The following is a 72,089-nucleotide window of genomic DNA, read 5'->3' as shown; positions in this document are numbered from 1 at the left end:
GGAGGTCTGAAGCCCAGGCTTCAAAGACCCGCGCACCACAGCTGTCATTCTATACATAAATCACGCTGGACAGGCCTGAAGCTAAAGCTTTAGCTTCCACAAGGGCCCACGCGACTGCTCGCATTATCTCAGAAAGAAAGGAAAATAAACACACAGCTCGGCGCTGCCAGGCGCCCCAAATCCATAAAAGGAACCATACTGCAGGAAGAAGCACGGGCGCTCGTGACCCATTAATTCTGTTAGACGCCACAAAGTAAGTGGCCGTTCAAATAACAAAGCAAATAAATTTAAAATAAGGAAACACAATTTTCCAAAGTGAGAGCCACAAGGCACACATATATATGCAACACCAATTCATATGGCAAAACACTGACTAAAATGTAAGACACAACTGAAAGGGGTGACCTAGCTCTGTGGTGTCAGCAGCAAAGAAAGAGGGGTTGGGGTTAGAGTAATGGATATATATAGAGGAGGGTCCCTGCTCATTGGTTCCCTGCAGGGCATGACCTGTCCTTCATGATGGTTTGGGGAGTTCCCCATGCATACACATTGAACTCTTATCTAGTTCTGTTGTTGAAACTTTTTGTTTGTAAAGTTTTTTCTTTGCTGCTGTGGTTTCAGAGTAAAGATGGAAATGCATAATATGAAGCCTCCTGTCATGCCATAGAATCAGAGACTTTCAAACCCTACCAGGTTCTTTGCTCCTCCTAGGTGTGGCCACTCTGATCTGTATCCCATCTCTTTATTCCTTGTTGTATCCTTTTAACCTTTGGCTGCTTGGCTTTTTTCCCCTAATGTGCCTATCAAACAAATATCTGTCTGCTTTCTTAGACTTCCCTTGCAGAAAGCAGTATTTTGTCTGAAATGTTCACAAAACCCTTTAGGCTCAGGGTTCCCTTCCCCAAGTCTCAGCTCCTGTGTGCAGCTTTAGCACTTAATCAATTTGCTCTCTGATATTACCTTTCTTTTAGTTAGCTTGTTTTATTCTTCCATGCTTCACTTGCCCCAGCCCTTCTTAGTCACAAAACGACCAGTTCCAGAATACCTTGCTTCTTTCAGTTATATGTTTCTCACATTAATACACTACAATTCCCATAACACCTTTCACCATGGGAAGATACTTTTCATAGTATATGTTATTTCTTAATCTTGCACTTTCTTCCTTTCATGTTTAATACTTTCTTTTCTTGCTTTATATCACACATGGATAGAAACACATTTTCTTTCAGTTCATCAATCATTAAACACTTCTGTATCTTTCATTTTTCTTTGACCGCATTGTTCCTTTACTTTCTTTCACATGTGGTCAATCACATAAATGCAAATGTATCTTTTTCCTTCGTGGATGTCTTTCGACACTGTTCCGATTCTTTCACTCGGCACGTGACCACTTCAACTCTTCAGGTACTTGTAAGATCTTTCACGCGGGGTAGCTTTACAATTCAATGGTACATTCAACAATGGGTATTTCTTGACTTTGCTTCACACGCGATTCTATGACAAGACTGGAGGCGAGCATTATGCTTCAACTTCTTTATTACTACCCTTCAGCAGTTTCAACAACTGTATCAAACAACAACAAAGAAATGTCCATGTGACTTTCCCTTTAAACTACCAATCCCAAAGTCTCTGTAGTCCTTCCTTCTCTCCAGCTCAGTTATGACCACATCCTGTCCCTGAGCTCCTCCTCTTCTTTTACTGCTCTTCAAGCAGATAAGTGATTTTCCTTCTACCTCCCAGCTATTGTGTGTTAGATAGGATTACTGTGAGATTTATTGAAGTTGAGGATATGAGAGGATTCATAGCATGCTTGCGCAGCATATTATGTGTTTTTAATTTAATGGCTTTACGCAGATAGGAAGGTTTTTTGCAGGACTTCGGTCCGAGCGCGAGTAGCCTCTGTGGCGTCATAGCGTGCGTGAGCGTGGGGCGCGATTATATTAGGCTGCCTCATAGCAGCATCAGGAGCTCCGGCGGCCGCTAGCCCCGTGCCGTATTCCCGGCACACCAGGGGTGCGTTGCGGGGCCGCGGAGCTCCCTCGAGCCGCCCCTACAGCGGGAGCGGACACGCTTAGGTCCCTCCCTTACCTCCGCGGGGAGGCGAGGTGGGCGTCAGACGCATCGAGCCCTCGCAGAGGGCCGACAGGGAGGACCCCGGCCCCCACCCTCGTGGGGGCGGAGTTTTTCAAAGCGCCGAGCCACGTCGCACTCATTCTGCGACGCGGCTCCGGCAGCAAGATCCTTCCTCTTATCGCGACGGAGCTTTCATCGTGGCTCCCGAAGACACGTTTTCCTACCCGCACCCGTGAGGCACACGGCGAGCGAGGGCCTGCGTAGTCTCGGGAGAAGGCGGCAGCCGCGGGAGCTTCCCGTTGGTGTAGAAAAAAAAAACGTGCAGAACAGTGCGAGCAAGCACACATATACGAGGCTTCTGCCTCAGAGGACAAGATACAGACACATAAGCCGATGCAGGCTCAACAGATCAAGTGAGTCGGTGCAGCCACAAAACAAAAAAGAGATAGACTGAGTTTATCTCGTAGGGACACAGAAGTTGTCTCAGAGCATCGGCTAGGAAGTGGGCAGCATAAGGCACCTATAACAAGGTATTGAGGCACGCAGCACCCCTATCATGTCGGAATTCGAGTGGAGTGAGGAGGAGCAGTCCCTTGACTTGGCTGCTAGTTTCAAGGAGGTGCTGGGGAATTCCCTAGTTGATGCAGTGGCACAAGGGGTGAGACCCTTACAAGAAAGGCTTGAGACACTGGAAGCCATGCTTCACCAGCCTACCGAAAGCACCAAGAAGACTCGCAGCTTGCCCATCGAACCCTCTGGAGCAGGGTCTACGGGGAGTATTCAGGCCCGCAAGAGGAAAGCCTCTGCAGACCCCCAGGGCCCTACGGATGGGGCAGATGATAAGGCCCCGGAGGTCGCCGACGCCTTTGCGAAGCTTAAACAAGCATACTTACTGCGTCAGGCCGTGCCAGACCTCATGACCCCCTCTCCTGGGGAAGAAAATGAAGGAGATGATGACCTAGGCTCGGAAGAAGAGCCAGAGGAAAGGGGTTCGTCCCCTCTGGAGCCGGAGGAGCCAGTCGAGGAAGAGTGGGCAAAACCCAGTGGGGGCAAGAAAGCCCAAAAAGAGAAGCACCTTGATGAGGAGCAGGACGATATGTTCGACCCGGATGCTATCAGAAACCCGAGGTCTTCCGACTGGCAACCTTCTCCAAGAGTGGCTCAATATATGACAGCAAGGCTGCGGAAAGCCCTAGATAAAGAAGTGCGACAGCGGCTTCGAGCAGAATGCCCCCGACCAGACTTGCCAGGGAAGGTAGCGGAAACCCCCGAGCTAGATCCGAAGATGCTCACTTTTGTTTCAAAGACCAATAAGGATCCCCGTAAAGGGATTGATAGGTCATGGAAAAGCTGCCAGGAGAAGGTCCTGGATTTAGCCGGCCCTCTCGCTAAGATCATGGACTTAGCAGAGAGAGCGAGAGACACGGGCGAAGAAGTGGACCCGGACGCTCTTGCCGGATGGGCCCAAAGAGCAGTTTGCCTCTTGGGAAACGTGAATTGCGCTATAGCCTCCGAGAGAAGAAGAGGGTTACTTCTGAAGATTGACTCGAAGCTCAGTGACCTGGCATCTTATGAGGCCGGAGAAGCAGCCCAAGGCTTCTTATTTGGTGAGACTTTCGGGAAAGAGATGGGCCGCTTCGTGGGCACATATACGTCCCTAGAAAAAGCACAGGCATCCATTCGCAAGATCTTCCCGCAGAGAGTTTTTGCCGGGACCGGCCGTTACAGGGGTCGCTCGACCGGTCGCCAACAGGGAGGAAGAAGACCCCCGAATAACAGAGCCCACTACTGGGAGAACAGGCAGCAAGACAACTTCTTCCCGGCCAGAGGCCGCAATGCAAGAGGACGGTGAGGAAGAGGTGCCGGACGTGGCCAAGGGTTCACGCCAGGTAAGGGCCATTACTTACCCTCCAGTGGGAGGGAGGACAAGTATGTTTTGGGGAAACTGGCGCGTGCTTTCCAGCGATGCCTGGATTTTGCAAACCGTCAGAGGTCTGCAATTAGAGTTCATTCAGGACCCAGTGCAGGCAAGTGCGCCCCATCGCCCGCAGCTAGCGAAGGCAGAGCTAGAGGCCCTCAATGCCGAATTCGAGCAGTTAGTGAGGAAAAGAGCCATAGAGAGATGCCCCGGGACCCGAACTTCCTCAGCAACATGTTTCTCGTTCACAGGAAGGAGAAAGTTTGCCCAGTTATCAATTTAAAGGAGCTGAACGGATGGATAGTGTACCATCATTTCAAGATGGAGGGGATCCATCAGCTCAGAGATTCCCTGAGAGAGGGAGACTGGCTGACAAGGTTAGACCTAAAGGACGCATACCTGACAGTGCCTGTGCAGGCGCGTTTCAGAGGTTTCCTAGCTTTTCGCTGGAAGGAACAATTCTGGCAATTCAAGACAATGCCATTCGGGCTTGCATCAGCGCCTTGGGCGTTCACGAAATTAATGAAGCCAGTAGCCGCAGCCATCCGAGAGAAAGGGATTCGGCTGATCATATATTTGGACGATCTATTACTGCTGGCAGAGGATTTGGGAGCGCTGGAGTATCAGACACAGTGGGTACTAGACCTGTTGCGGTCACTGGGGTTCCTAGTTAACACAGAAAAATCGGATACCAAGCCGGCACAAAGGTTAGACTTTCTCGGCTTCATCCTGGACACAAGGAAAGCCTCCCTGGAACTTCCAGCAAGGAAGATCTGAGACATCAAGAGAGAAATCAGAACATGTTTATGGAAGAAAGTGATTTCTCTGAGAGTTTTAGCGAGAATTGTGGGCCTCCTAGCGGCCTCCATACAAGCTATTTTTCCAGGTCCATTACACTATCGAGCCTTGCAAAGATTGAAAATCAGACACCTACGACAAGGGTTGAGATACCATCAATCGGTCCCACTGGACCAGGAATCCATCACAGAACTGGAATGGTGGTTGCAGAATATGGATGCCTGGACTGGGCGTGCCATATTCGGAGACCGGCCGGACCTAGTGATAGAATCAGACGCCAGTCGTATAGGATGGGGAGCTCGATGCAGAGAGCTGCAAACTGGAGGGAAATGGAGCTCAGAGGAGCTGAACCTGCACATAAACTGCTTAGAACTCCTAGCAGGCTCTTTCGCGATAAAGACATTCACGAGAGACAAGGTGAAGTCGTGCGTACTGTTAAAGATGGACAACATTTCGGCGGTACGGTATATAAATCACTTAGGAGGGACGAAATCCAAGATGCTGGCCGAGCTAGCAAAGGATTTCTGGCATTACTGCCTGAGGTCCGGGACGTCAGTGACAGCGGAATACTTAGCCGGAACTCTGAATGTGATAGCGGATTGGAACTCTCGCTACTTCACAGACTCCAGCGATTGGAAGCTGGATCCGGCAGTATTTCAAGCTCTGAGTCAGAGATGGGGTCCGTTTCACACAGATCTGTTTGCCTCTCGCCTCAACGCTCAGATACCCAACTACTTCAGCTGGAGACTAGATCCAGACGCAAGAGGAACGGACGCGTTCCTGCAGGACTGGGCAGACGGAACGCACTACGCGTTTCCCCCATTCATGATGCTGAGCAGAGTGCTAGCGAAGTGTCGGAGGGAGAGAGCAGAACTAGTGCTGATAGCACCTCTGTGGAAAGCTCAAGTGTGGTTCCCGACGCTGATAGAGCGCCTAATAGATCTGCCGAGGGTCCTCCTGGAAGGGGAGCGATTGCTCACGGACCCAGTTGGACAGTGTCATCCTCTGAGAGCGAAAGGGACTCTCCCGCTCATCGCGTGCAGGATATCAGGCGACGATGGGAGCTGCCAGGCATTTCGCAGCAAGCTGCAGAACCTATCGCCGAATCCTGGGCTCCATCGACTAGGAGGAGCTACGACGCGGCTTCGGCTAGGTGGACGAGCTGGTGCAGAGGGAGAGGTTTTCATCCCATTTCGGCGCCTGTAGTGGCGATTCTGAATTGTCTAGCGCAACTACTACAAGATGGGAAGGCATTCCGCACTATAGGGGTGTGCAGATCTGCGATTTCTGCAGGTCATGTTCCGATTGAGGGTGTGCCAGAAGGTGAACACCCAGCAGTCTGTAGGCTCATCAGAGGTGCTAAGTTTAAAGTGCCGCCAGTTCCTAGATATATGGTACTGTGGGACGTGACGAAAGTTCTGAGATTATTAGAAAGCTGGCCAGCTAATAGATATTTGTCTCTCAAGCAGTTATCGGGCAAGTTGGCAATGCTTTTGTGCCTAGTGTCTTGTAAGAGGGTGTCCGATGTTAGAGCATTGGAGATTAATAGGAGGACGTTTGGGCCGGAAGGCGTAACCTTCATAGTGGTGCAGAGGACCAAATCGAATACATCCACAGTGCATTACCCCTATTTCCCAGATAATGCTAAATACTGCGTAGCTAGCTGCATCAAGGAATACGAAGCTAGGACGGCAGAGAACAGAGCGATGAGTACAAATCAGTTGTTGATTGCGCGTAGGAAGCCTTTTCAGGCAGTCAAAACAGCTACCATAGCAAGATGGGTTAGAGAAGTGATGTTAGCATCAGGAATTGATTTGCGACAGTATGGGGCGCATTCAGTGAGAGGGGCCATGGCATCTAAAGCATATAGAACAGGAGTTCCCTTGCAAGATATTATGGCAGCAGCAGACTGGGTGTGTGATCGTACCTTCAGAGAATTTTATTTTAAACCAGCTGAAAGTATAGCGAGTGCAGTGTTGGGACAGCTTTGAACAAGCATAATGCTCGCCTCCAGTCTTGTCATAGAATAAAGATTACCCCTGCTAACTGCGCAGGGAGTATTAATTCTATTAAAGACTAGGAGGCGAGCATTAGTTCCCACCCGCGACTGTTTGATAATCAGATTGTATGTAACAGTGTATGGTTATGATGACAAACTTAGTGCCACCCTGACATTATATATTTCTGTTTTCTCTAGGGGAGGAGCAGAAGAACAATTGAGGGGATGGACTAGGAAAGACGACGAGAGTTCAGTCGTTGCGGAGTTATGTCGGAGTTAAGAAGTCCTTGCTCGGTTGGCGGGACGTGAAGTTTTGGTATCAAGACATTAAGAGCACGTAAAAGAGAGGAGGAGCTCAGGGACAGGATGTGGTCATAACTGAGCTGGAGAGAAGGAAGGACTACAGAGACTTTGGGATTGGTAGTTTAAAGGGAAAGTCACATGGACATTTCTTTGTTGTTGTTTGATACAGTTGTTGAAACTGCTGAAGGGTAGTAATAAAGAAGTTGAAGCATAATGCTCGCCTCCTAGTCTTTAATAGAATTAATACTCCCTGCGCAGTTAGCAGGGGTAATCTTTATTGTCTTACCATACAAAGTTGCATTTAACAATGTGCATTTCACTCGCGGTTCCCTTCCAGCTGGGTTTCCGACTCTGCAATCACTGTCTGGATTGCTGAAGCCTCCAGCTCTGGCACAGCTTCCCATTCTCCAATGGGGTTTCTCCTGCCTCTGAGACCCACCTCGAGGCAGCAGCTCTGCAGGAGAAGGAGCACACTTCACAGTGGATGAGAGATGGGTGATGGATTCATGACACGTCTCCATCTCTTGTCTTGCCGTTGCTGCAGGGAGTCTTTGCTCCCCAGTACGCAAGCCCGTACCTTCTCTGCTGTAGGTCTTTGGTCTCTCGCTCTACATACCATAGCTCCCTCCTGTGTCTCCCCTTCTTCTGCTCACACCGCTCACAAAGGATCCTCTACTGGACTTAGCCAGGCAGCTTCCCTGTCCCAACTGCCGCTTCTTTTGGTGCGTGGGCAGCCTCCCTTTATACACCTGCAGCAGTTTAAAAGACTGCAGGTGAGAGATCAGTGTGTAGCTTGCCTGACCTTCACTTGTCCAATTTGTGGGACTTGCCTGGCCTCTAGTCCTGAGTAAGTGAGTTCTTAAAGGTGCAGTGTACCTTGTCATTCCCTGCTCTTTTCCTCTGATAATCTGTAGGGGAGAGTCAAGTATTCAGATGTGCACAGTTGTAGTCAAGTACCTGACCTTGCCTGACTCTATTAGTGGGGCAGCCTAATGGTGGTATGTAGTAGGCATCTATTTGCATCTCCTTATTGTTCCTATGGGTAATCTTCATTGCTCCCAATCGCCTCCTCCTCATCCCAGTACATGTTGGAAATGGGGAGGGGGGAACGGGATGAGATTGAAAATACCCCTTAAAGGCTAAGGGAGTGTGTGATGATGTATGATATCGAATGAGCAGTATTTCTAATTTCTTCTGATTGGGAGTATGGAGGTACTTGTAATGAATGGGTGTTTGTCCCCATTTCCCTAGTCTTAGTCTTATTAGAGGAAGATGACCGGGAAGGAGAAAGTTGGGTTACAGAATACCCTCTTGGTTTTGAGGAAAGCAAAAAAAAGGTTAGTGTCATGTTTTGAAAAAAGGTTTGGTTTCTCTATCTTCCTTCCTTTTGAGGGAAAGTCATGGGTAAAACAGGGTAAGACAGGGTAAGACAGGGTCTGGATGACAATATCCCATGAAAGTAGAGGGAGGGTAGGATGGATTGGGGCAAGGTATGGGGAGTACTGTGTTTCGCCTTCAGGCACTCTCCCATCAGTCCCCAAGGACCCTCTGCCAGGTGATCCTCCCTCGCTTGTCCATCCCCAGGGTTCGGATCAAAGAGAAATGGTTTTGCCCTGGCCAGCTGAACAAAGGATCCTCTAGGATTATTTGTGAGAATGCCCTCAGGTTTTTCACAGATCACTCTGCTTCTCAAAAGTGATCCTTGGACTCCTGCTCATCTTCTTCTTTGCAGTACTGTGAGAAACCAAAGGGTATCTCACCTAATAGTGAGTGGTCTTCGGGGAGTGGGAGTGAGGCGACTAATGGTGAGACGCTATATTCCCCCATTTCCCATCCCCATGACCCATCCTATTTCATAGGATTCTATGATGCCCAATCCCCTCTTCCCTTTCTACAGAAACACTGGGCCGAGGAAGCGGGCGACTGAGAGTAAAGAGGCTAACCCTTACATATTGCATTGGACATGTGCCGCTAATCGGGTCAGGCAAAGTCAGGCAATTGACTTTAAGTGCATACATCTGATACCAATTAGCGCTCCTCACACTGATAAAAGGCGGAAACATAGAGACACACTCTGAGCAGAACTTCTGGGGTGAAGGTGAACCTACTGGAGCAGAGCAACTTACAGAGGGATGAGAGAGATGGGTAGAGAACCCCAGGAGTTCCCTGCGGGAGGTTGTTGCCTCCAAAAGGCCACAAAAGACACCTGGAGAAGGCCAAATCCAAGACAAGAAGACTGCATTGTGTTTCAAGAATGCCAGTGACCCTCCCGGGTGAACAGCAGAGTTGGGGAGGTGAGGCCAAGCCTGTGGTATTAAACTTGACTCATGAAAAATTGCAGCGACAAGAAAGAAACGCACACAGCCGGTGAGTTGGCAAGCAACATGAAAGACTGGTCTGTGTTAAGGAAAGATTGAAGTGGCAACAATATATCATACAAATTGAAGGCTGCACGTGTGTATGAGATGTGAAGAAAGGCAGACCTGTGAACGAACTTTGAAGTACCGATAGATGTGAGTAACGGAGTCGTCCGGCAAAAGGAAGTAGCCCACTCAAAAGTCTCAGTGAAAGGAGAAATGTTTGTAGCGACAAAGTGAATGAACTGTAAAAGCGAAGTGATCAAAATTAAGCCCAAGAAAAGGGGGGAGTAAAAAGTGAACGTTGAAATTTAGTGCTTGTGACATTGAACTACCCAGACCAAGAGACACTGGGGCAAATAACGCAAGAGTGGGATTTAAAAGGGAAAGTTGAAGTGGTCCTACAAAGGTCTATAGTAAAAAGCCACGCATATTCGAAAGTCTTCGACATCAAGGAAAAGGTCCGGGCACGACTGAGGGAGACCAGAAGTGTGATAAGTTAGGGGAAGAGAACCCCTAGAGGATATGAATTAAGCTTGGGGAAGGAAACCCCTGAAAGTGTTGTGCTTTGAGAGGTCTGAGCCCGACAGAGGGAGACTGATGTGAACTTTTGCTTTGAGAGGTCTGAGCCTGTTTTGTGTCATTTTGGCCCTAAGGGAAATCACTAACACTTACATCTCCCCGGCCCCTTTCGCAAAAAATAAGTAATTGGACTCAGACTAGCAGAAAAAATACACATACATCATATCAGGTTATAAAATGGTTCATTATAGGCCCTTTGTTTATACCATGTCTAAATGCCAATAAACATATACAAGTGAATATATATATATAGAAATTAAAATATAGGTAACTTCACCGTTAGAAAAGAGGCAGAAGAAAACTTCATCTTGGCCACCAGCAACACTGCTTAGTCCCTCAGCAGGTAGGCAAAGAGATCACTACGTCCAAAATGATCTGAAGTGGAGCGTCCTCCCTTTCAGCGAGACTGCATCACCCGGGGTTTCAACGTCCAACTAACTTTCTCCATAATGCCCTCTCCTTTATGGGGGCATTCCCCTGCCCTTCCCAATTGCGTTCTGCTCTCGGCCAAAGAGCAGATCACAGGTCGAAGGGACAGAGAGTGGGAAAATCCAGTTAGAAGTGGAAAAACCCAGCACCCCTCTCTCATGCATTCCCAGACCCATTATCATACACCTGCAGTGTGCTCAGACTCCTTTTCTGTATTTGTCCTTCAATGGACAACATAATAACTATTCTCTGCAGTTAGTCCACTTGAATAATGTTTACGTGACCTTGCTCTGTTTCCCCTGCTACTTGCTCATTCTGTGAGGCCCGCGAAACGCAGACTTTATTACTGTAATGGGAGATGAGTGTTCAAAATGGCTGTGCATCAACACCATGTTATTCTGGCTCGCATTTTTCACACTAGCATTACAGAGCCCGACAGAGGAAGACCAGCTTGAACTTTCCGTTGAACTGTGTTTTGAAAGCTGGAAAGAGAGACTTTAACGTGGATGGCCAGGCAGACCTCGATCCACGTTTTGAACTGCGTTTGTGTTAAGAACCTGATCCAGAGTGTGTCATCCTGCCTATGGGGACCGCCTTACTCCGTGCTGTCTATCGTGGGGAGGAGAGCTGACCCAGCCACCTTTATTCTTGATGTTGGAACACTGATTTTCCTTTGCACACATATTCTCCTTTACACACTTTTTGTACAAGAGATAGGGCAGGCATTAGGTTTTGTTGGTATAGGCCATTTTGATTTGACAGACTCAACTAGGACTGTTTTATTTATTATTTGATGGTAGGGACTACTGCCATCCTAGATATAGGGCAAAGTAGGAGTTTCTCAAACCCCATTGAACATTTTAATAAAGGTTTTACAAACTGTACCTTTTGTGTCAGTGTCATATTTGTGATACCATGCCTCCCTTACAGTACATAAAATAATGTCAGCTGTATCATACTTTGCATTCTCTAATGTTTCAGTCTCGTGAAGTAGACTAAGTTTCCCAGTACTTGAAACAGAGCTATATGCAGCATATCTTGATGTTTTAATGCTGTCAAGTATATTGGGTTGGCTAACTTGACAATAGCAGATACTGATCCTATCAACAGAAGGGGGAGGAGGATTTAGCATGGGAGAAGGGTTTAAGTGTACTAACAAAGGGGAATACCGTGTTTTCTGAACATGGTCATCCCTAATCCCATAAGGGGGTTCCTCCCCCATGTGATCCTACCTTGGTGCACCTCCCCAAGGGGGACTATTGTACTCTGGGTGCACCGCCCTGACCCCATCGGAAAGGTCTCGCCTTAGGGGAGAAAGGTACAACATCCTTGGATTTTTCACATTTCCAAAATACAATGCTAAGTTCCAACACTAACCTGTAAAGCTAGTAGATGAACCCAAAAGATCAGGTCGTGGAATATGCACAGTAGCCGTTAAGGTTTCTGTTACAAAAATAACAATGGATTGTAGAACTGCACTACCAAATAGAATATAACAAATAAACGGGCAGAAGAAAACGTGGTGATGGTTTACCGGGGAATTTCTGTTGTACTAGGTGTTTCCTAGGATAAAGGGTAGTACTTAGAAGATTGCAATCCCAACAGACTATCCCGTTGACAAGGGGACTGCCTATAAAGTACAGTACAATGTGCCTGAAAAAGTAAGATGTTTTTCCGTCCCAGCTAACAGCACAAAAAGTCTCTAACCGCTATGCAGCGTCTAGTGTGTAGGAAACCCACGAAGACTGTATGCGGAAGACAGAAAGACTAAATCAAAGTTAACGTACCAGGGTATACGTCAGAGACTCCCACGGAGCAGCAGAGGCTGAATCCAATCCCGCGGAGCAGCTGAGGCTGAGACGGCTCCCACGTAGCAGCAAAGGCTGAAACGAATCCCGCCATGCAGCTGAGGCTGAGACGGTTCCCACGTAGCAGCGGAGGCTGATTCCAGTAGAAGTACTGAGAAGTGAGTTTAATAGTTATACCAAAGCAAGTTTGAAGAACAATAGGAATCCAAAAGTGTTCTGAGTTGAATGCTTTTGGAACAACAACCAAGGCCAAGGGCCAACCAGAGGCAATTCCAAGAACGGTCTGGGTCGAAATACACAGGCAGATGGAGACAAGACCAAAAGGAGATAGCAAGGCCAGTCCAGGGATGTAAGCAAAGTTTCCTGATTACCAGATAAAGCACAGTTACCAAGACAGTCAAGGGAAGTCCAAAAGCAGGTAAAAAAAAGATAGCCAAAAGATACGTAACACTAAGCAACAACGAGAAAAGCTCAATCAGAAGCACTGAACCCTTGAAAAGGCGGCACTAAAGTAGATGAGGTCAGGTGACTAGGGTTGGATTCCTGGACGCCGCTTCCCACCCCTTAACAACAGCTTCCAAAGCTTCCATGGCAACCTCCGGCCCCTGCGGCAGGCAGAGATACGAATTCTTGGATTCTGATGACCGTATTTTCACACAGAAAAAGCATTACTAGGGATCTGAGGAGGCTGTGGCTTATGTGAATACCACCCCAATTGCTTTGGCATGACATACCCCTCTTTTTACTCCTACTTTACTCCTACTAGACCCACTCCTCACTCCCATACACACATATTCCACAGACCCCTGTTTCTAGCAACATCCACATCCCTTCCAAGCTCCCTTTCTCTGGTCTCCCAGACGTCCTCTTCCACCACCTGTCCTCATCCAACTACAACCCACACAAACCCATCCCCAAACTAACCTTTATACAGCTCACCCTCCTCCCTGGATTGGCCAACTTACCCTAGCCAATCACGTACATTTCTCCAGGGGGTGTGACAGGTGCGGCTGGGAGGAGGCTTCATAAGGGCTGGTAAGCCCCGCCCCATCTAAGTGCGGTGTGTCCGAGTTTGTATAGGCCCATAGGCCAGGCTCCTCATTAATAACTAATTCCCTGGTGGGCTAGTGGGTTCTTTCTGGTGATGTCTTTCATGTAGGCCTTAGGCTTTTCTACAAGATCCCTAATGGGCTCATGAGTTTTAATAATATCTCTACTACTTTAGTGGGGTTATGGTTTGTAAGGCCTTTGTATGGTTGGGCCCCTAATCACCTTAACCATGCAGGTCCAACACTTAAGAAGTGAGTGAACGTTTGTACGTAAAGCAAGTTTATTATACAATCATCCGGGAAGTAGCTAGTTGACCCTGTCGAGTCAAACTAACCCAAGTCTCATCAAACCACCTAAGCTGACACATTATATACATTTTTGCAACAGTTAAAATACTCCCATATATTTTATCACAATCCACCCCCACATGTAATTGGACAAAACCTATACAAAGAAATCCCATCTTTTTTCAATTTTTCCATTCCCATTGGCCATTGTTATCTTGACTACCATCTTTAGATCGTATTCATAGCACACCCGTCTTTGGGATTCATCCATGGTAGGTCATGGCATCAGCACATGATTGCTCATTCATATACAAACATAATTAATTACGAGTACAACTGGCCATAAACTGCTTAACCTTAAACATGGTTTGCATAGATACTTCAAAAAAGCAGATTAAACAGGCTCCCTTTGAACTGGCGATAACTATCTCATCCACCCCAACTTTACTGACGTCCCGGAACATTCTAATCTAAATAACTACCATTTCAACACACGTGGCCCTGGTCACATCCTAAGTAAATGATCGAATCACAAGGAGTATCAGTCACTTTGGCCTCGAGCATCGGTTCACCCCATGTTTATTGCTGGTCAAAACAAATAGCTGAAACCCTCTGTCAAGTTCCCATGCCCTTAAAAGAGATTACATCTGCTTTCGAGATACTACCAAGACATAAAAACCATGGCCGGTCTCCTAGCTGAGCTGACCATCGGATAAGGGTGTAGTTACTTATTTACACATCCTCTGGCCTCTGAAAACTCTGCAAAACCAGTTTCTCAAAGTCAAACCCTGAATGTCATGTTTTAATCCATTTCTAAAAAAGCCCACTACATGTAGATTTATAAATGCCCTGTGTATGTATATCAATGTGCATGCATGTTTAATAACTGTCATGTTTTCTTCCCAGTGGGTTCTCTATGATCAGTCCCCCCTCGCATGCGCATTATGAAAACTCCTTGTTGCCCAGTTTCAATGCACTTGATTACACATTATATCTTGATGATGTTTTATATTCCATTTGGTGGTTTTGGCATTTGTCATTCTATGTGTGTGCAAATCTAATATGTATCAACTTTAACAAAAAGTAACACATCCCATTCACATTTAACTACACTGGATACATATACAAAATTGCAAACTCGTGCTAATTTTGTCGCATCTGCAGTCAAAAATATGGCACGCGCAACATGAACCCCTCTTCATCATTGGGACTTTTCCTGACCATTCATGGAGGTGTATTTCCATTACAAAACTCCCTGGTGGTTTAGTGGTGGCTTCAGTCTATTGCACAGGCTCCAGGGGGCGTTGCTGGCAAATGCTACTTTTTCCCAGGGTTTCTATGGGTTCACTGATGCATGGTGGCGGTCTTGGTGATGCTGGCACCGATCCCCTCATTGCTCCACTGCGGCGTGTGCCTGGTATGGTCTTCTCTGACACAGAGACACACATGCCACTTCCCCGCCGTGGTACTGGTACCACCTGTACCTCCTGGCTGCCCACTGTGCCTTCCTCCGCATAGCTCCCACTTCTCCTGCTGTCTCCGGGTTGCTGCTGAGCTGGGCCACTGCATCCTGCACAGGTAAGGAGGGGCAGGGAGGGGGCCATTCCTCACTCGCTCAGGCACCGTTTGGTGTATTGGGTTCAGGCTCCCTCTCTCACTTGACAATGCCTGAGGGCAGGCCTTGTCAAATAAGTTTGAAGATTGTGTGGTGACTGACCAGAATGAGTCAAATTTGTTCCAAAGTCCTTTAAAGATGATTTGAATTGTGTCACTGATGGCCTCAGAAATCCACAAAGATAATAGATTTAAAGAGCTTTATTAATATTTGAAACAAAGTAGTGAGAAGACTGGGATGTTTGAAACTAAGGACATCCCTCCAGCTTTATCAACCTCCCTGTGGGCTTTCCCACCCTAATACAGATGTCTCTAACCACCATAAGGTCTCTGCAAGGTAACCCCTACCATCTATTGCAAGGTAACCCCTACCATCTCAGTGTTTCTAATCTTGACAGGGAAACCTTTGTGCTCCTCTCGCCAAGATCATCCTACTCTCTACCTTATTCTCCAGCTCCACTTTACCCCTTTTCTCTACCTGTCTTTACTACTCTCCCAAACTCTTCTCCTCTCTCTTTCTCTACACTCCTCACGCTCCTTCTCTTCTCCTGTCTCCCTCGCTCTACTCTCAATCCCCTATCTGCACCTCTGTGTCCTGCTCTTATCACCCTCTCTCTGCCTATCTCTTCCAACTATGTTTCCCCTCCTCACGCTTCACTCTGCCCTCACTTCTATTCCCACTACCACCTTGCACTCTCTCCACAGCCTCCTACCATACACTCTATCACACTCACTCTCTCTCAAATTCCCCCTACGCTTTCTTACCCCCTCTTCCTATCTATCTTCACTTTCCTTTCACACACCCCTCCTCATTACACTACACACAACTGGTACCACTCTCTCTCTCAAACACACACTGCACTCTCACAAAACACTGCCACTGTCGGTCCTCCGCCTGGTCTCTTGATCCACCACTGATCTACCTGATTTCAGCCAAACACCTTTCAGTCTGAGCTATTGGGCTTTTATATCCCAGGTGAGCCCCTTCCAACACTCATCCCAACTCCCACTGGACTCCCATGTCACATGTGCCCCTCGGTCAATCTATTGTTGAGCTTTACATCTGAGTGTTAGAACTTCCCTTGAAGGCTTTAAGATGGGTTTTAGTCCTGCCATCCACATTTTCAATCTCCATTTGCAGGGTGGCAGCCATTTGCTCAGGCTGCTTGCTTTTCTTATGGCTTTGTCCTTAGGCTGGTGAGTTTCGATTATCTGATCAGGTAGGTAAAAAAGGCTGATCGCGGTAACGGTCAGATAACGCTTCTTTATTTCCCAACGGTTCAACAGACAGGTAAACACAGTATCTTTTCCTCTTTCCTTCCTTCACAAAGGGATTTCTGTCAGTTTATCCTTGTCCTCGGAGTTCTTCATCTTCATGTCTATTCCTACTAAGTCCCAAACCCTGTGGTCGGACTTCTCAGGGTTCCTTCAACCCCTCCACCGGCTTTTCTTTTCTCAATATGCCCAAGTGTAGTCTCTTTGAGGTTTCCTCTGATTCTGTCATGGGCTCCTGTAGCAAAAGGAACAATGTAATTACTATGATTGAGATCTTTAAATCCCCTTCCACTTCTTGTGATTGGTTAATGGTATGTCCCGCCTCTCCCCACTTTCGGTTCTAATGGGTTGTGGGCCCCGCTCCTGAAGGGACGTTTCTCTGCTGTTTCTTGGTTCCTGTCCCTTCTCCCGGAATCTATTGCTGGCTCCATCCTCTCCTGGTTCGACCTTGCCACCCTGGGTGGAGAAGCTCAGTGGCTGCAATGTTTGCCGGTGCGGCACTCCCCAGTCCCCCTGTTGTCGCCCCATCTTCTTTGGACTCCCGGCTTGACCTGGTCCACGCAGAGGCCGGTGCATGACAGGCACTGACCCTGAGGCTCCCCTAGCCATTCTGCCCCAGGGAAATAGCCCAGGCAGGTGATGCCGACGTGGCTTTAGGGGCTCCTTCTGCTCTGGTGGCATCGGCAATGCCAAGTGGTGCCCCTGTGGCTCTCTCTGTCCCTGATCACTGCTTCCACCATTGTCCAGGTGAGTCATGTCCCCTTTCCTGCCTCTTGACCTATCACATATTCCAATTCGGTTTGGGGAGGTTTTCTGTATCTCCCATGCTCCCTTTCTAGTGCCTTTTCACTCTTCAGATCTTTTTCTGCTGCCCCACCATTCCCCTGAGGTCTGTCTGGGGTTGGTAGTTTGGGTTTCTCTTCTCTGTTTGGCAGGAAATGTCCCAGTCGATTCCATTCCTGTTCACAGTTCAATTCCCCTGGTTTCAGTCTGGGTTTTCTTGGTTGCACCAGGTGCTTTTTGAGAGTTTCAGTTCTCAAAAAGAGAAGTCTGGTCAGGCAGAGACCTACAGGCATTGTGTAAGGGACAGTGGTACCAGCAGTCAAATACAAAGCACACTCGGAGGGCAAGAACTGCCCTCCCAACTCCCTCACCGCACCTCTGGAGTAGGACTGGCTATGGCATACACCCTAGTAAGCAGCTTACCCCAGTTTGGGAGCGGTCTCTGTTCCCCCCTGACAGGATTATGGCCCTGTCCCTGTCACAGTTGGTTTGTAGAATTTTCATGTCAATTAGACAGAAGAGGACTTGGCTGGTCGGGTTGCAATGTGTGGCCGCTTGTTGGTTGCAGTTTTGACCTAGTTTTCACTTGAGACAGCTGGTCCAGGGTGTTCCTTGGCAATTTGGTTATATATCTTGATGGTGAGGATTCTTGACATTATGGAAGCTGGTAGGTTGTGAGGAGTGTGGCCTGGTGGATTTTGATTTCAGATACACCTCCAATGACGCATTGTGTTTTTCTTCATTGAATGGTGGCAAAACTATAAGTCTTTATGCTTGCATAGTCCTGACCTAATACAACTGTTTTACCACAATCCTTTGCTGAAGAGTCATGTGTGAGTTTGTGCTATATTTGCATGACTTTGGAGGGGAGGTACCCTCTGATGTTACAGGCAGTCTGCGTCTGTTGATGTTTTAGTGATAATGTTATTGTTGATAATAATGATGGTGATGCAATTATTTTGTGGATGTATGCATGCAGTCTCTCCCTTGTTGGACTCACACAGTCCTTGGCTACATACATTGATCAAACTTGGAAAACGCAGTTATGGGCGGTTAATGTCTGCTATGTAGAGGGAACAATGTTGTCCACTGGGCCTGAACCTATCCAAATAAAGCCACTCTGGACTTGGACTGTAGCCATGTGAGTGTCCTGATATTGTGGTGTGTGGGAATGTTACAAGTGGAGGATTCTTTAGAATACAGTGGTTTATTATTTGGATATGAATTATGGCAGTTGAACTACGGACTTGGAGCGTGCTGGCTGTGTGGTTGTTGGGTATGGTTCAACCCGGATCTAACTTCAATAAACGTGGTTGAATTAACATTTGAACATGTGTGGTGAGGATTGAAAGATTTAACTTTTCTTTTGATCTCTCATCATCTCCAGTGTTATGCTGATGACACACAGCTTTCATTTAAGCTTCCTTCCTCTCATTCCTGACTGTCTGACTGCTATTCAAGCATGGTGTGCTGATAATGATCTCTGCCTTAACACCAGTAAGACTGAGATCCTTCTTATTGGGACTCCTGCCTCCTCCTACCCTTCCACTTTCTGGCCACCCACCTTGGGCCCCCTCCCCTCATCCTCGTGTGCGGCCAAAAACCTGGGTGTCATCTTTGACTCCGCTCTCTCTTCTTCTTACCTCATATTGCTGACCTTGCCAAGAAGGCCCACTTTCAGCTTCACCTCCTCAGAGCATTCTACCTTTCCTCCCCTTCCCCCAGAAGCACAATGTCTCCAGAGCTCTGCTTCTCTCAAGGCTTGATTATTGCAACAGCCTCTTCCTCAACCTTCCTCATTCCTGCCTCAACCCTCTTCAACTAATCCAAAATAGGACTGCAAGACTTATGCTTGGCCTCAAGCCCATGGACCGCATATCTACATCCCTAAAATCTCTCCACTGACTCCCGGTGGTGGCAAGGATCAAATTAAAGACCCTCTGCATCATCCACGAGGCTTTCTGGGGCCTAGGACCTCACTATATCCAACTCACTCTCCCTAAATGCCTCCCTGCTAGAGCTCTTCAGTCCTCTAGATCAAACTCTCTGCAGATCATACATTTGTCGAAACAGAGGGTGGGGGGTAGATCTCTTTCTTCGGCAGGAGCCTCCCTCTGGAATGGCTTTCCTGCCTCTTTACGACTTGAGCCTGATCTCCTTAAGTTCTGGAAGCTTCTTAAGACCTTCCTTTTCTCCTCCTCCATCCCTCTCCCCCTCCCTTGATAGCTTCCTCCTGTTGCTTCCACTACCCGCCTGTGTCCCTTATGAGTCTTACCAGCCCAGGCCTTCCTTTGACCAATCTTCCCTTGCACCCCTCTACCAGCACTCGCCCTCAAGCTCCCCTCCCAGACTAGCCCACTGATACCGGTCCATCACCCCTACCCATACTTCCCCTGGCACTTGCCCTATGAGCCCCCACTAGCACTTGCCCATCCCTGTGGCCCCAACCTTCCTACACTCCTCCCACTTCCCTCCTCCTTATCCCTTCCCTCAGCCCTGACCTCCCCCTCTCATAGCACTTCTTGTTATTGCACTTGCACAATCTGAATGTCACAAGTCCAAGTAGGACCATTATTGTTGTTTTTCTCCTCTGTCCCACTGCCCTCTTTTGTCTTGTGGCACCTGGACACACCTGCTGTATAAGGGCCATACAAATGTTCAATAAATAAAATAGAAATCTAATCTCCCATTTATATTTTGATTTAGACTACCCTAGCTGGAGAGGTGTAACTTGAACCCTCAGTCTACAACTATGCCTTCCTCATTTTGTAAAGTCAACTGTATCAGAGGGGAATTGAGATATAGAGGTAGGTTAATAAGTTGCAGAAATCTCATGGGATGACATTGCTGGGACAGCTGGTGATCCCTTACACCTCAGTGGTTCTGTACGTGTGTACTTGTGGGTGTGTTTCAGAAGCCTGTTGATCAAAAGTGGACTGGCAACCAAAAGAGGCCATGGATTTCTTTTTTTTCTCAAAGTGGTCCATTATTGCACTCTGGAAGCGAAAAAACCATCTTAATTGTGTGTGCTGCACACAGCAACATAAGAAATTCCGAATCCTCTGATAAAACAGGCCCATGGTGCAGAGGCACACTTGGAAATCTCCAGACTTCATTGTAGGCTAGTCCACCGCAGCTGTTGATCATGTGCTACCGCCTCATCAGGAGCATGATTGTTCAATAGAAATTGGGCCCCGCTGTATGTTTGCGTTTGGGTGAATTGTATATCTTTTCACATGGATGAGTGTCATGGGCCTATTTCCCCCTCTGAAATACCTGGTTGGGGATTCACTATGTTTTGTCCTTCTGTGTGGATTATAGAGGATTACAATACAATAAAGGATTATGCCCCTGTACTCTTAATGGGTCACATTTTGTGGTCTGTTCGAGATGCTATAATATAACCTACAAATGTGGGCTGATTTTGCCCTTACGTTGTGTATTTGTGTTGTTATTCCAGGTGGCTACTTTAGGCCTCGAACTTGCCTTTGGCACATGCTATTGCTATGGATTTAATTGCAGAACTAGCTGTCTCTGAGTGGTGTTTAGGCATTATGTTTATTGTGTACAGGATTTCCCAGATGTCATGTTTTATTATATTGGAGAAGTTGCCATGGAGTCGGCCTGTGTATTTATGTTTGCATCGTGATGTTCTTTCTAGGACAGGCATATCTGATAGAGGATCCCAGTATATTTCAAATCTTACGGCTGATACGTGTAATGCTTTGGGCATTGTACAAGCCCTCTTCTCTCATTATCAACCTCAAAACAAGGGCCACAATGAGTGGGCCCGTGTCAGGGGCCAGAAATGTGAGGAAGACAAACTTTAGATGATTTCTCAAACTTTGCCATTTTATTAAAGTATACGTTTCATCAAATGCCTCACTATTCCTACTCTGACTAGGATTTCCCTGCCTTTCAAAACTGAAGGAAAACACTCTAACACCAGATATCTGGCCCTCACACTTACACATCAAAAACATAAAGAAATATATGGCAATTCATAAGAAAATCAACAATAATATTCACAGTCTGTCTTGGTAACGTAGGTGAACACCCCTTCCCCAGGCTTGAAGGTAATTTTCAGTGCCAATGTTCAACAAAAATAGACAAGGAAATTCGTGTTTGTAATAAAGTCTCAAATCAGTTCTTGACTCCTTCAAAGTTCAAACGACAAAAAAGCTTAGCTACTTGCTGGAATAAAGACTTTCCACTTCATCAAATAGCATCAATGTTATTTCCAGCCAATATGCTTTTCCACAACTTCTATTTGTCCAAGAAGACACACCACAGTTCTTTGTTAGGTTCAAATGGACATATTGGTGTGGGCAGTGTGTTTGGTATTGCTGGTGACAGTTTGTGGAACCTTGTAGCTGCTTGCAGTCTTTCTTGCAGTCTTTCTTCTTTGGCAGCCAGCAGGAAGAGTGTGCACAGACATAAAACCACAAGCCTGGCGCAGAGCACATTCGGCATGCAGGCAGTGTGTTTGGTGTTTGGATGTGCAGGATTTGGTCGTAGGCCCTAAACGGGGAGAGGAAAAGCACATTTGGAATCATCGGTAGGGTGCAGGCTGACCACTATCCCTGGCCGTGACAGAAAAGTTACAATTACAGTGTGGTGACACACTGTCTGGAGAGAATACGAGATTCAAGAGTTTGCGACCAGTAAGTGCAAGATTCTGACATTTTTCGTGAGAGCTGATGCTTGATAAATAATCTTCGTAGCATGCAGAAAGGAGTTACTATCGCCTTAGTACATGCATGTGTTGAGTCTGAGGGTCAGAGGATCAACCGGGCGATTAGAAAATAATTAGCTGCACAGCTAGAGCTAACCCGTGCTCTGCCACTACCTGTTTCCCCTACTACTTCTCCGATTGGGAGGGAGACCCAGACATCTGCAGGGAGTATGGTGGTGAAAATGCAAGAGGAAGGGGTGACTTTGATTGAGGTAGAAGGCAGGCGGGCTGTGAACAGAGAAACAAGGTAAATGGAAAGGAGCAAAGGTGGCAAAGGGACCAAGATTACATCCTACTTTGGGAAAAAGGAGGTTGTCTATCTAACAATGCAGCACCGCCCTGTCTGCCCTTCTAAACCCTCTCTGCTTCCATCGTGCTACCCCGGAACTCACCGTGGTGGTGACATAGGCTGAGTCAGAGTAAACAGTCACGCGACACCCCTGGGATGCTAAAAGCGGCAAAAATAAGCGCTACAAGCTCTGCCATTTGGGATGAATAGTACATGGGCAGTCTCTTTTGCACAATCACTTCATATTCTACGTCCACCACGCAGACAACCGCTGCACTAGTATGTCTCAGGCCAGTCCCCTGGTCAATAGTTGCTAATCTGTCAACAAAGAGAACCACCCCTTGAGCGGGCTGTCTTTGGCTGTAAGTGACTTCAATCAAGCACTCCAACTAAGTCAATGCCTAGTCTGGGATGCCCAATGGAAGCCCTTATTCATATATTTTTATGTCAAGTTTTTAAATCTGGATGATAAACCCTTATATAACGCCCCTCTCTTTGAATCCCCCTGACCTCACTGAGCCAAGAAGTAGGTTTGTTTTGCAAATTAAAAGATTTATTTGAAAAATTAAACAATATATATATATATCACACTTTTATGAATAAATTAATATTTGATAGCACACTTATGAGTATGAACAGTGATCAACAATGGATAATATTACAGTAGCAAAATTCAAAATTCCTTAATTACTTAGGAGTTGGTATAGAAAGGATAAGGTAGCAGAGAATACTTTGTATGGTTTCAGGGACAAGCAATGATGGAAAGAATGCAGCACAGAAATAAACTGGATATGGTTTCAACAAGAGATAATCTGATCACTTTTTGCCTTGTGACAACTCACTCCCCCCCTGTGCAATATGAAGAGATGAAAATGAGGGCACACAGGTTTTCAGGAATACAATCAGCAGCAGTTCAGTTCCCGTTCCCCCCAGCAAGCTTTGAGAAACAGGGATGATTTTAAAACACAGGTCAAATACTTTTAAATATGGTTGCAATGGAGTGAAAAATAAAATATGCTAAAAATGATTTTAATTCCCTATAGGAGATTCAGGGTAGGTGATAGCTACTTTGAATTAGTTCAGGCCAACACTAGCAATGATTCAGGAATGATTATCAGAGTGAAAACGAATTTCAGCAGTGGAAAGCAAGAAGCAGCTATTTTTACAAGTGGTGAAATTGAGTCAATTGCAATTTGAGGCACTTTTTCTGAGTGCGTCGATTACGGAAAAACTATGGAATGTCGTATTGGGTTTGTTGGAAAGCTTGGGTTCTTAGCTTTAAAATTACAGTTATATCTCGCTTCTAGGACATACGGTTCAAAGGATACGGACGTTTTTATGGAGGAAGATTTTCAGAAATGAAGTCAAGATTTCAGAATGACAGATGACACTCTGCAGCTTTGAAATCACAGAATGGACACACGATTTCTATGCAGTTCTAAATAGGTTGAAATGGATGGGATGAGATTACTTTAGACCATGGGTGCACAATATACAGCCCGTGGGCCAAGTGCGGCCCGTGATGCTGCTGGATGCGGCCCGGCAGGGTTGAAGACTTTCCTAATGGAAGGCGGCCCGCAAGCAGCAAAGGTCGCCCTCCATTAAGAAAGTCTTTGTTTTCCTTGCCGGGCCGTGAGTCACGTAGTGTGTGTGTATGCTGCCGAGGGAAGCTGGGGCTCAGTGACCTAATCTGCCCTGGCAGGGGTGCAGAGTACGGGGGGCTGCGGGGCCCTCCTCCCCCCCCACGCCCCGGCAGAATGAAGTCAGGGCTGAGCCCCCCGACACTCCCCCACGGGACGCACAGAAGAGAGGCAGTATGGATGGCCCTTTGTTCCATCCATTCTGTCTCTCTCTGGCGGCCCGGGTAAAAGCCGGGGGTAAAACGTTGTTTAAAAATGAAGGGACGGATGCAAAGCAAGAGGCTCTTGTTTTGCATCTGTCCCTCCATTTCTAAAAATCGTTTTGGGTTGGGTATACTTCTACATCTGTGCACCTGGGTGCACATATGTAGAGGTACACCCAACCCAAAACGATTTGGGCAGTGCCAGAAGCCTCGCCAGGGTTCCAGCACGTCTGGGTAAGTACATGGTGGTGGGGCTGTATGTTTGTGTGTGTGTCTGTCTCGGCTCCGTCCTGACTGTGTTTTTTGTTTTTGTATGTATGTTGAGATGAGGAGGTGGGGGTGTGTGTCGGGTTTGTATGGGTGTGTTTGTATTTGTATGTCTGCATTGTATGTTGAGATGCGGAGGTGGGGGGGGTGTCGGGTGTGTATGGGTGCGTTTGTATTTGTATGTCTGCATTGTATGTTGAGATGCGGAGGTGGGGGGTGTGTCGGGTGTGTATGGGTGTGTTTGTATTTGTATGTCTGCAGTGTATGTTGAGATGCGGGGGTGGGGTGTGTGTCGGGTCTGCTTGAATGTGTTTGTGTGCAAGTGCAGTGTATGTTGAGATGCGGGGTGGGGTGTGTTTGGTCTGCCTGAATGTGTTTGTGTGCAAGTGCAGTGTATGTTGAGATGCGGGGGTGGGGTGTATGTCGGGTCTGCCTGAATGTGTTTGTGTGCAAGTTCAGTGTATGTTGAGATGCGGGGGTGGGGTGTGTTTGGTCTGCCTGAATGTGTTTGTGTGCAAGTGGATTGTGTGTTGAGATGCGGACGGGGGGTGTGTGTCGGGTCTGCCTGAATGTTTGTTTTTGTGTGAAAGTGCATGTTGAGATGCGGGTGTGGGGTGTGTGTCGTGTCTGCCTGAATGGTTGTGTTTGTGTGCAAGTTCAGTTTATGTTGAGATGTGGGGGTGGGGTGAGTGTCGGGTCAGCCTGAATGTGTTTGTGTGCAAGTGCAGTGTATGTTGAGATGTGGGGGGTGGTGGGGTCTGGTCTGCCTGAATGTGTTTGTGTGCAAGTGCATTGTATGTTGAGATGCTGGGAGGGTGGAGGTTGGGGGGGTGGGGTCGGGTCTGCCTGAATGTTTGTTGTTGTTGTGTGCACGTTCAGTGTATGTTGAGATGTGGGGGGTCCGGGTCTGTATGCGTGCATGCTTGTGAGTTTGTTTGGTGAGTTGGGGGTGGAGGGTTCGGGTCTGTATGGGTGCATAGTGTATGCTTGTGGGTTTTGTGCTGAGTTGGGGGGGCTCGAGTTTGTATGGGTGCATGGTGTATGCTTGTGAGTTTGTGTGCTGAGTTGGGGAGTGGGGGTTCGGGTCTGTATGGGTGCATGGTGTATACTTGTTAGTTTGTATGCAGGGGTGGGGGTTGTGGTCTGTATGAGTATGTATGCATGGTGCATGCTTGGTGGCATGGGGCATAGTGTCTGCTTTGAGGGGTGGGTGTCTTGGGGCATAGTGTTTGCATGAGGGGTGGGGGCCATGTGGCATAGTGTTTGCTTGAGGGGTGGGTGTCTTGGGGCATAGTTGTCATGATCTCTGCTTCCAAAAGGTCAGGGTTTTCCCAACTCCCTTGGAAGCAGATCCATAACCCAGGTTCCGAGTGCCAACCAGTCCCAATTGGGACCTTTTGGACCCAGTCCTGGCGCCAGTGGCACCAGGCTCATAAATATGCCCAGTCCCAGCGCTGGAAGCGCCGGGCTCATAATGCTTGGGTGAACTTACCTGCAGCAGACCATGCTGCTTACTTGCCTGCCAGTTGAGCCTCTGATCCTCTTCTGTTTGGAACTACTTTTCCTGTTGGGTGGGGCAGGAGCCACTCCCTAGATTCAGAACACTGGAACTCTTCTGGAAAGCAGGAACTCTTTTCTTACCTAGGCGTGGCTGTGGAAGGAGACACCTAAGCACTACAGGAGGCTATTTAAACCACACCCGATGGATGAATCTTGCTTTGCGTTATTCTGCATCCTCTGCAGCAGAACGCTCATCGTGTCTTCTGCATCTGATCCTGGGCCTAAGGAAAAAGGCTTACCATCCTGAATCCAGTCTTCAGCAACACCTATAAAGACAAGAAAGAACAGGTTAGCATTACGGTCTTCAGTGACAGCTCTTCACTTACCTGGTCCATCGGCTGTCACCAACGCCTCGCGCTGCATTCCGGCATCTGAAAGACAAAGGCTTACCTACTCTTCTTGCGCTCCGGAGGTCTTCACACTGCATTCCGGCATCTGAAAGACAAAAGCTTACCAACTCTTCGCACGCTCCGGAGGCCTTCGGCGCTGCATCCCGCATCTGAAAGACAAAACAAGGTGCGTTTAAAGACATTGGGGAACTTTAATACTCACGTGCCATTACTCCTTTCCACATCTAACCCAGTGGGTATTCCGGCACCCTGCAGCCGCTCCGAACTTGTACCTGCAAAATAAAAAGACAGTTAGAGCGCATCGTGAAGCAGGCAACAAGCGCTTACTTACGTGCTTCCAGGCGCTTCTATTCATCACACGGGCTCCATCTTCAACTCACTTCAGCCCGTCATCCGCCATCGCCGAAACCCTGCAAAACAAGAAACATCATTACTAAAGACTTTAAAGACATTTGAATTACTCGAAACTTACCGTTCGTGCAGTAAACGACGGACAGCAGTCCTCTGAAGTCAAGAGGCCTGCTCCCCTTATCCAGTGAAGAAACTGGTTACAGCACCCTGCCCCGAGGCAGATGGAGAGCACGGCGTTCACTTACCTAAGGTGAGAGCGTTAACCTTTGGGGTTCTACAGGAGAAGAGAAAGGGAAGAAGAGAGAGACATTCAATAACCCAGTTCCTTAATCCCATATTTTCTATCTGCAGACATCTTACCCTTCGAGTCAGACATACAGTGCACAGAGGTCCAGCCCAAAGAGCCAGCCGTGTGTTACACATCACCTTTGAAGATACGGTATACGCCCAGTCAAGACCGGCGCCTCTACGGGAATCAGGTGAGCGTTACAGAACGCAAAGCCTACCACAAAACTCCCGTCCAGGCGCTATGGAAACCTCGGATACCGACCAGCTAGCCCAGTTACTTGGGGAACTAAGGGCAGAAGTGCATGCAGCCCGTCAGGAAACGAACGCTCTAAGAAGGGAACTGATTATTTCCAAGGAGCGAACAGATGATCTCGCTAGACAATTGCTACAGTCACAAGCCGGACAGACCCCGTTACCCGCATCTGGGGGAAATCTTCCTTCTACATCCTCTATGAATCCAGTGCAGATCAACCTACCTGGGAATGCACCTCTGGCTCCGCCCGAACGATTTTCTGGTGACCCAAAGAGGTTTGCAGTATTTATCAATCAGTGCCGGTTGCATTTCTTATGCCGGCCAGCAGCCTTTCCAACTGATCAAGCTAAAGTAGCTTTCGTGCTTTCGTACCTTAGTGGCAATGCGGCAGACTGGTCGATCCCTCTAGTAAATCAAGATGATCCGGTCCTCCATGATTTTCAAGCTTTTCAGCTCAGTATGGAAAAACTGTTCGCAAGACATTCACAGGGGCAGGCCTTGGACAATGAGCTTCTTTCGTTGCGACAAGGTAATCAAGACCTTTTGGCTTATATTGCGTCTTTCAACAGACTGATAGTGGAAACTCAATGGCCTGAGGACAAAAGGATTACGCTGTTTTATAGAGGTCTACGTGGAGAGCTCAAAGATGTGTTAGCCCAAGTAGTGAATCCCCCACAAGATTGTTCGGACTATATAGACTTAGTCGTTCAAATAGATCACAGACTGCAGAACAGGAAGGCCGATCGTTCCAAGTTTGATGCTCGAGTATTTTCCAAACCGCCAACTCCTTCCAAAGGAGTAGACTCCGGGGAACCCATGCAAATAGGGGGTCTGAAAGGTCCTCTAACACAAAAGGAGCGGGAAAGGAGAAAACAGTTGCAATTATGCCTCTATTGCGGAAACTCAGGGCACTTTCTTCGAGACTGTCCGGTGAAACCTGCCAAGAAGGCAGTAGGAGCTGCAGTTACCAAAGTTACAAACTCTGAGCAGGGAAACGACCTTGCCCGACAAGAATAGAGGTCCTCTTGCCGAGCGTGAAAACCAGTTTCGTGACCTCGCATTTCGTGATACCTATGGTCCTCATTAGCCCTGATAATCCGGATCGATTACATGCAATTGAAGCTTACGTCGACAGCGGTGCCATCGGCAATTATGTGGATCATGAAATGGTTTTGAGGATGAATCTAACTCTTTGTCCCAAGGCTGTAAAGGACGTCATTACTACGGTGGATGGTACGGAGATAGCATCCGGGCCAGTAACGCATACCACTCAAGAGATGACGCTAGTAAGTCAAGGTGGACACCATGAGAAGATCGTGTTCGATGTGATCAAGGCCCCTCAGTTTCAGATTATTCTAGGAATACCTTGGTTAGAGAAACACAATCCTCTGATCGATTGGCGAGCAAGAACGGTCCAGTTTCCAGAATGTGTCTCTACTTGTCACCCTCCACCTGGTGTTGCACTGGCAGCAATTTCTTCAGAGACTCCCCAGTTACCTCCCGAATACCTAGAATACCAAGATGTTTTCCGGAAGGATCAGGCTAACTCTCTACCTCCTCATAGGTCTTATGACTGCCAGATAGACCTGATACCTTGATCTACTCCTCCTTGTAGTAGAATGTATGCCCTGACCGAGCCTGAGAACCTTCACCTTCGACAATACCTGGATCAATACCTGGCAAATGGGTTTATTCGTCCTTCCAAGTCCCCTGCTTCTTCAGCTTTGTTCTTCGTTCCAAAAAAGGAAGGAGACCTTAGAACTTGTATAGATTATCGCTCCCTGAACCAGATCACCGTTAAGAATAGATATCCGTTACCTTTGATCCCTGAACTCCTGGACCAAGTCAGAAAAGCATGCATATATACAAAGCTGGATCTTAGAGGAGCTTACCACTTGGTACGAGTAAAAGAGGGCGATGAATGGAAGACGGCCTTCCGCACCAAGTATGGGCTATTTGAATATCAGGTCATGCCCTTCGGACTTTGCAATGCCCCGGCCGCCTTTCAATATTTTATGAACGATGTCCTCAGAGAGCTCATAGATGTGTGTGTTGTTGTTTACATTGACGACATCCTCGTTTATTCTTCATCGGAATCTGAACATCGGAAACACGTGAAAATGGTCCTCGAAAGATTGCGTCAACACAAACTTTTCGCTAAGTTGGAAAAATGTGTTTTCAACGTGACTGAAGTTGAATTCTTGGGATTCATATTATCACCTGGCGGAGTGCGCATGGATTCAAAGAAGGTCGATGCAGTTCTCAAATGGCCATCACCATCCTCCGTAAAAGGTGTGCAAAGCATGTTAGGCTTCGCTAACTTTTACCGCAGGTTTATCCCCGAATTCTCTCGAATAGTCCAGCCCATCACTGCCTTGTTAAAGAAAAACAAATGTTTTGAATGGTCTACCGAGGCGGAACAAGCTTTCCAGGATTTGAAGACTAAATTTATCTCTGCCCCAATCTTAAAACACCCTCGCCCCGAACTCCCCTACATCGTGGAAACTGATGCTTCAAGCCTTGCCATGGGGGCAGTTCTATCACAAAAGGACCCGGTAACCAATCAGTTGCATCCCGTGGCATTTTGGTCCCGCAAATTCTCGCCTCCTGAAATCAATTACACGATTACTGACAAGGAACTTCTGGCTATCAAGTCTGCCTTTAAGGCTTGGCGGCATTATCTGCTGGGGGCCCGACACACCTTTACTGTGATTACGGATCACCGAAACCTGCAATATTTGAAAACCGCAAAAGCCCAATCCTCTAGACAACTCCGTTGGGCATTATTCTTTGCCGAGTTTGACTTCATAATTACCTATCGACCTGGTACAAAGAACGGTAAAGCTGATGCCCTTTCTCGGATGGGAGTGGAAGAACACTTGATCAACCCTAAACCTGTACCAATCATTCCCGAACAAAGAATTCTGGGTGTAATCGCCACAGAATCCATAGAGGAAGTTAAGGATAAAGCCAGGCAACTTGTAACTCCAGCAGACATACAGAATTGGCATCTGCAGGGAAAGGACTTTGCAGTAAAGGACAACTTATTGTATTTCCAAGAACGATTATACCTACCCAGCACAGATTTACAGAAAAAAGTAATCTCTTGTTATCACGATTCTTTAATGGAAGGACATCCCGGTATGGCCAAGACTTCAGAAAAGATCAAGCGCTACTTCTGGTGGCCGTCTTGGAAAAAAGATATCAGAGACTTTATAATGTCCTGTGGAGTATGCGCCCAAAACAAGAGTCAAAAGGAAAGACCCGCAGGCCTCTTACGCCCTATTGACATCCCACCTCGCCCTTGGCATACGCTCTCTATGGACTTCATCACCGATCTACCTCCATGCTCCGAATACAATACGATTCTAGTAATCGTGGACTTATTCTCCAAGATGGCGCATTTCATTCCGCTCAAAGGCTTGCCAACAGCAGCAACTCTGACCCGAGAATTTCTCAAAAACATCGTCCGACTGCACGGTTTTCCTTCGGTTCTAATTTCAGATCGAGGTAGTCAATTTATTTCTCATTTTTGGCGAAGTTGCTGTCGGTCGGCTCAAATTGATGTGAGACTATCGACCAGTCACCACCCTCAGCCCGACGGACAAACCGAGAGGACCAATCAAACTCTGGAACAGTATTTACGCTGCATGCTGCAACAAACTGAAAAAACTTGGAAAGACATCCTTTGGATAGCCGAATATGCCTACAATAACTCTGTCCATTCGGGAACTGGGAAAACCCTGTTTTTTCTTTTGTACGGCAGTCACCCTCGAACCTCGGAGTTGGATCCCCTCCAAGATCTTGAAACACCAGCAGTAGACTACCTGCATTCTACAATCACCCAAGCCTTTAAGGAAGCTGTTTCTCACCTTCAAAGGGCTAAAGAACAATACAAGAAAGGAGCAGATCAACATCGGAAGGAAGCCCCTCAATATCAAGTAGGGGATCAAGTCTGGTTATCCACCAAATATCTACCTCTAAAAGGGCCACGCACATTCAACCCAAGATACCTTGGTCCCTATTCCATCACTACCATAGTAAACCCAGTAGCGGTCAAGTTGGACTTGCCCCCGCACATGAAGATACATCCGGTCTTCCACGTCTCTCTATTAAAACCCGTGCAACCTCAAACCCGACTAACTAAATCTCCAAAACCTATCCTAGTTGATGGAGAACTCGAGTTTGAAGTCAAAAGCATTCTGGACTCCAAGATCTCCAAATCTAAACTATTTTACCTAATTGACTGGAAAGGCTATGGCCCCCAAGAGAGATCCTGGGAACCTGCTGAATATGTCCACGCTCCTCGCCTAATCAAAAGATTTCACCGAACATTTCCTGACAAGCCAAAACCCCCGGAGAAGCCCGGTTTGGGAGGGGCCTTGAGGGGGGGTACTGTCATGATCTCTGCTTCCAAAAGGTCAGGGTTTTCCCAACTCCCTTGGAAGCAGATCCATAACCCAGGTTCCGAGTGCCAACCAGTCCCAATTGGGACCTTTTGGACCCAGTCCTGGCGCCAGTGGCACCAGGCTCATAAATATGCCCAGTCCCAGCGCTGGAAGTGCCGGGCTCATAATGCTTGGGTGGACTTACCTGCAGCAGACCATGCTGCTTACTTGCCTGCCAGTTGAGCCTCTGATCCTCTTCTGTTTGGAACTACTTTTCCTGTTGGGTGGGGCAGGAGCCACTCCCTAGATTCAGAACACCGGAACTCTTCTGGAAAGCAGGAACTCTTTTCTTACCTAGGCGTGGCTGTGGAAGGAGACACCTAAGCACTACAGGAGGCTATTTAAACCACACCCGATGGATGAATCTTGCTTTGCGTTATTCTGCATCCTCTGCAGCAGAACGCTCATCGTGTCTTCTTCATCTGATCCTGGGCCTAAGGAAAAAGGCTTACCATCCTGAATCCAGTCTTCAGCAACACCTATAAAGACAAGAAAGAACAGGTTAGCATTACGGTCTTCAGTGACAGCTCTTCACTTACCTGGTCCATCGGCTGTCACCAACGCCTCGCGCTGCATTCCGGCATCTGAAAGACAAAAGCTTACCAACTCTTTGCACGCTCCGGAGGCCTTCGGCGCTGCATCCCGCATCTGAAAGACAAAACAAGGTGCGTTTAAAGACATTGGGGAACTTTAATACTCACGTGCCATTACTCCTTTCCACATCTAACCCAGTGGGTATTCCGGCACCCTGCAGCCGCTCCGAACTTGTACCTGCAAAATAAAAAGACAGTTAGAGCGCATCGTGAAGCAGGCAACAAGCGCTTACTTACGTGCTTCCAGTCGCTTCTATTCATCACACGGGCTCCATCTTCAACTCACTTCAGCCCGTCATCCGCCATCGCCGAAACCCTGCAAAACAAGAAACATCATTACTAAAGACTTTAAAGACATTAGAATTACTCGAAACTTACCGTTCGTGCAGTAAACGACGGACAGCAGTCCTCTGAAGTCAAGAGGCCTCCTCCCCTTATCCAGTGAAGAAACTGGTTACAGCACCCTGCCACGAGGCAGATGGAGAGCACGGCGTTCACTTACCTAAGGTGAGAGCGTTAACCTTTGGGGTTCTACAGGAGAAGAGAAAGGGAAGAAGAGAGAGACATTCAATAACCCAGTTCCTTAATCCCATATTTTCTATCTGCAGACATCTTACCCTTCGAGTCAGACATGCAGTGCACAGAGGTCCAGCCCAAAGAGCCAGCCGTGTGTTACACATCACCTTTGAAGATACGGTATACGCCCAGTCAAGACCGGCGCCTCTACGGGAATCAGGTGAGCGTTACAATAGTGTTTGCATGAGGGGTGGGTGTCTTGGGGCATAGTGTTTGCATGAGGGGTGGGTGTCTTGGGGCATAGTGTTTGCATGAGGGGTGGGGGCCATGGGGCATAGTGTTTGCTTGAGGGGTGGGTGTCTTGGGGCATAGTGTTTGCATGAGGGGTGGGTGTCATGGGGCATAGTGTTTGGTTGAGGGGTGGGTGTCTTGGGGCATAGTGTCTGCATGAGGGGTTGGTGTCATGGGGCATAGTGTTTGGTTGAGGGGTGGGTGTCTTGGGGCATAGTGTTTGCATGAGGGGTGGGTGTCTTGGGGCATAGTGTTTGCATGAAGGGTGGGGGCCATGGGGCATAGTGTTTGCTTGAGGGGTGGGTGTCATGGGGCATAGTGTTTGGTTGTGGGTTGGGAGCCATGGGGCATAGTGTTTGCTTGAGGTGTGGGGGCCATGGGGCATAGTGTTTGCCTGAGGGGTGGGTGTCTTGGGGCATAGTGTTTGCATGAGGGGTGGGTGTCATGGGGCATAGTGTTTGGTTGAGGGGTGGGTGTCTTGGAGCATAGTGTTTGCATGAGGGGTGGGTGTCATGGGGCATAGTGTTTGCTTGAGGGGTGGGTGTCTTGGGGCATACTGTTTGCATGAGGGATGGGGGCCATGGGGCATAGTGTTTGCTTGAGGGGTGGGTGTCTTGGGGCATAGTGTTTGCATGAGGGGTGGGTGTCATGGGGCATAGTGTTTGGTTGAGGGGTGGGTGTCTTGGGGCATAGTGTTTGCATGAGGGGTGGGTGTCATGGGGCATAGTGTTTGGTTGAGGGGTGGGTGTCTTGGGGCATAGTGTTTGCATGAGGGGTGGGTGTCTTGGGGCATAGTGTTTGCATGAGAGGTGGGGGCCCTGGGGCATAGTGTTTGCTTGAGGGCTGGGTGCCTTGGGGCATAGTGTTTGCAGGAGGGGTGGGTGTCATGGGGCATAGTGTTTGGTTGAGGGTTGGGTGTCTTGGGCCATAGTGTTTGCATGAGGGGTGGGGGCCATGGGGCATAGTGTTTGCTTGAGGGGTGGGTGCCTTGGGGCATAGTGTTTGCATGAGGGGTGGGAGCCATGGGGCATAGTGTTTGCTTGAGGGGTGGGGGCTATGGGGCATAGTGTTTAATAAAAATTGGGGGTTGAAAAAGCCTCCTGCCACACTGTCATGATCTCTGCTTCCAAAAGGTCAGGGTTTTCCCAACTCCCTTGGAAGCAGATCCATAACCCAGGTTCCGAGTGCCAACCAGTCCCAATTGGGACCTTTTGGACCCAGTCCTGGCGCCAATGGCAACAGGCTCATAAATATGCCCAGTCCCAGCGCTGGAAGCGCCGGGCTCATAATGCTTGGGTGGACTTACCTTCAGCAGACCATGCTGCTTACTTGCCTGCCAGTTGAGCCTCTGATCCTCTTCTGTTTGGAACTACTTTTCCTGTTGGGTGGGGCTGGAGCCACTCCCTAGATTCAGAACACTGGAACTCTTCTGGAAGGCAGGAACTCTTTTCTTACCAGGAACTCTTTTCTTACTTAGGCGTGGCTGTGGAAGGAGACACCTAAGCACTACAGGAGGCTATTTAAACCACACCCGGTGGATGAATCTTGCTTTGCGTTATTCTGCAACCTCTGCAGCAGAACGCTCATCGTGTCTTCTGCATCCGGTCCTGGGCCTAAGGAAAAAGGCTTACCATCCTGAATCCAGTCTTCAGCAACACCTATAAAGACAAGAAAGAACAGGTTAGCATTCCGGCATCTGAAAGGCAAAGGCTTACCATCCTGAATCCAGTCTTCAGCAACACCTATAAAGACAAGAAAGAACAGGTTAGCATTCCGGCATCTGAAAGGCAAAGGCTTACCTACTCTTCGGCGCTGCATCCCGCATCTGAAAGACAAAACAAGGTGCGTTTAAAGACATTGGGGAACTTTAATACTCACGTGCCATGACTCCTTTCCACATCTAATCCAGTGGGAATTCCGGCACCCTGCAGCCGCTCCGAACTCGTACCTGCAAAATAAAAAGACAGTTAGAGCGCATAGTGAAGCAGGAAACAAGCGCTTACTTACGTGCTTCCAGGCGCTTCTATTCATCACACGGGCTCCATCTTCAACTCACTTCAGCCCGTCATCCGCCATCGCCGGAACCCTGCAAAACAAGAGACATCATTACTAAAGACTTTAAAGACATTTGAATGACTCGAAACTTACCGTTCGTGCAGTAAACGACGGACAGCAGTCCTCTGAAGTCAAGAGGCCTGCGCTACCTATCCAGTGAAGAAACTGGTTACAGCACCCTGCCCCGAGGCAGATGGAGAGCTCGGCATTCACTTACCTAAGGTGAGAGCGTTAACCTTTGGGGGTCTACAGGAGAGGAGAAGAGGAAAGAGATAGGGACACCCCAATAACCCCAGTTCATTAACCCCATATTTTCTATCTGCAGACATCTTACTCTACACGTCAGGCATACAGTGCACAGAGGTCCAGCCCAAAGAGCCAACCGGGTGCTACACATCACCTTTGAAGATACGGTAGTCGCCCAGTCAAGACCGGCGCCTCTGCGAGAATCAGGTGAGCGTTACAGAACGCAAAGCCTACCGCAAAACTCCCGCCCAGGCGCTATGGAAACCTCGGATACTGACCCCCTAGCCCGGTTACTTGGGGAACTAAGGGCAGAAGTGCATGCAGCTCGTCAGGAAACGAATGCTCTAAGAAGGGAACTAATTATTTCCAAGGAGAGAACAGACAATCTTGCTAGACAAGTGCTACAGTCACAAGCCGGACAGACCCCGTTACCCGCATCAGGGGCAAATCTTCCTTCAACATCCTCTATGAATCCAGTGCAGATCAACCTACCTGGGAATGTACCTCTGGCTCCGCCCGAACGATTTTCTGGTGACCCAAAGAGGTTTGCAGTATTTATCAATCAGTGCCGGTTGCACTTCTTATGCCGGCCAGCAGCCTTTCCAACTGATCAAGCAAAAGTAGCTTTTGTACTTTCGTACCTTAGTGGCAATGCGGCAGACTGGTCGATCCCTCTAGTTAATCAAGATGATCCGGTTCTCCATGATTTTCAAGCCTTTCAGCTTAGTATGGAAAAACTGTTCGCAAGACATTCACAGGGGCAGGCCTTGGACAATGAGCTTCTTTCATTGCGACAGGGTAATCAAGACCTTTTGGCTTATATTGCATCTTTCAATAGGCTAATAGTGGAAACTCAATGGCCTGAGGACAAAAGGATTACGCTGTTTTATAGAGGTCTACGTGGAGAGCTCAAAGACGTTTTAGCCCAAGTAGTGAATCCCCCACAAGACTGTTCGGATTATATAGACTTGGTCGTTCAAATAGATCACAGGCTGCAGAACAGGTAGGCCGATCGTTCCAAGTTTGATGCTCGAGTATTTTCCAAACCGCCAACTCCTTCCAAAGGAGTAGACTCCGGGGAACCCATGCAAATAGGGGGTCTGAAAGGTCCTCTAACACAAAGGGAGCGGGAAAGGAGGAAACAGTTGCAATTATGCCTATATTGCAGAAACTCAGGGCACTTTCTTCGAGACTGTCCGGTGAAACCTGCCAAGAAGGCAGTAGGAGCTGCAGTTACCAAAGTTACAAACTCTGAGCAGGGAAACGACCTCGCCCGACAAGAATAGAGGTCCTCTTGCCGAGCGTGAAAACCAGTTCCGTGACCTCGCATTTCGTGATACCTATGGTCCTCATTAGCCCTGATAATCCGGATCGATTACATGCAATTGAAGCTTACGTCGACAGCGGTGCCATCGGCAATTATGTGGATCATGAAATGGTTTTGAGGATGAATCTAACTCTTTGTCCCAAGGCTGTAAAGGACGTCATTACTACGGTGGATGGTACGGAGATAGCCTCCGGGCCAGTAACGCATACCACTCAAGAGGTGACGCTAGTAAGTCAAGATGGACACCATGAGAAGATCGTGTTCGATGTGATCAAGGCCCCTCAGTTTCAGATTATTCTAGGAATACCTTGGTTAGAGAAACACAATCCTCTGATCGATTGGCGAGCAAGAACGGTCCAGTTTCCAGAATGTGTCTCTACTTGTCACCCTCCACCTGGTGTTGCACTGGCCGCAATTTCTTCAGAGACTCCCCAGTTACCTCCCGAATACCTAGAATACCAAGATGTTTTCCGGAAGGATCAGGCTAACTCTCTACCTCCTCATAGGTCTTATGACTGCCAGATAGACCTGATACCTGGATCTACTCCTCCTTGTAGTAGAATTTATGCCCTCACCGAGCCTGAGAACCTTCACCTTCGACAATACCTGGATCAATACCTGGCAAATGGGTTTATTCGTCCTTCCAAGTCCCCTGCTTCTTCAGCTTTGTTCTTCGTTCCAAAAAAGGAAGGAGACCTTAGAACTTGTATCGATTATCGCTCCCTGAACCAGATCACCGTTAAGAATAGATATCCGTTACCTTTGATCCCTGAACTCCTGGACCAAGTCAGAAAAGCATGCATATATACAAAGCTGGATCTTAGAGGAGCTTACCACTTGGTACGAGTAAAAGAGGGCGATGAATGGAAGACGGCCTTCCGCACCAAGTATGGGCTATTTGAATATCAGGTCATGCCCTTCGGACTTTGCAATGCCCCGGCCGCCTTTCAATATTTTATGAACGATGTCCTCAGAGAGCTCATAGATGTATGTGTTGTTGTTTACATTGACGACATCCTCGTTTATTCTTCATCGGAATCTGAACATCGGAAACACGTGAAAATGGTCCTCGAAAGATTGCGTCAACACAAACTTTTCGCTAAGTTGGAAAAATGTGTTTTCAACGTGACTGAAGTTGAATTCTTGGGATTCATATTATCACCTGGCGGAGTGCGTATGGATTCAAAGAAGGTCGATGCAGTTCTCAAATGGCCATCACCATCCTCCGTAAAAGGTGTGCAAAGCATGTTAGGCTTCGCTAACTTTTACCGCAGGTTTATCCCCGAATTCTCTCGAATAGTCCAGCCCATCACTGCCTTGTTAAAGAAAAACAAACGTTTTGAATGGTCTACCGAGGCGGAACAAGCTTTCCAGGATTTGAAGGCTAAATTTATCTCTGCACCAATCTTAAAACACCCTCGCCCCGAACTCCCCTACATCGTGGAAACTGATGCTTCAAGCCTTGCCATGGGGGCAGTTCTATCACAAAAGGACCCGGTAACCAATCAGTTGCATCCCGTGGCATTTTGGTCCCGCAAATTCTCGCCTCCTGAAATCAATTACACGATTACTGACAAGGAACTTCTGGCTATCAAGTCTGCCTTTAAGGCTTGGCGGCATTATCTGCTGGGGGCCCGACACACCGTTACTGTGATTACGGATCACCGAAACCTGCAATATTTGAAGACCGCAAAAGCCCAATCCTCTAGACAACTCCGTTGGGCATTATTCTTTGCCGAGTTTGACTTCATAATTACCTATCGACCTGGTACAAAGAACGGTAAAGCCGATGCCCTTTCTCGGATGGGAGTGGAAGAACACTTGGTCAACCCTAAACCTGTACCAATCATTCCCGAACAAAGAATTCTGGGTGTAATCGCCACAGAATCCATAGAGGAAGTTAAGGATAAAGCCAGGCAACTTGTAACTCCAGCAGACATACAGAATTGGCATCTGCAGGGAAAGGACTTTGCAGTAAAGGACAACTTATTGTATTTCCAAGAACGATTATACCTACCCAGCACAGATTTACAGAAAAAAGTAATCTCTTGTTATCACGACTCTTTAATGGAAGGTCATCCCGGTATAGCCAAGACCTCAGAAAAGATCAAGCGCTACTTCTGGTGGCCGTCTTGGAAAAAAGATATCAGAGACTTTATAATGTCCTGTGGAGTATGCGCCCAAAACAAGAGTCAAAAGGAAAGACCAGCAGGCCTCTTACGCCCTATTGACATCCCACCTCGCCCTTGGCATACGCTTTCTATGGACTTCATCACCGATCTACCTCCATGCTCCGGATACAATACGATTCTAGTAATCGTGGACTTATTCTCCAAGATGGCGCATTTCATTCCGCTCAAAGGCTTGCCAACAGCAGCAACTCTGGCCCGAGAATTTCTCGAAAACATCGTCCGACTGCACGGTTTTCCTTCGGTTCTAATTTCGGATCGAGGTAGTCAATTTATTTCTCATTTTTGGCGAAGTTGCTGTCGGTCGGCTCAAATTGATGTGAGACTATCGACCAGTCACCACCCTCAGACCGACGGACAAACCGAGAGGACCAATCAAACTCTGGAACAGTATTTACGCTGCATGCTGCAACAAACTGAAAAAACTTGGAAAGATATCCTTTGGATAGCCGAGTATGCCTACAATAACTCTGTCCATTCGGGAACTGGGAAAACCCCGTTTTTTCTTTTGTACGGCAGTCACCCTCGAACCTCGGAGTTGGATCCCCTCCAAGATCTTGAAACACCAGCAGTAGACTACCTGCATTCTACAATCACCCAAGCCTTTAAGGAAGCTGTTTCTCACCTTCAAAGGGCTAAAGAACAATACAAGAAAGGAGCAGATCAACATCGGAAGGAAGCCCCTCACTATCAAGTAGGGGATCAAGTCTGGTTATCCACCAAATATCTACCTCTAAAAGGGCCACGCACATTCAACCCAAGATACCTTGGTCCCTATTCCATCACTACCATAGTAAACCCAGTAGCGGTCAAGTTGGACTTGCCCCCGCACATGAAGATACATCCGGTCTTCCACGTCTCTCTATTAAAACCCGTGCAACCTCAAACCCGACTAACCAAATCTCCAAAACCTATCCTAGTGGATGGAGAACTCGAGTTTGAAGTCAAAAGCATTCTGGACTCCAAGATCTCCAAATCTAAACTATTCTACCTAATTGACTGGAAAGGCTACGGCCCCCAAGAGAGATCCTGGGAACCTGCTGAATATGTCCACGCTCCTCGCCTAATCAAAAGATTTCACCGAACATTTCCTGACAAGCCAAAACCCCCGGAGAAGCCCGGTTTGGGAGGGGCCTTGAGGGGGGGTACTGTCATGATCTCTGCTTCCAAAAGGTCAGGGTTTTCCCAACTCCCTTGGAAGCAGATCCATAACCCAGGTTCCGAGTGCCAACCAGTCCCAATTGGGACCTTTTGGACCCAGTCCTGGCGCCAGTGGCACCAGGCTCATAAATATGCCCAGTCCCAGCGCTGGAAGCGTCGGGCTCATAATGCTTGGGTGGACTTACCTTCAGCAGACCATGCTGCTTACTTGCCTGCCAGTTGAGCCTCTGATCCTCTTCTGTTTGGAACTACTTTTCCTGTTGGGTGGGGCTGGAGCCACTCCCTAGATTCAGAACACTGGAACTCTTCTGGAAGGCAGGAACTCTTTTCTTACCAGGAACTCTTTTCTTACTTAGGCGTGGCTGTGAAAGGAGACACCTAAGCACTACAGGAGGCTATTTAAACCACACCCGGTGGATGAATCTTGCTTTGCGTTATTCTGCAACCTCTGCAGCAGAACGCTCATCGTGTCTTCTGCATCCGGTCCTGGGCCTAAGGAAAAAGGCTTACCATCCTGAATCCAGTCTTCAGCAACACCTATAAAGACAAGAAAGAACAGGTTAGCATTCCGGCATCTGAAAGGCAAAGGCTTACCATCCTGAATCCAGTCTTCAGCAACACCTATAAAGACAAGAAAGAACAGGTTAGCATTCCGGCATCTGAAAGGCAAAGGCTTACCTACTCTTCGGCGCTGCATCCCGCATCTGAAAGACAAAACAAGGTGCGTTTAAAGACATTGGGGAACTTTAATACTCACGTGCCATGACTCCTTTCCACATCTAATCCAGTGGGAATTCCGGCACCCTGCAGCCGCTCCGAACTCGTACCTGCAAAATAAAAAGACAGTTAGAGCGCATAGTGAAGCAGGAAACAAGCGCTTACTTACGTGCTTCCAGGCGCTTCTATTCATCACACGGGCTCCATCTTCAACTCACTTCAGCCCGTCATCCGCCATCGCCGGAACCCTGCAAAACAAGAGACATCATTACTAAAGACTTTAAAGACATTTGAATGACTCGAAACTTACCGTTCGTGCAGTAAACGACGGACAGCAGTCCTCTGAAGTCAAGAGGCCTGCGCTACCTATCCAGTGAAGAAACTGGTTACAGCACCCTGCCCCGAGGCAGATGGAGAGCTCGGCATTCACTTACCTAAGGTGAGAGCGTTAACCTTTGGGGGTCTACAGGAGAGGAGAAGAGGAAAGAGATAGGGACACCCCAATAACCCCAGTTCATTAACCCCATATTTTCTATCTGCAGACATCTTACTCTACACGTCAGGCATACAGTGCACAGAGGTCCAGCCCAAAGAGCCAACCGGGTGCTACACATCACCTTTGAAGATACGGTAGTCGCCCAGTCAAGACCGGCGCCTCTGCGAGAATCAGGTGAGCGTTACACACACCACGCCCCACGCGCCGACCGCCTCACCCTCATTTACTTTTTGGCCCACTATATCCATCATGTAAGGTACTTTCGGCCCTCTGTCAAAATCAGTTGTGCACCCCTGCTTTAGACTAAGAGATGACTATGTTCTTGGCTGGATACTCACTCCTAGTTCTGGACTGGAATGGGCCTGGTCACAGATCTGGTCAGGTTTGGGCCGCGGTTTTCTCGCCACAGGACAGTCTCTGGCACTGGTTCTGCTCACAGCGTGGCCTCTGGTCTGCTATCGGCACGGCACAGCGGTCTGGTCTGGGTCTGACGGGTTCTGGATACAGCTCTGCTTTCCAGGTCTGGGTCTGGATACAGTTCTGCTTTCTGGGTCTGGATACAGCTGTGCTTTCTGGGTCTGGATATGGTTCTAGCCAAAATCAACAGCTCGCCCGGCTGTTGAATAGTTCGGTTAGGTTGCTGGATTCTGAGGCCTGCTGAGAAGGATTCAGGTTTTGGTTCAGGCCTCTCTGCTTCAAGTTTTGGAGTCTATCTGGAGTCTAAGTTCTGGATATGGTCAGGCAGCGTGCTGCGCAGAAATCGATTAAAGAGTGGAAAATGAATGTCCCTATCTGGGTCTCAGTGGCTCTTTTTATGTCTTTTGAAAGTGGGTGGGAAGGCTGACTTTCTATGCCCAACCCACTAAGGATTCTGATAGGTTAAAGGATTTACTGTGCCCTCACTGGAGAAAGGGTAGTGAGTCAGGGTGATGCTACCATTTTACAATATTTTGAAGAAACACCCCTTTGCTTTTACTTAGAACCCAATTTTTCATAACCAAACATGTTTCCAAGGTACACAAGTTGTTGAGAATACATGTACACATCCCAGATTAATGTAAGACAGTTCTCTGTTGAACCCTGTTCTTTCTAAGAGCTTGGGTTCAGAAATGGCAACATTTTGCACTTTTAGTGGGTTTCGCCATATTGGTTTTTCATCAAATCTTCCACAGAGGTACACCCCCTCTCTGTGCATATTACAGTGAGTTTTAATTTTTCTGATATAACCACAGTGTCTGCAATATTAATACATCGCGGGGTTCGGTCTCAGAACATCACACAACGTCCCGCTTAGTCTCACATTGTGAGTGAAATTGTCATTTTAAGAATCTCCAAATTGTACATTTTTGTCCGCTTGGTATAATTAGTTATCAGTATTCTCACAAAACATATATTTGTTGGACTCTCTGAATCCACAGTCGTTTGTCTCCGCCCCTAGAAACTTGGCTTGACACAGATATCAGATGTCTTACCTTCCCCCAGAGCAGTGTTGACAGTTCACACCCAAAATCAGCATACCCTATTCAGCGGAAGGCATCCTTTGTCTGGTTTTTCCTGCTAGCAGGGCATCCGTCCAGGGTGCCACTCTCCATTTGATTAACAGAAACTTGTGATTTCCTGCCTTCTTGTGTGGGGTTCTGAGGTGTGAAGGTTTCCCATGGGCCGCAACCTTTTAGAAGTCTGAGCTGCATCAGGATACTGTTTAGCTTCTGAAATCCATGTCTCCTGTCAGAGTTTACATCACCAGCGCCAGTCAGTGGCGGGCTCCGGTACAGCACCCATTTTTGGCAGCTGTCTTGAATTAATACATTTCAAAAAGGGGATTTTACTTGATAGCATATGATCCTTGCTAACATTGTATTGATGTGTATTCTGCAGTACAGTAATGTAGAACACTCAACCAGAAGTTGGATTTTTTGTTTGGTGGTTTCGTGCCCATGATTTTAGCAATTTTTGACATTAATTAAAACCGATTTTGAACAGCACCATATTCCTTTGCACTGATTTCGCTCTGTGTGCAGCCAAAGGATAGGGTCTGGCAATGGTCTCCTGTATTAACACTGACAGAGGCAAAAGAAGATGGTGGCCTATCCGTCAGGTTTTCACTGTGGATTTTTGGATGATTTCTGGCAAGCAGCATGCTTTCCGGCGGCCATTATGATGTTTCCGCTGCCAGTAATGCACAATGATGTTGTAGGGCTTGGATGCGTGGGTGAAACATCCCACATGGCTTTTGGTATGTCCTCTTCTTCCCCTTCAAATGTCATACAGTCATGCTCTGCAAGGTCTTCGTCAGGACAATGTTCTGTGAGGAAGGTGGCAGGGATAATAGTCTTGCATTGTACTATGTGTGTGTGTGGGCTGGACAAAGTGACCTCATTTGCGGATGCCCGCTGTGTGATGAGAGTTGATTTTGATCGCTCGAGGATGGCAAATACCTCATATTCCACGTACAGTGTTACGGAACAGCCCATTACAATTGCGGAACTCTTTTCAATGGCAAACACAGCGGCAGCAACTGCCTGCTTGCAAGGAAACGGGCCCTGCTTCACTGAATCTAGCACTCCACTGTAGAAGGCCAATGGCTTGTGGCCCATAGTGCTTTTCTGCATGAGCACCGTAGTCATCATTTGACCATTAGAATGGGAAAACAAATAGAGTTCTTGAGTATAGTCAGGGTTTGCTAGCACTGGAGCAGTACAGATGACCTGTTCATTAAAGCTTGTAAACATCTCTTACGTTCATAATATCTTTCTGTCTGTTTTTTGTGCTTCTTTGAGGCCCTGTAACAGGGTCTGGTCTATGCTGCATAATCTAAAATACATGCCCTGCAATAATTACACAGTCCAAGGAATTTCTGCATTTCTTTAACCGTTTTTGGTCGGAGCACGCTGCACACTGAGGCGGCGAATTCGGGTATGATTTTCTTCCCATGGACAGATATCAATTGTCCCAGGTAGAGTACTTCGTGGAGACAGTACTGTAGCTTTGGGGAGGAAGGATAGTACAGGGGCAACACTTTTGTTTTGGATGCAAGACAACGCGGTGCAACACAGGATTGAATCCTGATCCAGCACTTAGAAACCACTCGCTGGTATTAAGTGTGTTATAAAATGAACAATAAAATTAAAATAAATAAAAATGTGCCTTGTCTACTTTGTTCACCTTGTATGCGAACAGCTGCAAGGGAGTGATAGAGTCACTCCGGCACTGATGTTTGTTGTCACTGCACTCTAGCAGATCATCCAAGTATTGAATGATTGTACTGGGCACTTAAATGTTCCCTAGATCAACATGTAATATTCTGTTAAAGATACTGGGGGATTTGCAGTACCTGTTACGCTCACCTGGTATCCATGGGATTCTCCTATGCCCTGGTTGCCGGATGCTTGTCTGGAAAGTTTCGATGAAACGTTCTAATTAAACGTGGTGCATGAATGTTCTCACTAGGTTCCCAAGATCTTTCTTGAGGGCCGTGACCCTTCCAATCACCTAGATAGTATAGTTTTGATCTGGTATATTTGGAATCCAGGATTTCTTTCACTTCGAATTCGGGTTCTCCGTCGATCATTATAGGTTCAGGTGGTGGTTTGACTCGTGTACCGGGTTGTACTGGTTTTAGCAGTGAGACGTGGAATACTGGGTGAATTCGCATGTTGGCTGGTAATGCTGATTTAACTGCTGCTGGGTTGATGATGGCTTAAATAGGATAAGGTCCCAAATAGCGAGGGCGAAAAGTCTGGGTTCCTTTTAGTGGTATGTACTTTGCGGCTAGCCAAACACTGTCTCCTACCTGATAGTCAGGGGCCTTTTTCCGATGTTGGTCAGCAAACCTTTTTTGCTTATTTTTGGCTTGGATTAACTGCTCTGTTGTCTTTTTAAAGGCTTGAGTGATGTTTGCATGAAGAGTCTTTACAGCCGGCATTTCTAGACTGGGAGGTCTGTCTAGTTCGGAAGTGCGTGGATGTCTGCCGTAGAGGGTGTAGAAAGGTGTCTGACCAGTACTGGAATGCAATGAATTGTTGGAAGCATATTCGGCTATCCACATTAGGTCTCTCCAGGTTCCTTCGACTTGGTGCAGCATGCATCGTAGATATTGTTCGAGAGTCTGGTTGGTCCTCTCTGTTTGACCATCTGTTTAGGGGTGATGGCTGGTGTATAGCCGGATGTCGATGTGAGCCATAGCGCAGCACTTTTTCTAGGTGGAAAAACATTTTTTCAAATTGGCTGCCTCGATCAGAGACCAGGACTGAGGGGAATCCATGCAGTTTGATAATGTTTTCCAAAAACACCTTTGCTAGATGGGATACATCCGGAAGGCCTTTGAAAGGGATAAAGTGTGCCATTTTAGAAAATAAGTCCACTACTACTAAAATGGTATTGAACCCTTGGCTGGGAGGTAAATCGGTAATGCAGTCGAGAGAAAGTGTGTGCCATGGTGCCGGAGGTATTTCTAATGGTTGCAGGAGGCAGGCTGGTTTTTGCTTCAATGACTTGTTTTGTGCACACACCCCACAGGACTGAACGTATTGGATGACATCTCGACGCCAAGTGGGCCACCAATAATTGCATTTCACTTTGGCTAGGGTTTTGCCAATTCCAGGATGACCCTCCATCAAAGAATCGTGATAGTCCGAAATGATTTGTTGTTGTAGTTCAATTTTAGGCCCGTACAGGCGTTCATCAAAATATGGCAATTGATTTTTAACGGTGTATTGTTTTCCTTTGGTATGCCATTCCAGTAACTCGTACGGGGTTATTTCACGTTGGATCACGTTTCTAACCTCAGTTTGTGTTAAAGCTGTGGTGAGGCATAAAAGCTTGTCCTCAGTTATAATGGCCACTGGATCTGGGGTTGCATATTCTTTTTCATTGATGCCCATGCGAGATAGTGCGTCAACTTTCCCGTTTCTTACGCCTGGTCGATAAGTGATTACGTAGTCATACTCGGCAAAGAAAAGGACCCATCGTAATTGGCGTGAGGATTGTGCTTTTGCTGTTTTTAAATATTGTAAGTTCCGGTGGTCTGTAATTACAGTGACTGTATGCCTGGCCCCCAAGAGACAATGTTGCCATGCCTTGAAGGCAGATTTTATAGCAAGCAGTTCCTTATCAGTGATGGCATAATTGAGTTCAGGAGGTGTGAATTTTCATGACCAGAAGGCCATGGGGTGCAATTGGCCAGTGTCAGGGTCTTTCTCAGAAAGAACCGCCCCCATAGCCATGCTAGAAGCATCTGTTTCCACGATGTAAGGGAGATCCGGACGAGGGTGTCGTAAAATGGAGGCTGAGGTGAACCTTTCCTTAAATTCTTGGAAGGCCTTTTCGGCGTCTTCTGTCCACATGAATTTTTTATTGTTTTTTCGCAGAAGTAACATGATCGGATGCAAAATCTGAGAGAAGTCTGGAATTAATCGACGGTAGAAGTTTGCAAAGCCCAGCATGCTCTGGACTCCTTGTAACGAGGTCAGAGAGGGCCATTTAAGAATGGCATCCACCTTGTGTGCATCCATTTGAATGCCTTTCGGAGTAAGAACAAAACCAAGAGATTCTACTTCTGTTTCGTGGAAAAACATTTTTTCAAGTTTTGCGTATAGTCGATGTTGGCACAGTTTGGCAAGGACAGCACGGACGTGCTTGACATGGTCTTTTTTTGAGGTTGAATACACTAGGATGTCGTCTATGTAGACCATGGCGCAAACATCGATCAACTCCTTTAGGACGTCGTTCATAAAATATTGAAACGCCGCCAGGGCATTGCAAAGCCAGAAAGGCATTACCTGGTACTCAAACAACCCATGTTTAGTACGAAAGGCCGTTTTCCATTCATCTCCTTTTTTAACTCGGACCAGGTGGTACGCTCCTCTGAGGTCTAACTTAGTATAAATCTGGGCATCTTTGACTTGATCCAGCATCTCGGGACTAAAGGGCAGAGGGTAACGGTTTTTCACAGTGATCTGGTTCAAGGCATGATAGTCAATACAGGTTCTCAAGTCCCCTTCCTTTTTTGGTACGAAGAATAGGGGACTGGCTGCCGGTGATTTGGATGGGCGAATGAACCCATTTGCCAAGTACTGGTCCAGATAGGACTTTAGATGCTGGTTTTCTGGTTCTGTGAGTGCATAGATTCTGCCACAAGGGATCTGTGCACCAGGTATGAGGTCAATCTGACAGTCATAGGACCTATGTGGTGGTAGTGTATTAGCTTGTTCCTTCTGGAACACTTCCTGGAAATCTTGATATTCTTCAGGGAGAGTACTGGTTGCGCCAAGTGTAGATATACCAATTCTAGGACACATAGGTACCTTGAAACTGGACTTGTTTTCTTGGAAATAACAGGTGGAAGCGCAATCACGAGGAAAAGTCAATTTTCTTGCACGCCAATCTATCCGAGGGTAATGGGCAACTAACTATGGCATCCCTAAAATTAGCTGAAACTGAGGCGCCTTGATGAGATCAAAGGAAATTGATTCCCGGTGTCCATCCTGGCAGAACAGGGTTGTTCCTGCTGTACATTGGGTTACTGGTCCAGAAGCAATTTCAGTCCCATCCACTGTGGTTACCTTTTCTGTGTTCGGTTTAAAATTTAAGGGAAGCCCCATCGGTGCGGCCAGGTCTCGATCAATTTAATTCCCAACTGCTCCGCTGTCTATGTAAGCTTCAACAGAATGCATCCTTGCAGGTTGTTGGTGATTGATTAAGATCACTGGTATTGCAAAATGTGAGGTCTGTGGCTCATTCTTCTCACTCAACAAACTGACCTCTACTTTTGTCGAGCTAGGCAGTTTTCCGACTCCTTACTCTCATCCTTTTCTGTAGCTCCCACAATTCGCTTGTGGGGTTTTATTGGACAGTCTTTTAGGAAATGCCCCGATTGTCCGCAGTACAAACATAACTGCTGTTGCCTTCTCTTGTCTCTTTCAGCTTTTGTTAACAGTGGTCGTATTCCCCCAATTTGCATTGGCTCTGTGGTGTTCTCTGACATGCGTGGAGTAGCATCCTTGGTTCGTAGATACACAGCCCATGTGTCTGATCTGGAACAATCTGCTTTCCGATCTTGTAGTCGATGATCTAGTTGCACCACCAGATTGATAGATTCACTACAGTCTCTAGGTGGATCAACTACCTGAGCCAAGATGTCCTTTAATTCCCCTTGAAAACCTTGGTGAAACAATGTGGTTCTCTTGTCTTCAGGCCACCTGGTTTCGGCCACTAACCTATTGAAGGTTGCTATGTATGTTAGTAAGTCCTGATTCCCCTACCGGAGTGATAAGAGTTTGTTGTCCTCAGCTTGTTCATGGGTGTGTCGAGCAAAGAGCTTTTCCATTTCTCTTTGTAAGCCCCCAGTCACGTAGTAACGGATCATCATAGCTCACAAGCGGCACTGACCAATCTGCTGCACTACCGCTCAGATATGACAAAATAAATGCTACTCGTGCCTGATCGTTAGGGAATGCACCCGGTCTGCAGAGGAAGTGAAGGCGACATTGATTCATAAATGCAGCATACTTCTTTGGATCACCTGAAAACCTTTCTGGCGGTGCTAGCGGTATTGTTCCGGGTAAGGTGATTTGCACTGGAGCGACAGACTACGTGGTTACCTGTGCCTGTGGATTTGTCCCAGTTAATGGAGCTTGTCCGGCCTGTGATTGTAGTAATTGCCTACTGATTTCTTCGGTGCGATCCACAAGGTCCCTTCGCAGGATATTAGTCTCTTGCCTAGCCGAATGCACTTCGGCGCATAATTGTCCTAATAACTGAGCCAGTTGGTCCATTTCTGAAGTCTCCATGGCGCCCAGGCGGATAATGTTATGAGGCTTCGTGTTCATGCTCACCTGGTATCCACGGGGACGCCCCTATGCCCTGGTTGCCGGATTCATCCTGGACGTTCCCAATTCTGGACGATGCCTTCTATGGCAGTCGGGCCTGAAAACACAGGAGGACTGGACTAAGGAACAGACTTTGTTTCCTCCCACCAGCCCCCAGGACTCGACCTGATGGCCCACTCCTCACCTTGTTATGATGTCTGGCGTGCTCTCTGTCCTGCCTTCTGTTCAGGAGCGCGTAGTCTTCTGCGGGTTGTAGCGACCGAATTAACTTCACTGGTGCTAACCCATTCAAGTGTCTTTAAGGAGGTAAGTCTGGTTATAGCAGTCTTTAAATGTCCTTGCTTTCCTTTCTTGCTAATAATGTCTTTTCTTGTTTGTTTTCCCCTTAGGTGCACGGAGTTTCGGTGGGTGCGCTACTTGGATCAGACTCCTGCCAGGATGATGGACGCAGGAGCATATGATGGATGGTAGGGTAAGCGTGAAGTGCTGCGCGGTAATTTCTTTTCTTGCTAACCTGTATTCTTTATTCCTTTTCAGGTCGCGATGGTCTTTCTGGGCGTGTGAAGATTTCCGGAGCAGAACCAGTCAAGAAATGCCCAGCCAGGTGAGGATTTTGTGATTACTGCCGTGAATGCTGTGAGTAACCTGTTTAACGTTGTCCTTCTTTCCCTCCAGGTGCTTCGTTCCGGTGCGAGCGTGGTGTCCTGATGATGCTGCCAACTGGATGGAAGACCGCGAGCAGCAGTAATCGACAGATGGAAAGTTGCAGGTAAGCAGAGACTGCTAATGATGTACTTTTGTCTCTTCTGTAGGTCCGCTATTCAAGGATCGCCGGGTGCTGGTCTCTGAACACAATGAGCGTCAAGCTGCTGGCTGCAGAATAACGCAAAGCCTGTTCTGGTCCAGGTAAAGTAGTCCAGGTTACCACACCCTAAATCACTGCACCACACAGTCTGGTTCCTAGGAACTAGACTGTATGGGTGCCTCCATGTTGGCTGCAGGCCTTCACAGGAAAAGTAGTCCCTTCAAGGTAAAGTTCCAATCTGAACATGAGCCTGGCGCTAAAGGCGCCAGGACTGACTCCAGGAGAGTCTTTGATGATAATGCAAGGCTCTTGGGGCCCCAAATGAACCCTGAGTCCTGACCCTACCTGGCATGTGACCATGCCAGTGGGGTTCTGGGTCACGGGTCATGACAGTACCCTTGTGGTAATCTTGTTTGTTCAAACCGCATTCCACTATGCATGAACACAGTGAGGTATTGTGAGTCTGGGTGCAAGGGAATGGAAAAGAAGGTATTCTTCAAATCCACCACAGTGAAGTGTGTTGCTTGTTTAGGGATACTGCACAAAATGGTCTGAGGGTTAGGACCTACAAGAAATTCTGCCTGTACAATGTCATTTAGGGGGCAGAGATCCTGGATCATTCTAAAACTCCCCTTTTGCCTTTTTTATCCGATATATAGCTGTGTTACATGGGGATGTGGAGGGTGCTATAATCTCCTGGTTTAGGAGTGCAGAAATGGTGTCTTGTATTCCCTCCTTTGCTTCTTTGGACAGTAGATATTGTTTTGCCCAGGGCAACAAAGGACCGGGTTTCAGTGTTATACGTACGGGTGCCACTCCCTACAACAGTCCTACATCATGGGCATTGGTTGTCCACAACCTCTCTGGGACCTGCTCCAAATCTTTGACAGTGAATGAGGTTGGGGCAACAAGAGCCATCAGAGAACATTGCACTTTACAATATTGCACCATAATCTCACAGGGGATGCAAATAGCCAGCACTATTTCACCATTGTCAACCTGGTCCACAAACAATTTTGTGTCTGTTACATCTTTTAGAGGTACTGTAGGATCAACACACAACTCACTGCGCCACTCACACCCATCTGAATCCGTCTCCACCACAGCAATCCTTTCCGCCGACACCACAAAGCCCTGTAAATCCAGCAAAAGTATAGTCCCTGCCACAAGCTCTGGGGTCACAATGGGCCTAAAGATTAAATCAGATGGTATGCGCCAACATGCCTTGCAGTTTGGGGCACTGCATCAAGTAAAACTGTGATACCATACACAAACATATCAGGGTCAACAGGAATGCCGCTTCTCCTCCGCTAGCATGTATTATCACCATCACACTTATGGCACACATTCCTGGGGTGGCACTCACTATTCCGCGATCTGTGAAGGAAATTATGATATTCAATTGCTCAACAGATCACGGCACAACAAATTTACCCGGGAGGTCTTTGAATACAATAAGGGTGTACGCACCACTTTTCCTCGTATTTTAATAGCTACCTCTTCTGTGTACGGAACCATTGCGACAACCCCAGAGAAGCCTTGCGTGTCAAAGTTTGTCATGATGCCTACCCCTGGGCATCAGGACCAAGGCCCTCAGCTCCAGGAGCAGGCATCCAGACATTTGTTTAAACCTCAGCAGCCCCGGCTAGGGGCTGTCTGGGTTCAGTCCTGGCGCCTTAGGCGCCAGGCTCATCATAGAAATCAGTCCTGGCGCCATAGACGCCAGGCTCATAGACTTTACTTACCTGATGCAGACCATGCTGCAAAAGAATCCAAGCCTACATGAGGCCTGGATGGGACTATTTTGTTACAGGGACTATTTTTTACTCGGGTGTGGCTCTAGGGAACTTCTTACCTGGAACTACTTTGGAGGCTATTTAAACCACACCCGAACAGCAGCACATGCTTTGCGTTATTCTGCATCCAGCAGCGTGACGCTCACCGTGCCTGCAGCCAGCATCCAGTCTTCTGCCACACCCGCGTGCCTGCAGCCAGCATCCAGTCTTCTGCCACGCCCGCCTCGAATCCGGAGCTCCTAGAATAAAGAAGAGGAAAAGGACAAGGTTAGAAAACAAACTTATTTCAAATTCCTCACCTAATTCCGGAACCATTTCATCTCCGGACCTGGAAAGTACATCAGTCCTGCACGCGTCGCTTCGTCAGCTCCAGCACGGCGCCATACTCACCAGTTCTCACTGCATCTTTCGATCCGGCACTGTCTCCATCATTTCTTCGCCGTAATCCGGCACCTAAGGGACACAAGAAAAAACAAGGTGAGCCAAGGGAATCAACAAATACAACCTCTTACCACCATAGACTTACCTGATTTACCACCGGCGGTATTATTCCATAACTCTCCACATTTTCATATGCCGCATCTGTAAAGAGGGAGAAAAACAACACGTTAACGCATGCAATAGTTACCGCACAGCGTTGGGTAACACAGAGTCTTACCTGAACGCCAGCAGCAGCTACGAGACCTTCTTCTCACGAACTCAGTTGCAACTTAAGGAAGGAAGGGGACAAGAGTGAACATCGGGCACATTGAACTCTTTGAACTTGATACTTACCAATCCCGCCAGGGACTTCAGAGTCAATACTTACCAGAACTCTCCCAATGCCTTCAAACCAGTGAAGTAACTGTATCTACCCGCCCCTGCAAGACACGCAGGATGGAGAGCTCATCTTTTACGAACATAAGGTGAGGTTACTAAGGGGATATCAGAGGTGATTAGTGGGGGAGAGCGAGAACAGTTGGGAGGCCATCACGAAAACCCACAAGTGGTTAATCCCTGTCTCCACTTGCAGGAAAATACTTCTTCGGGTCCAGCAGACAAGACTAGGCGGGCCAGTCCAAACAGTCATCTCTGCACTACGCATCACGTTGAAGGAGACCGCAGCTGTCCGGGTCCGATCGACACCCCTGTGGGGTCCAGGTGAGCGTAACAGAGGTTTCACCTGATATTGTGAAGTTTCCGTCACTGATGCGTGATTTGGTGGCACCCGTATCGACCATAAAGAGGAATTGCGTGTTACCTATCCGAGCGCCCACAAAGGGTTCCTCGTTAGGGTGGATAGTCATGGACAGGACTGGGCATGCAAGGGCTTTCTGTGGGCTGTCCTAGTTGGGGTATATATTGGTACCCGTGAATGTGAAAAGGTTTCCTCCCATGACACTCACCCCATCTCCGATACAGTGTCACTGTCCCATTTGGTACAGCGTTAGTTGCAGGTGTGGGTCCCCTGTACGATTGGTTTTTGCGGGGTCGCTTGCATTTGGACATTGGACTATCTGTGGGGGCCGCGGAGGTTACTGTGTGTGTGCCTGGTGTATTTCGTATGGTATGGACGTGGCCATAGGGGGCACAGGGAAGTGTTGCAGTTGTTGCACTGGGCCAGCGGGGGTATACGGATTGTACCCCACCCCCACCCTACTTCTGCATTCCCTTGCAAAATGACCCACTTCCCACACCCTCAACCCTGAACTGATCCAGCTCCCCCTCTTGGCCACATCCCTCCAAATCCCCCTCTGCTTCCTCTCCCCCTCCTCTTCCACACTGCTGACCTCCTTCATACCACTCAGGATACTGGCGCTGAGGTCCACCTTTCCGTTGCCCTTGCCCTCAACCTGGCCAGAACACTGCTATTCTTACACCCTCTCGCACTGCCGCCTGTTCTGCTGCTTCTGCTTGTGTCACTGATGTTACTGCCACTTAAAGTGCTATTTTTGATAGCCTTTTCTGTACTAGTTTTGCTTCCTCAGCCTGCAACCTTTACGCCGTTTCCTTTTCTCTCTTTTTAATCCGCTTACAGTGGTGTATAGTTATAGTCTGTATTTCGGCCCACCCCTTCGCTTCAATGCCCACTATCTTCTTGAGTGCATTCTGTACCTCTTTGGACAATCCCCTTTTGATAACAAAATAGAAAAGAGGAATTTATCAGTCCCACTGGTCTCCTGTCTCCGCTCTCCACATCTCCTGCACTTTCAAAATATATTGAGCGTGATTGAGCGTGGTCTTCGTCATCCCCCATTGTGTACTGCATTATGGACTCTATGTCCGGGGTGTCGGGGTATGTTCGCCGCAATGCATCTCACACCTTTGCTCTGATATTATTAAAGAGTGCCCCATCATGTGTCTCATCATCTAGCTTAACTCCTGGATATCCAGCCTGTCCTCCCACAGTTGCTACAAGCAAACTTTTAATGTCTCCCACAGCTAAAGGAATTCCAGCGGTCTGCTTCTTAAATGCATATATCCATTTCCCAGCCCCGGGAGTGAGGGGCGGAAGCACTTTAATCATGTTGTTCTTATCCATCTGGGCCCAGGGTACATGCTGCGCCCTCCCATGGCCTTTATGCAATAATGGCAACTGCATGCACATTCCTTGCTTTGCTTTCCATCCATCACTTCCCTTTTCCTGGCCACTGCAACCCACCCAAATCTGTTCCTCAACTGCAGAGGCCACTAGCTCTCTACCTTTGGGGTAGTTTCTGGTGCCTCTTCTTTGTCCTCTAATTCATCCATGGTGTCCCATTCTCCTTCCTGCAAGTCTCTGTCTGCATCCCTGTCTGACCTCACTGTCCCATAACCTACACTCTCCGCCCCTTGGCCTCTTATCTTCCCCGTCTTGATATGCACATCTTTTATTGCAGTGCTGTCTAATCTGAACAAAATGTCTCTGGCCCGCCACTCATCCAAGCCGCACCCTTGTTTGCTCCCCCTTCCCTGAGGGCCCTCAACCGTGCCAATTCTGCTTTTGCTGCTTCTAATGCCTCCTCTAAGTCTTCCTGTGGCTTGCTATCCAACAGTGTTGTAGTGTAAGGTGTTGTTTGGTACTGGGGTTGTACTGTGGCAGGCGAAGGCATATATGCTGGGTTTGTGTATCCCATGGCTTGGAGGGTGGTGAGCGGATAGAGCCCTCTTCAGGGCGATGATGGCTGTGTTCCCTCTGAGGCTGTTGGTTTTTTAAACTCGGGGCAGGGCTGCCAGCGCACTGGGGCTTGCACTCCTTATTGTCCCCTATGTTCTCTCCCATTTTCCATAGCTCTAAAATCTCTTTCCTCCTCTGAAGATTGTTTACCTTGTATTTGACAGCTAAAAACATGGACATGTGGTCCGATATCCCTTTATCATTTGTGCCCTGCTCTGGCCATGGGCAGAACATCCCCATCCACTGCTTATGATATATTTCAATCTTGTCCCTATACAACGGCAATGCACTGCACATATACTCCAACTGTCATGAACTTCAGATCACGCCCCTTTTGGACCTCCTGGTCCTTGTCTCAACAGGGCTTACATTCCGTACTACTTCCAACATGGCCGTCCAGAGCTGAAGCCTTGCTCGCTCCATGCGCTGAACGTGGCGTGATCTATTTATAGACCACGCCTTCCGCGGCTCCGCACGTCTCAATGCTAGGGATATGCTGATGTATTTTCTACTGCCATAGTCCAAGCCTTACCCCCTCACAGGTCCGAAGACTGTTCCGTAGATACGAATCCCTCAGCTGTAATTCCCTTCGGCAGAATGTTCATTCTTTCCGAACCCGAGAAAAAGGCCCTTCGGAAATACCTAGACACTGATCTTGAAAACGGCACCATAAAACTCTTGAAATCTCCAGCGGGTGCTTTGTTGTTCTTCGTTCCCAAGAAGGATACCAAGGAACTCAGACCTTGCCTCGACTATAGAGGCTTCAATCAATGCACCCTCAAGGATCGGTACCCATTGCCCCTGATCACGGATATCCTGGAAGCTGTGAGAGGAGCCGTAATATTGATCAAATTGGATCTCAGGGGTGCCTACCATTTGATCCGTATCCGTGAAGGAGACGAGTGGAAGACCGCCTTTGGAACACCCTTTGGCCACTACGAGTACCTGGTCATGCCCTTTGGATTAGCCAATGCCCCAGCAGTATTCCAACGTTTTATAGATAGGGTGTTCTCTGATATGTTGTTTCTCTTCGTCATTGTCTGTCTGGACGACATATTGATTTTTTCCAAGGACCCTCTGAAGCATGAAGGACATGTTAAGGCAGTTCTACAAGGACTCCGGGAACATCACCTCTTAGCCAAGCCTGAAAAATGTTTGTTTCACGTTACCTGTGTGCACTATCTGGCATTTATCCTTAGTCCAGAGGGGATTGGCATGGACCCTTCAAAAGTAAAGGCCATTCTCGCCTGGCCTACTCCCAGGTCCGTGAAACAAATCCAATCCTTCCTAGGACTAGCCAATTTCTACCGAAAGTTCATAGCCACCTTTTCCGAGATTGTACAAACCTATAGTGGCTCTGCTAAAGAAGGACACCCCATTTGTCTGGTCAACATTACAAGAAACTGCATTCCAGCATTTGAAGACCGAGTTCACACAAGCTCCCATTTTGGCTCAACCCTATACAAGTCGACCCTTTTTAGTGGAAACGGATGCCTCTAATTACGCTATAGGAGCAGTGTTGAAGCAGAAAATGGAGGACGATTTGAAACACCCCGTTGCTTATCTTTCAAGAACCTTAACTCCTAGTGAAACACACTACTCCGTCCTGGAAAAGGAAATCTTAGCCATCCGCCAAGCCTTCACTGAATGGCGACACCTACTTCTGGGAGCCAGACATCCTGTCCAAGTCTGTACTGATCATCGAAACCTTCAGATTCTACAGTCACCGGAGTGCAGGAACAGTCGTCAGGCACGTTGGGCCTACTTTTTTGCCCAGTATCAGTTCCACATTACCCATGTCCCTGGATCACAGAACCTGATCGCTGACGCCTTGTCTCGCCGTCCTGACTGCGTGACGACTGAAGATAAGGCATTTCCTAAAATGCTGTCTCCCACGATCTTCGTAGCCCAAGCAGTTGATTTTCTGGAAGCAGTCCGATCGCAAACCCAATCCTCGGAAATATGGAAGGACATTTCAACAAGAAATCACTGGAAATTAAGAGCCAAGGAAGGCACTTATTCAAGGACAATGCACTACTCATTCCTACACGGAAGTTACAGCAAATAATAATAAACCTTTGTCATGACACACTCCATTCGGGGCACCGAGGTATCACCAACACCCTCCGTCTTATACAGAGACAGTTCTGGTGGCCTAATATGAAGTCTGACGTACAGCAATACATCCAGGCTTGGATAACCTGTGCCCAAAATAAACATGATAACAAAAGACCGGCGGGTCTTCTTCTGCAGCCCACGCTACCCTCTAAACCATGGGAAATCATCGCTACAGACTTCATAGTGGAGTTACCACCTTCCCGAGGATATACTATCATCATGATCACCATAGATTTGTTTACCCATATGGCCCATTTTACGCCACTGATGAAACTACCCTCCTCTTCAGAGCTAGCTGGAATATTTCTGGAACACATATTCCGACTACATGGGCTTCCTTCCAAGATCATATCTGACCGGGGTCACCAATACATTTCACAATTCTGGAAACACCTCTGTCGGGTACTAGGAATCCAACGTGCCCTCTCTTCAGGATATCACCCCCAAACCAACGGAGCCAAAGAACCTGCAAATCAGACCCTGGAACAATATCCCCGATGTTTCCCCACCAAGGTCCAGGATGACTGGTCTCTCCTGATACCCGTTGCGGAATTCGCTTACAACAACTCCGAACACTCAGCGCTACAGACCAGCCCTTTATATTATAGTCAGGGGTTTCATCCATCGGTTTTACCCTCGGTTCTTCCTTACCCTACACCAGTACCTACTGTTGACTCCTGTATCGAAACTCCTTTCAACATTCACTGGGATGCTAAAGAACACTTAGAGAAAGCCAGATTACAGACCAAGAGGTATGCGGATTCCAAGAGAAGACCAGGTCCTTCCTATACGGTCGGTGACCGAGTGTGGTTGTCATCAAAACTGCTCCCCCGACACTTGCGACCGAACAAGCTGGCTCCCCGCTACTATGGTCCATTTCCCATCAAGGAAATTATCAATCCTGTCTCATATCGAATCAAGCTACCTGAATCCTGGAAAATAATTCATCCAGTTTTTCACAAATCCCTATTGAAGCCCTACATCCAATCCTCTCGAAAATCCAGTAGACCTCCTCCTCTACTGGTTGACAACCAACTGGAATATGAGGTGTCCCGGATTTGTGACTCCAGGTATAAGCGGGGCCATCTTCAATACCTAGTGGAGTGGAAAGGATATCCTCCTAGCGAAAGGACCTGGGAACCTGTTTCAAATATCAAGGCTCCTCGGTTGCTCAGAAGATTTCATCTAATACACCCGGGCAAACCTGGAGGGAAAGGCCTTCGGAGGAGGCATGCTGTCATGAACTTCAGATCACGCCCCTTTTGGACCTCCTGGTCCTTGTCTCAACGGGGCTTACATTCCGTACTACTTCCAACAAGGCCGTCCAGAGCTGAAGCCTTGCTCGCTCCATGCGCTGAACGCGACTGATCTATTTATAGACCACGCCTTCCGCGGCTCCGCGCGTCTCAATGCTATTGCAGAGTAGCCTCAGACGTGTGTTCGTAGCTCGCAGTTTTGTTTCCTTTGTCCCAGTGCTATTACCCGCTCCTGACCCTTTCCCCCTTCCTGGTTCCGAGCATTACTAGCCTTTCCCAGACTCCCGGATTCCTGCACTCCGCGCTCCCGGAACTAAACGCAACCTGGAACCAGACGAGACTCGAGTAGCGCTGTTCAAGACCAGGAGCATTCACAAGAAGGCAGCGATCGAAGACACCGGCAAACACCGGACCCAGGTGAGAAGGGGGGGAACTCCTTGACACCAACAGAGTCATTGCCCTCATGTTGACAATCGTTATGTTCAAGAAATATCAGACCCTATAAAAATACAACTTCCTACCACTCCTCTGTCCTCGTTTCCCACTCTCTGTGCTACCTTCCCCCCTGCACACTGCATGCACACTCTCGCTCCCTGCGCACAATACTCATACTGCTTTTTACTCTAGGCCCTCCCTCAGCCTCCACCTGCTACACAATGAAATGTAACATAGTAAAACAACAAACTAAAATAATAAGCTAAAACAACAACCACTACTTCCCCAGTATGGGGTCTGGCATGGATTCACATGATCATGAATATTCCCCGTCGTCAGGCCGGGAATCCTCGGTAAAAGAAAAAACAGTTTCACTTTCACTTACAAACTGCATTTCTACTCTAAACCAATCACTGTACTCTGGGTCATACTGCCCCCAGCCAATGACAATCCTCTCCCTAAGCCCCTCCTCTGGCAACCATTTTCAGATTTTTACCACACGTTCAAGTGTTGGTGTCCTCAAGTTTTGCTCCGTGAGATACTTCTACGTTTTTATCTTTTCTTTGACTGAAAAAGTGTCTATTTTTGTCAAAAAAGAGCCTGTGTGCTCTTCTCTCCATCTGCCGACAGCAGGAATCCGTTTGTCAGTGAATTTCAGCGCCCCTCAACAGCAAGGATCATCAAAGGTTCTTTGAAGTTTCCAAAGGCCATCGGGCCTACTCCGCACCTCTGACCATGAAGGAGGAGAAGAATGAAGGAAGATCCCTTTTCAAGCTCTGCATCAGATGCGGACTACGGGACGTGTTTGTGAAGGGCAGGCACCTTCAGTGCCTCTACTGTCTTCATCCGGAGCACAAAGAAGGAGAGTGTGAGATCAGCCTCAGCTTCTCCAAGAAAACGATGAAGGTCTGACACAGTAGACTGGCAGAGTGGCTAACCGCCAAGGCCTTTACCCTCTGCCCCAAGCAGGGTCATGCCTTGCCCAGGACCGGCCATTCTGAGCAGCGGGCTTCTAAGTCCTTTGAGGGTTCATTATCCATGGGGGTCCAAGAAAAAGGCAAGCACTGCGAGTCTGGTTCCATCATGGTCACCGCGCAATCGGGTCCCGCGATGGGCAGGGCACGATCAACGTCACCATCCGCATCCATCACCAGCCAGTGATCGAACTCCTCCTCAATGAGGAAATCGTCCAACCCCGCCAAACTGCGGGAGAAACCCGATAAGCCCAGGATGGAGGAAAAGGCAGCCGACCTGCCCAAAAAGGCAAAGGCAGCGCATGAGACATCTTCGTTGATGATTGAGCTGGTGGCGGTTGCTCTCTTGAAGGCTAAAGGGGCTGACCCTGTGAAGGTAACCCATACTGCGTCTCGGGTGTTCCTCCAAGGCGGGAGGCCTCAGAGAGGGCAGTGACAAAGCCTGCTATCACACCAGAGAAGAGGATGCCATCTCTGAGCCCGGCCTGACCCCTCAGGGTGCCAAAAGGGGTGAGGGGGCAATGAAGTCCCAGGCAAGCCACAGGCCATGCCCGAGGCCATGGAAGTTTCGACCACGGACAACAAAAACCTGGAGTCCCTGCAAATGGTCCACAAGGACATGGAGGAGGACGGTGGCGGCAGCTTAGCCAAGAGATGTATCCCTGGACATCCTATTGACCCTACACACATTGGTGTCAGAAATCCAGGAAAGGAAGCTGCAGGCCCCAGTTCCTGTGACCCCCAATCAGCCTCCGGCTAAGAAGAGGAAGCACCATCCGATGCCTCAGTGTCAACCTCCACATCCGTGTCAGGTGCCCTCCCCCCCGGTAGACACGAGGACCGACACAACGACGACAGACGACACTATCATCACGGCGGGCACATCTCCGCAACCAAGAGCGTCCCCACCAGATGAGGTGGGGTTATTTCCTTCCATGTTCTCCAAGGCATCTGAGCTTTTCCAGTTCACGCCCCAGGAAACCAAGAAGGAGCGTTTCCTGTACCAGAGGCGCGAAGTCAAGAGGAAGACCATCATGACAGTACCGCTCCTGGACAACGTGTGGGAGGAGGGCCGGCACCTCTTGAAGAATCCTGGCACAGTCCCGGCCAAGCAGGATGGACTGGAGAAAATGTACCAGGTGCCGGAGTGCGCACCCAAGTGTCTACGGTCACAACCATCGCCGGATTTGTGGTTTCGGCAACCATGAGGAAGAGGTTGTTGAACCCTTCCCCATCGTCCTCAGTCGCCACGGATAGCGAGGGGAAGAAGTTGGACGCCATGGGGAGGAAGGTTATTTACACTGCAGCTTCGATCATCAAGGCAGCCAATGCACTAGCGATCCTGGCCAAGTACGACAGGGAATAAGCTGGGCCCGATTCTGGAGTTCCTTCCCAATGACAAAAAGAATGGAGGTGATCGCCCTCTTCCAGGAGGCAGAGGTGGCTTCAGACCATGCCATCACAGTGGCACTGGACATCACCGACACATTGTTCTTGCAGATGGGGATCGGTGTCTGCCTCTATCGTCAAGGCTGGCTGAAGGCCACGAATTTCCACCAGGAGGTCCAGGCCAGGGTACTGGACATGCCCTTAGATGGTGATAACCCTTTGGGAAGGCCGTCGACGAGTCTTTGCAGGCCATCAAGAAGGATACGGAGACGGCCCATGCCCTGGGCACTCTCCAGCAACACTGTTCTTTCTTTCGCGCCTCCAGAGGAAAGTCAGGCCGGCCGACGAAAGGTTTCTCCCCATCATACCACCAGTCCTCCAGGTCCACGACCCAGGAGGCCTATAGAGGCTGTTCCAAAGCCTACGGTGGAGGTGGTCAGCACAGTCGTCGCCCTCAAGGTGGGACGCCGACCCCGAAGCTGGACTGAACTGGCCAAGACGTCAGGCCCCCACCCATGCACCCCATTGGGTGGCTGGCTGACGGTATTCGTCAGCGAGTGGGAGAAGATCTCCACCAACAGAAGGGTGCTGGATGCTCTCGCCCAGGGACATACCCTTGAGTTCCAACACAAAAGTCAGTGGATCCCTCAGGTGTTCCAGCAGGAGCAGCATATCCCTCAACTCTTGGAGGAGGTACGGGCCATACTACGAAAAGGGGTGATATAGCTGGTTCCAAGAGGACTCCGGGGCTCCGGAGTCTATTCCATATACTTTTTAGTAAAAAAGAAAACGGGGGCTTGCGGCCCATTCTAGACCTGCAGCATCTCAACAAGTACCTCAATTCCCAAAAATTCAGGATGGTCACGTTGCAGCACATGCTCGGCCAACTGGAGGAAGGAGACTTCTTGACGTCTCTGCACCTGGAGGACGCCTACTTCCATGACCCCATCCTCAAGAAGCACCGAAAATTCCTACGCTTCGTAGTGCAGTGACAGCACTATCAGTTCAAGGCCCTCCCCTTCGGCCTGAAGTCAGCCCCCAGGGTGTTCACAAAGTGTCTGGCACCAGTGGCGGCCCATCTGTGTCTGTGGGGGATACACGTGTACCCGTACCTGGACGACTGGCTCATTCTGGCTAGTTTGCGAGAGTTGGTCGTCAGGCACATGGAGACGACTGTCCAGCAGCTGATGGATCTGAGATTCTCCATCAATTATCTGAAGCCCTGCTTCACTCCATCGCAGAACGTGTTGTTCCTAGAAGCCAGACTCAATGCAGTCTCCTGCCTAGCGTCACCCTCAGAGAATAGGGCAGCGGACTTTCTGGGTAAAGTGCAACAACTGTTGTTACTGAAGACCGTCACGGTGCGGACCATCAAGTCGCTTTCTGGAATGATGTCGTCGTGCATCTACCTTATCCGGCTCTGCAGGTTACGTATCCCACCTCTTCAGGAGTTCCTGGACGCTTGTTCGGTTCAGGTGTCAGAAGCTTGCTGGACACAATCCCGTTCGACAAGGAGTTCCGTTCGGCGATAGAGTGGTGGGGCATTCACTCCAATGTCGCCCGGGGCACAGGGTTCCAAAACCCCCTGTACCAGGAGATAGGCACCACGGATGCTTCCCTGGAAGGCTGGGGAGCCCACATGGACGTCTGCACACCAGAGGCCTGTGGCAGGTGGAGGAGAAGGATCTTCACATCAAAATCCTGGAGCTGCAGGCAGTGTTCTGGGCCCACACGTCATTCCTTCTGTCTCTAAAGGGCAATGTGGTGAGGATCTTCACAGACAACACCACCATGATGCAGGGGGGCACTGGATCTCCAGCACTCTCCAAAGAGGCGTAGGACTTGTGCCACTGGGTAGTCGGGCAAGAGATGTTCCTCATCCTCTTTCACCTGGCAGGAGTCAAGAACACCATTGCCGACTCCCTCAGCAGGGAATTGCGCTCCTGCCACAAGGGGGAACTTCGGCAGGACAGGTGGACCGCATCTTCATCCAGTAGGGCAGGCCCCAGATCTATCGGTTTACGACGGCGGTGAACACCAAATGTCAGACGTTTGCCAGCACATTCCACCAACCGGGGAGCATGGGGGACGCATTCTCCTTCCTGTGGGAAGTCCTGTTTCTGTACGCGTTCTCTTTGTTGCCTCTGCTACTGTGTGTCATCAATCAACTCAAACAGTGCCGATACAGGATGATACTCCAAGGCCAGAGCGTTGTCGACTCTTCAGTGCTATGGTCACAAGTGGAAGCATTTTGCTATGTGGTGCCAGTAGCAGCAGGTCACCCCTTTGAGGGTCACAGCCCTGAAGATTCTTTCATACTTGTTGTCCTTGGCCGAGACGGGACTGGCACACGCCTCTATCAAGGTGCATCTGGCGGCGATTTCCCACTACATTAGGTCTCCACGAAGATCTTCTCTTTGGTCCCACCACCTGGTCAAGAGTTCCTCAAAGGACTGTTTTGATCTTTCCCACTGGTGAAGGCTCCTGCCCCGATGTGGGAACTCAACGTGGTGCTGACGGAGCTCATGGGGGGAACCCTTCAAGTCTATGCATCAGGCCCCTCTCAAGTTTCTCTCATGGAAGATGGCTTTCCTTGTGGCCATCACCTCTGCCAGGAGGGTAGGTGAGATCCAGGCCCTATCCTGAAAACCGCCTTATCTGACTTTCCACGAGTCAAGGGTGGTGCTGCTGACGCATCCCCGTTTATGCCGAAGGTTCCGTCAGAATTCCACCTCAATGAACCTTTGGTGTTATCAGTGTTTTTTTCAGAAGTGTTCGTCACAAGCTGAAAGGGCCTTGCACTTGCTGGACCTGGCTCATGCCCTGAAGTTCTACGTGGCACCCACAAAGAGTTTTTGGAAGACGTTACAACTGTTCGTGAACTGTGGTCCTGTGAAACATGGGAAGGCCTTGCCCAAGGCTTCCATCTCCAGGTGGTTCTCCGGCTGCATCATGCACTGTCATCAGTTGGTGAACTGAACGCTTCCTGGACGTCCGAGAGCTGACTCCATCAGAGCGATCGCTGCAATGACAGCATTCCTGCCTGGTGTGCCACTGCTGGACATCTGCAGGGCTGCTACGTTGAGGTCCATGCACACCTTCACGAGATTCTACTGCATCGACACGGATTCCAGGGAGGAGTCCAGAGTCAGCCAAGCAGTGCTGCACAACTTGTTTGCTTGCGGTGAGCCTGTTCCAGAGGTAAGGGTGATTGCTTCTGTTGAGCTATAATGTTGTACTGCTATGTATTCATTATTCATGAACATGTGAATCCATGCCTGACCCCATGCTGGAGAAGGAACAAGATACTTACCTGTAACTATTGTTCTCCAGCATGGGTCTGGCATGGATTCACATGCGAACCCTCCCTCCTGCCTCTCTGCAGCTCTTCTTGGTCATGCTACCACTTTATGTGCTTTCCAAATCTGAAGATGGCTGCCAGAGGAGGGGCTTAGGGAGAGGACTGTAATTGGCTGGGGCAGTATGACCCAGAGTACAGTGATTGGTTTAGAGGAGAAATACAGTTTGTAAAGGAGAGTGAAACTGTGTTTTGTTTTACTGAGGATTCCCGGCCTTACGATGGGGAATATTCATGAGCATGTGAATCCATGCTGGAGAACAATAGATACAAGTAAGTAACGTGTTGCTTCTTCTCATTCCCTTCCTGTGATATATTGGGAACAGGAATCTGAGCTCTCTAATTATACAGAGCCCCTACTTTTGTATCCTCTTTTCACATGTAAAATATGGCACAATCTTTTTCCCTAGCTCGGAAAGGTTCTCACTTCTCTGTTTTTCGTCTCATATCCTCATAATAATAATAAAAATAGAAAACCGCAATGTGGTCTTTACACTGTCCTCAATTCACTTGCACACCCCTTCACCATTCAATCTCGCTCCCTCTGCTGCAACACACCCAAACCTGCACACACAACAGTGTCCCTGTCTCCTACTTCCCACTCAATGGCAACTCCCGTTGTTGTTGCCCGCAAGAGGTGTACTTACATCTGCGTGTTCACCCGAGCCGAGCTCATCCATCACGGGGTCCTAATAACAGCTTGCAATGTCCCAGGAGCCGCGCCCTGCTCCAAAGAGCTGACAGGAATTCTGTGAAAACAGCTCCTGTACATCACTGCAGGTTGCGTGCTTCGGACTGGTCACTGCAGGTGGGTGAGGCCCCTCCAGAGATGCGGCCTGGAAGCCTGTGTCTTTTGTGGAAAATCTGGGATCATGTCGGGGGCACCAAAAAAGGAGAGAAGACTCTCAATGCTCACACAAGAAAATATATAACCCACTAGGGAAAAAGGCCGAGCACACCTCTTGCAAGGAGAACAAGGTTAGATACTAGTACGAGATAGCAAAGAACTCTGCTGCCACAGAGCGCTCTGACAAAATCAACATGGGCGATAGCTTATAAAGGAATAAAGAATCACAACTGACGTACATCACATAGGTTACAACTCCACATAGCTGGTTGGTGCGACCCTATACATACGCAGCCTGATCCATAGTAGATGCCAAGTCATTGGTCCCAGCTTCTCCTGTCCATCTTCTTCGACGTGGGGTTCTTCTAAGCACGTCATCGGGTGCTGTGAGAAAGCTGAAGGCGTCTCACCTGCGAGCCCCTGGGGATCTGTCACCCAGGTGGCCAGGACACAGCCATCACTTTTGAATCCAGTTTCCAGGGGTGGACCAGTGCGGGAGGATCACCACTGGATGAGGGGTCTTCGGGGGAGTAGAAGTGGGACACAGAGGGTGAGAGGTGGTATCCCCTACCCTGTAACACCTTTTCCACGTCCTACCAGGTAGGATACCTAGGAAATCAACCCCCGCCCTTTCCCGACATGAACACCTTCTCACGGACAATTAACTGTGAGCGACAACCAACTAGTACCAGAGCTATATACCTGACATGTCCCAACACCACATAGTCAGGCCAGGTCAGGAAATTATGGATCATTACACACATCTAACTTCCATCACACTCTTGAATAATTGTTAGTATTGCATTTATTCTCACCTAGAAAGTGCCCACTGAGATAGTACTGTGAATTTTTAGCCTGCGTGGCATTCTTGAATAATTGTTAGTATTGCATTGATTCACACCTAGAAAGTGCCACACTAAGATAGTACATTGAATTATTAGCCTGCGTCACACCCTTCGAAAATTGTTAATGTTACACTGATTCCCACCTAGAAAGTCTCACTTCGAGATAGTATTACGATCTCTAGCCGGCACCACCCTCTTAGTGAACTGTGAATCTCGACCTGTGTCGCATGCCTTGAAAATTGTTAATACTGCTTGGTGTCACATCTACAGAGTCACTTCTAATTATTACCATGTGTGGCACTCTTGAATAATTGTTAGTATTGCATCAATTCACACCTAGAAAGTGCCCACTGAGATAGTACTGTGAATTTTTACCCTGCATCACACCCTTTGAAAATGGTTAATGTTGGGCGGGGGGGGGGTGCTGTTGAGCAGCCCGAAAATGGCCGCCTAGCCGTGAATCTCCATGTGGCTTGGACCTAAAATCCGGCATCATCAGCGGAAAGCTTTGCTTCCACAGCACGGCGCCGACCCAGATTGATGCCGACATTGTGCTGAACATCCTGCTGCATTTTCGACCTGAATCGAGCACTGGAGGCCCTGCGGTGCCGTGTCGAAGTTTCGGCCCGTCGGCCCGCCTTTCCAAGGCTGCCCCCCTCGTTGCCTGACGCCTGGCTGGGACCCGGCTCTGTGGAGCGCCCTGTCACTCATCTGCGGCGCGCTGGGATGGCGACTTCAGTGGGAGGCGGCGTGTGCTGTGATTTCCCCTGCGCCTGGCCGCGCTACACCAGAGGCCCGGAGCGGCGTCCGGGCTGGTGCCTGCCTCCACCCCGCCTCCCTGCTCTGACATTGTGGTCTCACTCTGCGATGGGCCGAGCCTCCAGCGGGGGATTGTTGCCGACTGGCCGCACTCGGGGACCTGGTGCGGCCCCCTGGATCCTGCAGATCGGCTGCTGACGCCCGGGAGACGTTGGGCATTTCTACGCGGGTGGCGGACTACACTCACGGCCCAGGTGAGGAGCTGGGTTGGGTTGAGACTCGCCCCCATTGTTCCTTTCCAGATCCCCGCCTCGGCGCATAGCCCTTGGATATGGGTGCCTTCCCAATCATCCAGCCTGCGCCGCCGGCCCTGCAGCCCACTCCCTGGACCCCTCTACCTTTGCTCCACCTCAGCAGCCTGCAACTACCGCTGCACCCCTGCACTTCACATTGCATCGGGCCTGATCTGTCAGGTCACCTCTCACCATGCTTACAATGTCCAACAGATCCAGGGGGACCAACAAGGTGGGCGCCATGGACAAGTTTGCAAAGGCAGCCCCATGTGTAGACCAGGGCGCTGCAACATCCGATCAGGAAGATCCCGAATCCGAGCCCCCACCTGGAGCAATGGCCCCTGATCTCACTGCCATGATGGAGTCGATGGCCAACAACTTTGCCTCGTTCCATGAAAAATTGGACGATATTAATGCCAACGTTTCTTCCCTTAAATCTCGAGTCGATCAGGCAGGAACAAGGATTACCGAGGCGGAAAACAGAATCGGGGCTAACAAAGATCAACTATACACTTTGCAGGATGCAGTGGCCACCCTGACCCGCGACAGGAATGCAGTGAAGTCAAAGTGTGATGACCTTGAATCCCGCTCGCAAAGAACAATCTACGCATAATAGGGGTCCCTGAAAATGTCCTGAAGGGGCGCATGGAGCTGGCAGTCAAAAATCTACTTAAAGACCTATTGAGAGACCCCGCACTATCCCCTTTCTTTACAGTCGAGCGAGCTCATCGGGCCCTGTCCCCGCATCCCAAGCCGGGAGATTTCCCCAGACCCATCATTGCCAGGATCCTCAACTATAGGGACCGGGACCTCATCTTGCACCTGTCACGCGAAAAAGGCGATCTACGCCTAGACTCAAATACCATTCGGCTATTCCCTGACTTCTCCGTTGGGGTACAACAGGAGAGGCGTCAATTCCTGGGAGTCAAGAAACTGCTACGTGAGCGTAATGTCCCGTATGCGATCCTCCTCCCAGCCCAGCTCAAAATTACCTTCAAAGAAAAGTTGTTCTTTTTTATGGTGCCCGAGGAGGCTGTCAAATTTATAGAGTCCCAGATACTGCTGACTAATCCCAATGGCATCCCTATGGATGATGACTAAACTCAAATCACTTCATATTTCAGCTATCTGTTTACTATTGCTTGTTCCTCTATGTGCTGATAGCAATACAGCCTTATTGGCTCACCTGTATGCACGCATTGAATACCTGTGTCGATCACATATGCATATTTCACCGCCAGTGGCCAGGGGCTGCTCTCCGCCATGCATACCGGCTGGCCGTTATTGAATACCCCACTTGTTGGGTGTTGACCCACTTGTAACCACAGGCCTAGACACGGAACGCTAGAGTGCGGTGGGCTTCGCACCCTGGTCAGCTTAACCATGCTAATTCGCTCAGGCTCGGCCCATATGAGCCGGTTATGATCAGTCTGCATATGTTTTGTTCAATGTACCGCTGGTAACCCATTGCCATTTCTATTTTTCCAAGTGTCCACCACACAGCAACGGCGCTCCCCACTGTGATTGAAATGTTTAATTTTGTTAATTTGAAGTTGGGTATTGGTCCCTGTTGGACCAATGGGATTGCGGACCCACGTTGGGAACCGCCTGTTGTCCCCTTTTTCGTGGGACATTTTGATATTGATTGGGGGAGCGGGATTACACTGCCTGCTTGGTTGGGGCGGTGAGGGAGGGGGGTGGAGAGGGTTTGATTTGTGTTATGGAAAAAAGCAGAGGCGGATTGGTAGACCACAGTGCATCGGGGGGCCCCAGTGGGGGTGGCCTCTGCCCTAGATTCACTTTACGACAACAGTGGTGGGATGTTCCTTAGATCATTAAAATGCCTGTAACGGTGATGTCCTGGAATGTACGGGTCCTGAGCAATTACACCAAAGCTCGAAAAATCATGGCGTGTTTTTCAGACACGCTTGCAAAATACTGCTCCTGCAGGAGACACACTCAACGGGCCCTCTAACCAAAAGTATAGCACCGGCATGGGGTCCACATAGATATTTCACCTCATATTCTACGCGTGCTAGAGGGGTATCGACGATGATCCATAAATCACTTAAGTTTGTTCTCCACAAGAGCTATATACACTGTATTGTACTGCGCCATAGCCAACAGAGAGTATTTGCTGGTGAATACCTATTGCCCTAATGTTGACTCTCCTGACTTTGTTGACCTGGTGGTGTCATATTGCTAGGGTACGTGTGTCGTAAATCTCCCCGTCTCACCTGAGATCGCTTCTTGCTCTGTTCCGCAGGAGGATTCCTCTTGAGGACGGATCGGGTCTTGTATAGGCTCGCTCGAGTCTCGTCCGGCTGCAGAGCGCGTTCAGAGTTCCGGGAAGGGCGCTGTTCCAGGATGTCCAGGAAAAAGGTAGCGGTCGCTAGGAATCAGGATTCCGGGAGCAAATTAGAGGGAAGGGGTGAAAGGAAGGAAGAAGAAACCAGGAACAAGGAATAGTGGATTCGCCGAACAGCACACACACGTCAAGTCACTACCTAATGATAGCGTTGAGACGCGCAGGGCTGCAGGGGCGTGGCCAATTTATAGAACGTGCCGTGTGCGACGTGAAGGCTGGTGCGAGGCAAGTCGCTTGGCACGGCCATGTTGGGAGTAACAAAGAATACAAGCCCCGTCGGGATAAGGACCAGGAAGTCCAGAAAGGGCAAGTTTTATGGTTCATGAGAACGTGGGGGTGCAGATCATCTGGGGTGGGGATATGAACTTCATACTAGACGCCATGCTGGATAGGACTAGCACAGCCCCCAGGCCCTTATCTGGTGCAGCGCGTAGACTACTGACTCACAGCACGACACTCGACATTCACGATGCATGGAGGGCATTACACCCGCAAACGCGTGAGTACACTCACTACTCTTCAGTGCACGATAGTTCCTCCAGGATTGACATGTTTCTATTATCCAGTTCTATGCTGGGCAGAGTGGTGGAAACATGGATAATTGCACGTACTTTGTCGGATCACTCACCGATTTTGATAACCCTGGAATTGGGAATACCTGCCCCTACTATCAACACAAGGCGATTCAAATCGGCCGCTCTGCAAGATATTGTATTTAAGGCAGACATAATAGTGGATTCGCCGAACAGCACACACACTCAAGTCACTACCTAATGATAGCGTTGAGACGCACGGGGCCGCGGGGGCGTGGCCAATTTATAGAACGTGCCGTGTGCGACGTGAAGACTGGTGCGAGGCAAGTCGCTTGGCGCGGCCATGTTGGGAGTAACAAAGAATACAAGCCCCGTTGGGATAAGGACCAGAAAGTCCAGAAAGGGAAAGTTCTATGGTTCATGACAGCATGCCTCCTCCGAAGACCTGTTCCACCAGGTTTGCCCGGGTGTATGAGATGGAATCTCTAAGCAATCGAGGGGTATTTATGTTAGAAACTGGTTCCCGGGTTCTCTCGCTAGGAGGATATCCCTTACATTCAACCAGGTATTGAAGTCGACCCCGTTTATACCTGGAATCGCATATTCTGGACACTTCATATTCCAGCTGATCATCCACAACAACAGGACTGGGTCTGCAGGATTTTCGGGTGGATTGGATGCAAGGTTTCAATAGGGAAGTGTGGAAGACTGGGTGTATTTTCTTCCAGGAATCAGGTAGCTTGAGTCAGAATGAGACAGGATTGATGATTTCCTATATGGAAAATTGTCCATAGTACCGAGGGGCCAATTTGTTTGGCCGTAGATGTCGCAGTAATAGTTTCGAGGACAACCAGACTTGATCACCAACAGAATAAGAAGGCGCTGGTCTTCTTTTGGAATCCGCATAAAGCTTAGTGTATGTTTGAGCCTCTTTCAATTGTTCCTAGGCTTCCTTGTGTATGTTGATGAGAGTCTGTATCCATGAGTTGAGAGTAGGTACTGGAGTGGGATGTGGAAGAACAGAAGGTAAAACGGACGGGTGAAAACCTTGACTGCAATAGGAAGGGCTGACCTTGAGTGCTGAGTGATCGGAATTGTTGTAGGCAAACTCGGCCAGGGGTATGAGAAGAGACCAGTCATCCTGAACCTTGGTGGCAAAACAACGAAGATATTGCTCCAGAGTTTGATTTACACGTTCCGTGGCTCCATTGGTTTGTGGGTGATAACCTGATGAGAGAGCGCGTTGGAGCCCTAGAATACGACACAGATGTTTCCAGAATTGTGAGAAGTATTGAGGTCCTCGGTCCGATATGATCTTGGAAGGAAGTCCATGAAGACGGAAAATATGTTCCAGGAAGATTCCAGCAAGTTCTGAGGAGGATGGTAGTTTATACAAAGGTGTAAAATGAGCCATATGAGTGAACAAGTCTATGGTTACCATGATGGTCGTGTATCCTCGGGAAGGTGGTAATTCCACAATGAAGTCTGTAGCAATAAACTCCCATGGTCTTGTTGGCAGCGATGGTTGCAGTAGAAGACCCGCCGGTCTCTTGTTATCATGTTTGTTTTGACTGCAGATAGCACAAGCCTTGACATACTGTTGTATGTCGGTCTTCATTTGAGGCCACTAAAACTGTCTTTGTATAAAACGGAGGGTGTTAGTTATACCACGATGACCGGAGTGAAAGGTATCATGGCAGAGGTTTATTATCCTGTGTTGTAATCTCTCCGTAGGAATGACCAGTGCATTGTCCTTGAATAGATATTCTTCCTTAACTCTTAGATTCCATGGTTTCTTCCTTGAAATATCCTTCCAGAAGTCATAGGACTGGGTTTGCACTCTGATTTCTTCCAGGAGGTTGATTGCTTGAGCTACAAAGATAGTGTAGGGAAACATCTTAGGATAGGCCTTGTCCTCAGTGGCTACGTAGTCAGGACGTCGAGATAAGGCGTCAGCAATCATGTTTTGTGATCCGAGAACATGAGTGATTTGAAATTGGTACTGGGCAAAGAAGTAGGCCCAACCCGCCTGACGACTGTTCCTGCACTCCAACGACTGTAGAATTTGGAGATTCCGATGGTCTATGCGGACCTGAA

This window comes from Ambystoma mexicanum, chromosome 11 (assembly GCF_040938575.1).
Source record: "Ambystoma mexicanum isolate Mex_15411 chromosome 11, UKY_AmexF1_1, whole genome shotgun sequence".
Classification (NCBI taxonomy): Eukaryota; Metazoa; Chordata; class Amphibia; order Caudata; family Ambystomatidae; genus Ambystoma; species Ambystoma mexicanum.
Note: the sequence above shows the minus strand (reverse complement) of the source record.